This window comes from Nelumbo lutea, chromosome 4, assembly GCF_056320005.1.
Source record: "Nelumbo lutea isolate HS-2025 chromosome 4, American lotus-T2T, whole genome shotgun sequence".
Lineage (NCBI taxonomy): Eukaryota > Viridiplantae > Streptophyta > Magnoliopsida > Proteales > Nelumbonaceae > Nelumbo > Nelumbo lutea.
This window is the reverse complement of record NC_142687.1, coordinates 44,379,383-44,451,471: the sequence shown is the minus strand read 5'-3', so window position 1 is coordinate 44,451,471 and position 72,089 is coordinate 44,379,383. Positions and strand designations below refer to the sequence as shown.

The following is a 72,089-nucleotide window of genomic DNA, read 5'->3' as shown; positions in this document are numbered from 1 at the left end:
GGGAGGATTATCAAAATCTTCCAATAAGAATTTAATGAGAACAACACAGTCATCTTCAAAAATTGCCTTAAAAATTTCGATAAATACTGCAAATTGAAGCACTCTCAAATAGAGCACAAGCCTCAGACTCCAAGGTAGAGCACACACTAAAGGATACAGTCCGAACATAAATCATGGATCCATAATGGTCTCTAATGATGCGTCCGGCAACAGACCTCCGATCCGGAGCCGTGACCCTGTCAAAATTAATTTTTATCAAACCAATCGGCATTGAACAACAAAATTCCGGGCCTTAGCAACAATCAATTCAGGAGACCAAACTTCACTTCGAAATGTAGCAATATTTCGAACCAACTAAAGATGCGAAAGGATGAAAAAGAGCAAAAGGTAAGGAGGGTATGAGGTAGTGGAGGGGGCGATCTCTGATGAAATCCAAATTGAATGTCTTTACTTCATATCCGATATCTCTAAATATATGAATATTCAGATCTTTTCTTCTTTTTTTTTTTTTCTGGAGGATTTTATACCTAAGACTGATTGATGTAACAGATGGTCAGCACCAAGCATTCAATGGTCCGAAGAGATTGAAAGCACAGATTAAAATCAGAGTGGTTGTTTATTTTTTCGTTACCTATAGTGCAATTTTGAGCTGTAATAGTGAAGGGAACCCATAAAATAGGCACCATGGTTAGGTTAATATCTAGAGCAATGTAGTAAAAGCATGCATGCGGCATTAGTGCTCTGTGGATGAAGTTATCACCTAAATTCAAAGTGAGAAAGATGAGATAATTTTTGCCTAATTGAGTATTTGATTGATAGATTATACATTTGAGTGGATCTTTGAAATATATCATGGATTCTTCGTATTGGATTTTGATATTTGAAAGGGTTATTTATTTTTTGCATAGAAAAAGTAAAAAAGATGTTGATGTTGTGCAATTCGGGCACTCCTAACTGCCAGTCGATTGGTTCCTATTTAGTGGTGGACGGTACCTGAGAAGAAGATGGTAAAGGATTTTCGGGGGATTTGTCCGGTGGGAATACTCCGATGCTTAAGTTAGAACACCTGAGAAAGCGATAATGATTGCAGAGAGAGCTAAGAGTGCAGGTAGCGCTAAATCAATGAAAGTTCGTGATTAACTCAAGATACAAGATGCCAGATACCTTCGCCTCTTCGACCTTGGGGCCTTTAAATGCAGGTGTTCTTGTCAAAACGGGCGTAACCACCACTGGTTCTCTGTCGCAGTTGTTATTTGCCAGGGCTGCGTAGGTAATTGTTGCAGGGTGCTGCCCAATAAGATGAGAGACACATACCCGGAAGGGACAAACACGCTACCACTTGCCGAGCGACGTGGGTGCAGTCTATTGGGTTGGCAGGGACAACGCCGTCAGCCAGGAGACGTGATGTGGTCGGACGGGTACAGTCTTGTCAGATAAGAAGCTTCCTGAGAACTCTGCATTGCTTAACAGCGAGCTGCTTTATAGCGAGCTATCCCATAGCGAGTTGCCTTGTAGTGAGCTCCTGGATGGGTCCCGAGGTGATTCCACCTGAGGTTGCCTTTGGGGTAGTCTTCTTGCCTAAGTATTGGAGCGAGCTGGTTCTCTCATCTCGCGATCTGGGATAGACTTGTCTTGGAGTATTCCCTTTCTGTATACTGGGGTTCTCGAGCTTGCGTTGTAGCGAGCTCATTCTATGGCGAGCTGTAATGTAGCAAGCTGTCCTACGAGCTTGTTACTTAGTCGCAACCAGGCAGTTATGCTGAGTTGTTGCTCTTGCTGAGTCATGTCCACGTGTCACCTTCTCAGGAGGTCGGGTCAAAACATCATCCATCAATTGCCCTCCACTCCTCAAGCTAAGGATTCTACTATAGCGTGAGGAGTTCATGGAGTGTGACGGGTGGATTTGACATGAAATTCAAACTTGATTGACCAATCGCATTAAATACACACGTGGATGCCAGGACTTTTCGAATGCCAAAAAGCATGCCAAAATGGATCTCACCTCTGGAAGTCGTGCAGCCAGCAATACCTTAATCATGGAAGACATGTAGCCAGTCACATTTCGGTTTCACGAGACGTGCGGTTAGCTTGACTGCGAACCGTCAGATTTGCCTTAATATGGACCGTTGATTTTGTGGGCACAGTGGCTATAAATAGGAGGGCCCCAGGCCTCATTTCCTTCATGCCAACTTGCTTTGCCTTCAGATTCTGAGGTCGCGCCTTCACCTAGCTGCTCGAGCTCTTCTTTTGTTCACACCGTCTTTCTAGTTTAACTTTCCCTAGTGAGTTTTATCACTTTGTTAGTATGTCTGGGTACCGTACAATAACTTTCCCCGGGGCGGTGACCAAGATGATGCCTCCTCGAGCTCAAGGGGAGCTTGGGGGCAGGCCCCGGAGGCTCGTGAGGCCTTCGGCGAGACAACTTCCACCTCCCGGGGTAGGGAGCCGGACAGCTCCGGTCCTTCCTCCATGTCGATGGAGAGACTTAGGACCTTGGTTCTTCAGTTTAACCTTCCCAGAGACCTCGTCTACAGTCTCCCTTATGGTGACTATCCTTGGGAGCATGGTCCCAACGAGATAGTGATCTTTTAGGAATAGCTCATCGCTGGCCTCCGTCTTCCTCTACATCCTCCGATAGTGGAGGTTTTGAACCACTTCAATGTTACTATTAACTAGCTTCACCCCAACTCAATCCAAAATGTAGTTGGGACTATCTCTTTACTTTATGAATATTGTCTTCCCCTTAACCTCAACATTTTCTCCACCATCCTCTCCATCAAGAATGCTTCCCCCGGAGCATCTCCAGAAAGGCGTTCCTATTATTTTTCTACTCGTCCCGGCTTCAAGCTCCCGCACGAGCTTCCGAACAGGATTTCAGCCTGGAAGCGGGACTATTTTGTAGTTCGCAACCCCGAAGGGAGACCCTTCCCAACCCACTGGAGGGCTGCCATCCAGGATTCAGGTGTTGACTTGGATCCCAAAGTTTGGGAAACGTTGCAATCCTGGGCAGCAGTTGGCTTCCATTGGTCAGACTACTTGACCGAGGACAAGCTCACGTAGGCCGACCTGAGCTTTGGTAGGTTGCCTTTTAGGTCGCACAATGCCTTGTAGAAAAAGTTTTTTTTACTGGAATAATGCCTTGTGATTTTTTGGCAGCCATCATGTCTGGTGTAGACGCACATCGCCTTCTGTCCAGCAACCAGAAGCACAGGGCAAAGAGGTCGTGCCCTAACCGAGCTTCAACTTTCGGAAGCGCTGAGCTCGAGGCTACTGATCCAGCTTTCATTTCTCCACCACCTGAGGTCCCACCGGTCCCGTTCGATGGAGTAGCCACAGAAGGTGGCGCAGAAGAGCCCGAGCTCTCGGCGCAAGGGCAGTTCCCTCTGCCTGAGCAGTCCCACCCTTTCGCTTTCCCGCGGTTTCCCACTGGAGGGTGGGAAAGTGTCACTGTCTTCACCGTGGCTTTGCGAAGGAGCCGAAAGGCGGTCTCACACGAGGAGGTAGCCAGCTGGGAGGGATGGACCCCAAGCAGCTCACCAGGATAGCCTTCGCTCACTGCATGGTGGTAAGTGACTACTTTTTTCTTATTTTCCTTTCTTCTCCTTTTTTCCTTTTTTAACCTCAGCCTTTGGTTGGCAGGTGAACTCCGCCATCCACGCCATGGCCCTCCAGACCAACATTCACTCTGGCGATGCTCTCGCTCAGAGGTCAACTGTGTAGAAGCTCTAGGGTGAGCTCGACCGGGCCCGAGGTGAGGTCCTTCAGGCTCGAAAGGGGAGCGAGGCCCAGGAGCTGCTCCTCCGGGACCAGGAGGCACAGATCACCTGACTATCTGAGGAGAGCGCTCGCTACCGGGAGGAGTCGTCGAGGGTGGCAGCGGAGAAGGAGCTTCTTCGCCACCAAGTCCGTGACTTGGAGTCCACGCTTTAGGATCAGACTCGGAACTTCGACACCATGGTGGAGGCTGAGCAAGGTAAGGCGGTGTGGGACTTCAAGGACTCCCAGGAGTACTACGACCTCCAGGTGGAGTATGGCTTGAGCTCCTTCCGTTATGGATTTAAACTCTGCTGTTGGCTGGTCCGAAAGAAGTTCTCTGGGCTCAACCTCGATGGCATAACAATGAAGGGTTTGGATCCAGAGACGGCGGACCTAGCGGAGGAGGAGGAGCCTGACTCTCCAGAGGATGACGAGGATGTGGAGGCGGTGGATCCCTGAGGCCGGTTGCTGCTCTTTTGTTTTCTTTTTCTAGATGGATTATGGTGGTACCCGGGTGTTAGAACCCAGTTTTAAATCTCTTTTTTGATGTACTCTCTTGGGCGGTTGGGCCCCACTTTTTATTTGTTTTCTATTGAATCTTTTCCCGGGCTATTAAGCCCGATTTTTTGTTCATAGAAATTAGTAATGAAATGTCTTATCTTTTTCTGCTAAGTATTGTGTGCTTTTTACTTTCTGCCGAAGTGATTTTATCATTCGAGCTGTTAGAGCTACATGTACAAAGTAGGATCTTTCAGTAGTTGTTACCCAAAGCTGTTCCTTGTCGAGTTCAACTAGTATATCAAGGCGATCTACGCTTCATAGGGCTCATGCCCGAGCTGCCCATGCCTTTGGTATTAATACTTAGTCATTGCTGATGAAACGGTTAGGTCTTTCACAGTGCCAAAGTCTTAGTTAGCTCGGCGTCTTAGCCCTTAGGATGAGGGAGTGACTCATAGTCTACTCAGTAGTTCACCCATGCCATAGAGGCGATTGGGTCTTATCGCGCCGAGGTCTGCATTAGCTCGACATTTTGGCCCTTAGGCTCTGAGAGTGACTCATGGTCTACTCAGTAGTTATAGGTAATATTGCCTTAAGTTGACAATATTCCATGCCTGAGGTACTTGTTTCCCTTCTAGGGTTTTGAGCTCGTATGTTCCTTCCCTGAGCACTCGCTTTACTCGGTAAGGTCCTTCCCAATTTGGCCTAAGCTTACAAACACCAGGCTTAGGCACCATAACTTTACGAAGGACCAGGTCGCTGACGCGGAGGTTCCGCTTCTTGACCCTGGCGTTATAGTATCAAGCCACTCTCTACCGGTAGAACGCGGTCCTAATATATGCGAGGTCCTGTACTTCGTCAAGGAGGTCGAGGTTAGTGCATAGCTCATCTTCATTTGCCTTGTCATCATATGCATCTAGTCGTAGTGAGGGAACTTCGATCTCGGTTGGGATGACTGCTTCAGTGTTGTAGGTGAGGTTAAAGGAGGTTTCGCCTTTGGCGGTCTTCACTGTGGTCCGATAAGCCCATAGAACACTGGGTAGCTCGTCTGCCCATAGTCCCTTAGCTCGGTCTAGTCGTGCCTTCAGTCCACGGAGGATAGCTATGTTTGTGACTTCCGCTTGACCATTTACTTAGGGTGTGCGACTAAGGTAAAGTTCTATTGAATTCCCATGTCTTGGCATCAGTTCTAGAATTTAATGTCCTCGAACTGCTTACCATTATTAGAAATCAGTACCCTAGGTAACCTGAAGCAGCACACTATATTTTTCCAAAAGAAGTTCTGTACGTTTCGAGTTGTGATTGTTATGAGAGGTTCAACTTCTACCCACTTGGTGAAATAATCAACTACTACCACTAAGGACCTCCTCTGGCCCGTCGCTGGTGGAAATGGTCCGAGTATATCGATCCCCCCTTGTGCGAAAGGCCACGGGCTGGTGAGATACTTGAGGCCGACAATGGGCCGATGGTGGATATTGGCATGCTTTTGGCACTTGTCACACTTTCTGACGAGCTCGATCACATCTGCTTTCATTGTTGGCCAGTAGTACCCCTGTCGTAGTGCTTTCTGGAAGAGGCCCCTACACCCCAAGTGTCCGTCGCATAGGCCCTCATGAGTGTCGCGGAGCACGAGCTCGGCTTCGGAAGGTTGCAAACAGCATAGGTAGGGGAGCGTGTAGGATATTCGGTACCTCCGTTCGTCTATCCTGATGTATTTGGCCGCCTGATGCTCTACCCTTCTGGCGGAATTGCGGTCTGTAAGGAGGGTCCCGTGTAGCAGGAAGCTCGCGAGCGGATCAATCCAGCTCCGCTCTACTTGAACGACAGGAGCGACCTCCTCTGCCCCCCGAGAATGCTAGGCCGAGGCAGGTTCTCTATGTACACGGTTCTCATGGTATTATCATTGGTGCTAGCTAACCGGGACAAGGCGTCGGCCTTAGCATTCTCCGATCTTGAGATTTGCTTGATGAAGTGTGACTGGAAGTTGAGCAGAGTTTCTCTTACTTTGGCCAAGTAGGAAATCATAGTTGGTTCACGAGCTTCGTATTCGCCTGTGACTTGATTGACCACGAGCTGGGAATTGCTGCAGATGACGATATGCTTGGCTTTCACTTCTTTGGCTAGAGCTAGCCTGACTATTAATGCCTTGTACTCCGCCTCATTGTTGGATGCCACGAATTCGAAGTGTAGTGCGTACTCCAGTTTTGTGCTGCTTGGGCCGTATAGAACGATTCCAGCTCCGCTGCCCTGCTGGTTTGAGGAGCCATCTATGTGAAGGATCTAGGGCTCCTCATCCCAGCTCGCGCTTGGCCTAACTAGGAGAGATGCCTCACTGGTTACTACTTCGCGGTGCTCAAGCTCAACCGGCCTGGGAGCTTCGGGCTTGCTCGAGCTAGGGGCCTCGTGCTCGACCGGCCTAGGGACTTCGAAGCTGAAAGTGCATTCCGCAATGAAGTCTGCTAAGGCTTGAGCCTTGGTAGCAGTTCGCGACTTGTATTGGAGGTCGTACTCGCTGAGCTCAACGGCCCACTTCATCAGTCTACCAGAAACCTCGGGCTTGAGTAGAACTTGCCTTAGAAGTTTGTTGGTGAGGACGATGATAGTGTGAGCCTGAAAGTACAGACGGAGTTTCCAGGCTACAATAACTAGTGCATAGGCCAACTTTTCTATCTCTAGATTTCTCGTCTCTGCTCCCTGCAATACTTTACTAACATAGTAGATAGGTTGTTGGACCCAATCTACCTCTTTTATTAGTACCGAGCTGACCACCTCATCACTTGTCGAGAGGTACGACTCTAAAACATCGCCCTCCTCGGGCCAGGTTAAAATTGGTATACTAGCGAGTTACTTTTTGAGCTCATCAGACGTGAGCTGGCATTCTTCGGTCCACTCAAAACCTTTGCTCTTAATTTCCTTGAAGAAAGGTAGGCAGCGGTCTGCTGACTTGGACATGAAGCAGCTCAGAGTAGCTATTCGGCCATTCAACCTCTGAACCTCCTTCATTTTTTGGGGTGGTCTCATGTCTAGGATGGTCTTTATTTTGTCTGGGTTGGCTTAATGCTGCACCGGTTAACGATGTACCATAGGAATTTACCCGATGTAATATCGAAGACACACTTATTGGGATTCAATTTCATGTTAAATCTACGAAGAATTTAAAAATCTGAATGCAAGTCTTGTATTAAATCATGCGAAAATTGGGTCTTGGCGACCATGTCATCTACATAGCACTCTATTTTTCTGCCAATCAATGGCTCAAATAATTTAATCACAAGTCACTGAAAGGTTGCCCCAGCATTTTTCAACCCGAAGGGCATGACCTTGTAATAGTACAGGTCGAGCTCGGTTATAAAGGCAATTGTTTCTTCATCAGCTGGGTCCATCCAGATCTAGTTGTAACCCGAATAGATGGTCGATCCTGGGGAGTGGGAAGCAGTCCTTTGGGCAAGCTCGATTCAGGTTGGTGTAGTTGATTCACATACGTCATTTATCGTTAGCCTTTTTTACCAGAATGGGTTTGGCCACCCAGCTTGGGTAGTGAAATTCCCTAATAAAGTCAGCTGCGAGGAGCTTCCCGACCTCCTAGTTGACTGCCCTCCATCGCTCTGGGGCTAAGTTGCATTTCTTTTGTCTAACGGACCTAATTACAGGATCGGTATTAAGCTTGTGAGTTATGACGCTAGGGTCTATGCCGACCATCTCTACTGCGGACCATGGAAAAACATCTAAATTTTCAATTAAGAAGCATACCAATTGAGATCGCAGGGGCTCTTCTATGGAAGCACCGATCTAAAGTGTCCGAGCTGGATCCTCCGCCGATGCTAGGATGGAGACAATCTCTTCTGTGGGCGCAGCTCGCTCCTCGCACTGCTCCGTAGGTTGCTCTAGTTCGAGGTCGTCGACCACCTTGGCTTTCCCTTTAAGGGTGGTGACGTAGCACTTGCGAGACTCAAGCTGGTCAACTCGCGCTATCCCGACTCCAAAGTCCCTGGGGAATTTCATCACCAAATAGTAAGTGGAGACCACTGCACGTAGGGCATGGGTGATCGGCCAACCTACTATGGCATTGTACGGGGAGGGGGTTGCGACCACTAAGAAGTCGTGGTTGAGCCTCACAATGCTAAGCCAGGTGCCAACTTTCACAGGTACTGTAATCCTTCCCAGGGGCTTGACTTCCTCTCCACTGAAGCCTACTAAGGGAGTGTTCGCAGGCTTCAAGTCGATTTCTTGGAGTTGGAGCTGGTTGAATGCTGTTTTGAAGAGGATATCCGCCGAGCTGCCAGAGTCGACAAGGACACACCTGACTTTGAAGCCATTGATCTTTATCTTTATGACGAGCGCGTCATCATGGGGGTAGTGGACCCTATGCGCGTCGTCCTCCGTGAAGAAGATTGGATCTTCTGTCCTTGGCTGCTTCGGTGGGTTCTATTCTTCCCTGGCAGCCTCGCGAGCTGATGTTCGAGCTGCAGCTGTGGTATAGCCCGCGACAATCGAACCTCCAATGATTATGTGGATAGTTCCCCGAACTGGTCTCTCTTCCGGGGGCTGCCACTGCGGTTGCTCTGCCTGCCTGCTAGATTCGGGAGCATCTCTATTCAGCTCCCTCGACCGAATAGAGGAGTTCATCTGTCATGGAGGTTTTTACAATTTTTGGTACTATGACGGTGATCTTTATGGAAACTATAATACAAATTTTTATTCCTTACACTAGGATCGACCTTCAGCCGAGGTGGCCACTTCTCATATGGGGCATCCTTGATCGCCATAAGGATCTCAGCCTGCTTCATGTTCAGGGGCGTATAGTTGCCCCCTGAGCTGGGTCTTTTTTCTTTTTACCATCCCCTTGAATTGAGGACTCACCTTCCCTTTTTCTCTTTTCGGGCGCACTTGCGCGCTTTTGGTTGATTTCCTCCTCTGTCCCTATAAACTGATCCGCAAGCTTGAAGAACTCAGTCACAGTCTTGGGCTAGTTAACTACCACATGCCACTTGAATTCTTTATGAGTGATGCCTCGCTTGGCCGCGGTGAGATGAACTGCGAGGTCTAGATCAGGTATTTGCAAACAAGCGCCCGCCTGATATAACTCCGTATGGACTCCCCTTCCTTCTGGACTATGCCAAGGAGACTCTCTTGAGTTCTTGGGCACCTCTTGTTGGTGACAAAGTGGGAGGTGAAGACTTGCACGAACTGTGCCCAGCTTCTTATCGATCCGGGCGCAAGGTTTCACTACCATGTGTGGGCCACCCCTTTGAAGGTGGTGGAGAAAGCCGCGCACATACAGGATTTACTGGCCCTTGCCAGGTGCATATCGGATCGGAAGGTGTCCACATGGTCATTCAGATCGAAGGATCCGTCGTACTTATCCAGGGGAGGGAGCTTGAAATCCTTCGGCATAGGGACTGCAAGAAGTTCTGATGACAGAGGGGAAGGGACCGACAAGAGAGGAGTAGCTTTTACTTCATCTGAGCTTACCTCTTCCTTACCCTTGAGCTCGGGCAGGACGCGGGTGGTGGTTCGGCGAGCTCGTCGGCACCTCCGTTGCTGCTTCGTCGGCTCGGCGTTGGTGCTGCTGGATTTAGTATTACCAAGCTCGATGGGATCGGACTACTGATGATAGCTGTGAATCGAAGGGCCTTGCCTGTAATCTACGGCTAGAACCTCGAACTGGTTTTCTACGAGCGAGAGATTGAACTGAGAGTGTTGAGGTGATGTGGACCTAACCGGATGGGAGGCTCCCGACCTGTCTGCGGGCTCGAGGCAGGGTGACTGGTCTCTCCTTCCTACTGTGGGATGAGGCTTGGCTTTTGGAAGGATTATGGGTTTGAGAGGCCTCTCCTCGGCGAGGACATTCGCTCCGGCGGGAGGGTTTGACTTGCTTCGAAGTCGGATACCGAGGGAGAAGTAGCTGCTAGGCCTGAGGTAGTGAAGGGAACTGCTGTTGGTACTGGTACTGAGAAACTTGATGCAACACTTGCTGCTGGTAGAGTTGAAACTGCTAGAACTATTGCATTTGACCCTGCATGGCTCGCATGCACTGCACCAGGTCTTCAAGTTGGTTTTAGTTGCTTACTGGGGGAACAATGGAAGGTTCAGTAAAGGTTGCTCCAACCGCAGAAGGGAGTGGAGCGTTCACAGGGGCCACCGTGTGAGGCACATTCAGGCTGGGAATTCCGTCCGTGGAGAGGGGTACAGTGAACTGTCCGATGCAAACAGTGGGGAGCTAAGCTTGTTCCCCAGGAGCGTTCTAGTTGGCACTACGTCCGACATTACTAGAGGAAGCCATGAATGTTGAGTTTTTAGAGAGAGTTGTAGAGATTAGAGGAAGGCTTTTTGAAGTGTTTCCCACAGATGGCGCCAAATGATGCTGCGCAATCCGGGCACTCCTAGTTGGTGGCGGGTGGTACCTAAGAAGAAAATGGTGAAGGATTCTCGGGGGACTTGCCCGGTGGGAATACTCCGATGCTTAAGTTAGAACACCTGAGAAAGGGATAAGGATTGCAGAGAGAGCTAAGAGTGCAGGTAGTGCTAGATCAATGAAAGTTCGTGATTAACTCAAGATACAAGATGCCAGATACTTTCGCCCCTTCGACCCTGGGGCCTTTAAATGCAGGTGTTCTTGTCAAAACGGGCGTAACCGCCACTGGCTCTCTGTCACAGTCGTTATTTGCTAGGGCTGCGCAGGTAATTGTTGCAGGGTGCTACCCAATCGGATGAGAGACACGTACCCAGAAGGGACAAACACGCCACCACCTGCTGAGGGACGTGGGTCCAGTCTGTTGGGTTGGCAGGGACTGCACCGTTAGCCAGGAGACGTGATGCGGTCTGACGGGTACGGTCTTGTTAGATGAGAAGCTTCCTGAGAACTCCGCGTCGCTTAACAGCGAGCTGCTTTATAGCGAGCTGCCCTGTAGCGAGCTATCCCATGATTCCGCCTGAGGTTGCCTTTGGGGCAATCTTCTTGCCTAAGTATTGGAGTGAGCTGGTTCTCTCAACTCGCGAGCTGGGATAGACTTGTCTTGGAGTATTCCCTTTCAGCATACTAGAGTTCTCGAGCTCGCACTACAACGAGCTCTTGATCATTCTTTGTGATGTATATTTCATATATACATTTTATGAATAAATGTATATTTCATATATGCAATTAAAATAAAGAGGAGAAAAATTCATTATAACAACAATGGGGTACAGGTATAAACAGCATCTCTGAAAATCCTAGCGCCCTTTACACCCAAAACCCAATCTCTTGATCATTCTTTGTGATGTCAAACCGTAGAAGCAGGTATGGGACACATATAAAAACGGGTCAGGTTCATACCGCGAGAACTCAGCCTGTGCACAGAAACGAGTGTTGGGTCGGGTCATGGAGCGAACTACAATTAAGAATTCAAGACACAAAAACGCAACCCTTCGATACCTGCCCACCACTCCATACTTTCCTCTAACAGCTTCCTAACGGCTCCAATCCCCACCTCCATTTGCACCATGACTGGAAATTGTTTTCCTACCACCATCGTAATGACAGATGGAAAAGCTTTCAAACCACCAAAAGGTTTGATCTGTTGTGACTTTTGGGGACGTGCTACCCCACGTTTTGTATATGTTTGATCTGCGAGATCATCATTGTTAAGAGCTAGAAGGTCAAGGTTCGGATTAATTTGATCAAAACGACATTAAGGTTAAAAATTTCATTTTGCATTTTAAGTAAATAGAACTGGCAATTGCAAAGTATAGACTAATACACAAATTATAAGATAGGTTTTATTAAAAATGAAAAATCACAAGGGTTGTTTTAAATGACCCTTTAGAGACAGATAAACATAACAATGGCCCACGCAGGTCTCGAACCTGCAACCTTCGCGTTATTAGCACGACGCTCTAACCAACTGAGCTAATAGACCAGTTGATTCTACTGTTGCTTAAACCTAGTAAATTTGATACCATCCACAATATTAGTTTGCACTTTTCCAATGTTTTAAAAATTAGTTCAATATATATATCATAGATGGACCAATATATTAGTTCAATATATATATATGAAAAATCTATGATATGAGATGGACCAATCAACATTCGACTTGTCTGTTTTGGTGAATATGGGGTAACTGGTTTTAAAAATAACAATTTAAACCACATTTCAAAAAAAGGGAGACTGTTCACCTTGATCTCCTTTAAGCTCTCAACCGAGCAACCTAGCAGCAGCAACCCTCTACACCTCCGTCCAACTCCGTCCCCCTCTTTCTCTCATTTTTATCTCTTATCTCTCTCCCCAAAAACAGAATACCCAGTGGGTATTACCCACCGTTCGTCTTCACAATTGGAACTAGCAGAAGAGATATAGAGGACTGTTCACCTCCTTCGATCTCTTGACACAACAAAAACTAGCTGCGGCAACCTTCCCTCCGATTTCTCCTCCTCCTCTCTCTCTCTCTCTCTCTCTCTCATTTTTCTCTATTCTTTTTCCGCCATCTTCATCTTCTTCTCTTCGTTGCAACCACTTCCCTTGTTATTATCTCCACCATCGCAATTGGTACACTGTTCACCATCATCTTCAAACTCTCAGCCAAAAAGAGCAGCAAAGACAACCTTCCCCCAACTTCTTCTCCCCTTCTCTCTCTTTCTCATTTTCTCATTCTTTTCTATTTTTCTCCACCATCATCTTCTTCCTCTTATTCTCTTCGTTGCAACCACTTCCCCTGTTCTCCCTTTCACCGCTGCGATAGACCCCCCTGTTCACTACCTTCACTGTCACCTCTATTGTTGTCGAACCCAAAGTTTTCCTTTCCCTCTCTCCCGTCCTCTCTCTCTATCTTCTTCTTTCCCTCTCTTTCTCCCATTGTGCCCTGTCACTGTAATTACAGCCAAACCACTACTGCAACTTCAAGCGACAAGCGGTGTTCTCCCAGAATCCCAGCTTTCTCTTCATCCCTCTCCCTTCTCTCAAACCCTCTCTCTTCCACTCTTTTCGTTCTTCTTTCCCCTTGTTCGCCGCTACAATAAGGAAGAATCGATGCCATTAGTTGCTAAAACAACCACAACATCAGCTTCACCAACATAGCCTTTGCAAAGTGATCCTGTGGAGCAACCCAATGTCCTGCACCTAGTTCGCATTCAGGCAGACTTGAGCACCAAAGGGAACAGTCGACCCATACACTCTAATTTCCTTTTTTTTCATTGCTGACCTTGTCTTCCGTATTTGGATGTGAGCTCCGTTTTACGTTTTCCTTTATTTCTACCATCACTTTTAGTTTTTCTGGATATTTTAAATTTTAATTATACTATAAAATCATTAGTTACCGATTTGTAAAATAAATCCGGTAATTAAGGCATTTAGGGGTTTTCGATATGATATGTGGCTGCCTGACCAACTTTTCGTCTTTTCCTTTGTCTCTCGTCTGTCTCTGCCAATTCTGTCCAATCGGCTTTGGTTGTCTCTCAAATCCACCACTACTCACCATCCCACGACGAGTCGTAGAGACAGGCTTTCATTGTCTCTCACCATCCCACCACGGCGAGTCACAAGGAGCAACTTTCTTTGTCTCTCACCATCCCACGACGAGTCACAGGCAAGTGAATGCTGTTGTTTTTGGCATCGCTGTCTCTCTCCCTCTCCCTCTCTCTCTCTTATTTCTGTTCCCCTCTTCCTCTCTCACCCTTTCACTTTGTCTCTTGTTTCTGTTCCCTTCGAACGCTATTGCGTTTCTCCCTCCAACCAACTCTATCTCTCTTCCTCTCTCCCTTTGTCTCTGCCGGCTCTAACTGACCGATGATGATGCAAGTGAACGCTGTTGTTTTCTTGTAATTTTGCATGATGGACACGTGTATTGCAAGCCACCTCCAGGCGATGAGAAGATTGATAGGTACTGTCAGTGGCAATGAGAAGATTGATAGCTTCGACTGGGATAATAACCTACAGCTACTTGCGAGCAGTAAGAATTATTTTACTTTATTTATTATAAAAAATAATTATTTTTTTTCTAATGATCGATGGGCATTAATCCTCTAGCTAATTAGGTGTTTGTGTCTTCGAATTTTTTATACCACTAAATCTTTTGTCTGATTGTTGGACTTACTGTGGATAGGCATAAACATTTAAGTGACTCTTTGACTTACTAGTTGAATAGGCATAATCATTGTCCTTGGTAGATGGCATGTTTCGGTTGAACATTTTCTATATACTGAACCTTACGCATGTGCGTTGCACTGTCACACTTTCTTTCCACTACAGTAATAACAAAGGCAAAACTTGCATTTGCTAAGTCAAGGCACTTGTGACTAGTCCTATTCCATATTTATTTTGGATAGTTAGAATGGTTACAACTTACAAAATATTATGATTCATACATTCCATGAATCTTAAAGTATTTGTTTTGGAAATTCTAACCTTTTTTACCATCTATGCTATTTATTTCATATGAGTAAAATGTCTATGTTCTAATTTTATTGTATGCTAATTTATGTATTAAGCTAGATTTTGATAATAGCCCAAAAGAAACAAAAGCTTGATATGATGCTGGCTGTTTGGTGCAAGAATTACTAGGTGTACTTGGATGCTTGATATTACAAGCATTTTAATAGTCCCACCAATTCAGCATTTGTGGCCTATGAGAGGGTTAGATATGAAGGTAATGAAGGGAAATGTTTCAAATCTGGGGTGGGCTTAGAGTATTGTCTTATCAACACTCTAATCTAAATTCCTACTAACCCAAGCATCTTTGCTATGAGTCAGGATCTGCCGTGTATACACAATCAGCTCTGGACATCTTTGTAAGGCATGCATGAAGAAAATTGAAAGAACAGTCTTTGCACTTGAGTCTGGGACATATCCAGACTCTTCCCCTGCAATATAGTAATAATATATTCAGAAACTTCATTGACACCATGGAGGCTAATCCAAAATGCCAGATATTTGTCAAAATAGTTGTTTTTATTTAGAGTGTCAACCACTAGTTGGATCAGACGGAAAACTCCATGACTTGAAGACAACTCAGTCTTTTAAAATATTTGATTTACCTGATCCAAGAAATAGAAAAAAAAAAAAAATACAACATAATGTCATGTTCACAGTGTACCATTCATTTCATAGAACAAATTAATAATAATTATTTGAAAACTTATCTTTTGTGAAGTTAATTAATTAATTAATTACTTTCATTTAATTATATTAAGTAATATTAATTAATTTTAATATAAATAATCTTCCTCGATACATGATTTTATAATACTAGAAAAATCTCTAGAGTGATATCCACTTTTCCTAAAACACAGCTTTCTATCTCCATAAATGAAAAATAATAATATCTTAAATGGTTGTTCTCTCACTAACTGGTGTTTCCAGGATCTTGTCCTTAGAGGAGGCCTAAGAGATTATGGAAGGCTAGAAGTTGTCAACTTTCTTTAACTCCTCAAAGATGCCTTATTTCAAAATTTTCATCTTAATTATAGAATATGGTCCTTTGAATCCCTTGTCCTCTTTCTATAAAGTATTAGACTCTTTTCCTACTCCTCTTCCTTTTCCTACTCAGGGCCATTTGGGATGGCCCTACGTACCCGACTAGGATTTTTTTTTTCCTGAAGCAACCTTGAAGATAATCAACACTGGTGACATGTTCTAATGTCAGTAAAACGCTTGGTAGGAATGTTATTCATTCTTGTTTTACCCTCTCTTTGAGCATATGGAACCACCTTCCCATTCTTTGGCATTACTTGCTCTCCACCAGCTGATATATTGGGATTGTTCAAGCCTCATTTTACATGACTAAGGAAAGGGGAATTTATATAGAATAGAGGTGTTCAAGAGTATCTAGACTGAAAGAAAGCCTTGTATTTAACATAGATTATTTGGACGTAAAAAACAAGCTCTTATCCCAATAAGAGCCCATAAGGCTTCATAAGTATCAATAGGGCTGCCGATGGATTGGTTCTACCTGACTGCCCAAACTGAACCAAACCGATTATGTTGGTTCATGTCTCATGATTTTGTTCTGATTAATAGTTGGGTCAGTTACAATGAATTAATGAACTCTCAAGATTTATATTCCTTACAATGCATTTTAGACAATGTTGATGTAAATATACTCTTTTTTTTTTCATCTAATTAGTTTACTTTTCCATTTGCTTCCCCACAAGCATTAATTACAGGGACATCACTTATACAAGTATTATACATTGTAGTAAAATTTACTTGTAAAATCCACAAGTACATACATAAAGACAAAACAAGCATAAAATCATAAGTTAAAGGCCTATAACTGCTATGCCCTTATCAAGAAAGTTGGGGGAAAGACAACAATAAATTAAGGATGTCTAACAAATTTGATTTGCAATAGGCCAAAACCATTGGAGGGTTTAAATGTAATTCGCAATTATAAAAATCACAGTTTATATTTGCATTCATGTTAATTAAAACAGGCCGGTCAAATATGTTTTTGGGAAAATTTCACTTTAGTATCTTGAACTTTGGGGATAGTGTCAAGTTAATACCCGATCTTTTAAACACAGTTGGTCCAAAACTGTTAACTAGCGTTAAGTATCATGTACAAGGACAAAAATGCACTTTACTTATCATCTAACTTTCTTATAATTCGTATCCGATCTCTAACCAATTGAAGTTCAAAGTTGCCTATTGTCATAGGCAATGGCGTAGAGATGTTACACAACTGTTGTACATACCCATTGTGAAATGCCTACACTTCTCCGACCGTTGATTTTTGAGAAAAACGAGAGGAAACAGGTGAGAATGCCCATCTGAATCGATCTCCAAGTTCCCCCAATCAAATCCGGCCGGAAATGGTGGCAGGAGGAAGAGAATTGACCCCGCTCAAAGTTGCAACTAGTGATGATATGGGGAACGAGCGGTCCGATGCCACCGATAGACACCACCAGCAAACCAAGAAAAAATATTGCATGTGCCCCATTAATAGAACCTAGGTCAACGAGGTAAAGGGCTGTGGAACAACTTACTCCTTTGTTTTCTTTTCCCTTCTCTATTGATTTTCTTGAAGCTGCACCATTTTGTTTCTCCTGGTTTTAATCCATGCTTATTCGGCTCAAATCGGTGGCTTTCCCCGCTTTCCCTCTCTTTCTCGCCATTGGTGTAACTTCCTAGCTATGGGGTTCCTTGATTTTTTGTTTCTCAGGTCTGTGCAGGAAATCGATCTTCAAAGAGAAGAGAAGAAAAATGGAAGATGGAGCTTTGAGATTAACACTACCAGGTAAAAATAACTTCACCTGTTTCCTCTAATGTTCTCAGAAAATCTCCATTCTCTCTTCTCTTGACCCAATGCACCACCCTACTGCAGTTTAACTTCACAGAAATCGCCAATTTGGGAGTGAGTGCATTCTCTACTTCGGGCTGAAACCACCTCACTGCAGTTTAACTTCTTCCAGTACTGGGGTGCACCGCATCCATCTGTTGATCCCAAATCGGTATTGGGTTGCCGCCGTTTCACCCTCCCTCCTTCCTCATCCATCTGTTGATCCCAAATCGGTATTGGGTTGCCGCCGTTTCACTCTCCCTCCTTCCTGTTCTGGTTAGAGGTGTCATTGTTTCCCCTTCTCTCCCTGTTCTGGTTAGAGGTGGGCCTACCATCTAAAGCTAGGAGACAATGAACGGTATCTCATTAGTCCAAAATCTGAAACACTTCAACTGATTCAATCTCAAGATAGAAGAATTTGGATACTATAGTGATGCATTTGAAAATTCGGGTATTAACTTGACACTACCCCAAAAGTCCAGGTACTAAAGTAAAATTTTTCCTAAATTTTTACCATTAAAACTTAAAACGCCTATGTGGCACCTAGGTATACTCAAAATAGCAATACCGCGTCACACTTCCAAACATCACCTTAGTCTCTCTATCAGCTGTAGATCAATCAACAATCAAATTTGTTTCACTCGAAACTTGCCATACAGTGATACAACCTCACTTGAGTCTTCACTCGATCCTTCTTCAACATCTTCCCCGATAACTCCTAAATCGATTCTCTAACGGCTGCTCAAAATCAACACCTTCCACCAGAACTCCACTTCAAAAGCTCTCCACTCTTAAACCTCGTAAGAAGCGATTGAATTCCAAACACCTTTGGATTTCTAGAGGAATGAATGGAATATTGCCATAACTGTAAAATGTCAGAGATTAATTTCATTAGGATAAGATTATTTTTATCTTATGCTATGTTTGGTTTGAAGGAAAAAGTAGGGAAAGGAAGGGAAAGATATGAAAACCTATACAACGTTTGTAAAGGTTTTCCTAACTTTTTCAAACCAAACACAGCCTTAATGTTATATTTTTATGCTATAATCACCAATTAAATTGTAATGCAATCAACTGATTAGGCAGATACGTTTTTTAGTACAGTTCAAAATTGTTACGGGAAATAAGAAATAATAAAAGACCAATTCTACATGACTATAAAAACACTTAGTACAAGAAATATTATCAGGGGAGGATAAAATTTTTGAGACATTTGGAACCAAAAAGAAATGGGTTCATTCCTTATGTTGGAGGAATTATGCGACTCCTTAAGCATCCTTTCATGTAGTTCCCCCCCAGTATATTCCTCTAAAGAATGTGTTAGGAAGACTTACATGTTCTAAAAGGCAAAGTCATTTGGCTATTGTAAAGTAACTTAAGGATAAAATTTTTGAGATATTTGGAACCAAAAAGGAAATGGGTTAGAATCCTTAAGTTACTTTACAATAGCCAAATGACTTTTCCTTTTAGAGCATGTAAGTGTCTTCCTAACACATTCTTTAGAGGAATATATTGAGGGGAACTACATAGAAAGGATGCTTAAGGAGTCGCATAACTCCTCTAACATAAGGAATGAACCCAAGTACTTCAATTCCACCCTAAAATCCACAAAATATACATTCCCAGAATTTAAATATATAAAAAAACCTAAATCAAAAGAAGAGAGCTAAAGATTTAAATTGAAAAGGAAATAAACAGGAAACATCCAATGTTTCTCCTAACAATAGCCACAGGTGCAATGAGCAACCTTTGTGAAAAGCAAGTGTACAAGGAGCATTTGTATCCAACATAATTAATTTTTTCTCATTCTTCATAGGGCTGCATGGCAAAACAATGACGCATTGACACTCCTAAAGCTTGTAGACAATTAAGACAAATAACTATCAAATAGAAATGCACATAGTTACCCCATGGGTTTAATTCCCAATATAGTTTTCATGTGTTGTTGCTTCACTTTTTGGGTGTGTTCTTCTTTTGGATTTTGAGAGGGGGGAAAGTTCCACTTAGGAGGAAAGTTGCCAACACTTGACTGGGACAAAAATGCCCATTTTAATATTGAATTTTTATGGATAAAATGGTCGGGAAATGGATAGTCCAAAGATTGCAGTATCTCTCTCTCTGAGCCTGAAGCAACTTTTTACGGCTTGCTAGAGAACCCTTGTCCATAATCTTCATTGCAAAATAGCACTTTGTCCCACTCAACTCTGTCACGTAGAGACTCCCAATGTCCCCACACTGAACCTCTTCAGCAGTCTGAAATGGCTAAAACCCAAGACCCCATCTTTTGTTCGGACAGCTTGGATAACTTCCCATCTCAAATCATTTGCTTTGTGAGGCTTGCTGATACTGCTACTAATGCTGCTACATGTACTCTCGTCACTCACATCACTGCTTCTAGTTCCTCTACACATGCTGCTCTTGCCACTCTCAACAAAATCATGGTCACTAATCGGCTGGTCTTGGTGAGTACTAATTCCATCACTAGCTTTGGTAGAAGCTGATCTGTCCTTTACATTTTGCTCAGATATTTTCTTTTCCAGATCATCACCAACTTCCAGTGAACCCCTAGTTATATTCACTGCAGGTGCAGGGCCTACCTTTCTTAAAGGTTCTGTTACCGTATGATCTCCCAAAGAGCTATTTGGATCAGTTTTATTGGGCAATAAGTCATCCGGCCCCTTTTGACAAGGATTTGATGATTTTTGATCCCCTGAAGCTTCTGAACAGATCTGCTTCGATGGTATAGGTTGTATGCTTCTTGGTAGATATTTTTTGGGGTAAGAAGCTCTGATTTTCTTGTTTTTGAAACCTGCGAAGGCAAGGGTCTATGAGGGTTCACTTCTGTTTGATTACCAGCTGCTTTCTGCTGCTGCTCTGAAGAATCTTTTGACAAGGATTTGATGATTTTTGATCCCCTGAAGCTTCTGAACAGATCTGCTTAGATGGTATAGGTTGTACGCTTCTTGGTAGATTTTTTTTGGGGTAAGAAGCTCTGATTTTCTTGTTTTTGAAACCTGCAAAGGCAAAGGTCTATGAGGGGTCACTTCTGTTTGATTACCAGCTGCTTTCTGCTGCTGCTCTGAAGAATCTTTGGCACTGGTTTTTGAGGCCGTCCTAAGAATGAAGACTCTTTAAGTAGAGCAAATTAATGAAACCTATCACTTATCCCTAAGTTTCAACCTCGTAGTGGCCCCCATCAACAGACCCAAATACTTCCTCGCTAACTTCACAATGAACAGCTCGAGGAGAAAATTATATCTGGTTTCAAAGATCAGAACTTTAGAGTTTTTCTTTAGCAGAGAAAAGAGTAGTACTGCTGTAGTGAGAGAAAGAACTGTTTTTGTTCTGTCCAAGCAAAATTTGAACCCATGCACTTAACCTAGAATAAAGGAAATGTAAAGGTCAGTTAAACGTTTCTTACATAATAATAATGATATTCAAAGTAAATAAAAATCACTACAACAAGACACTAATTACAAAACAGAAGAAGAGAACCTCCCTGGTCCTGCAAGAATAAAAAACCAATAGACCAGACGGCCAGGGAGATACACAAGTTACGTACAATATACTAATCCCAATACTTCCAAACTAAACATGCTAAATCACTATCCTAACCTGATCACTTCATCTTCCTAAATCGGGATTTTCCAGTTGCAGTCCTATGGTCATGTGTGAGCAACCACAAAATTATTGTAGTAGGTTAATGTTAGTGAGTTTACTTCTGTTAACTTTAGGGCTACAAACATGACAGAAATATTGAGTAACCATTTGATATGTAAGTATATCTAGAGATCCCTTTCAAGTCTCACACCAAATAAGATCACAGGGTTGTGATGGTACTAGCTTTCAAATAGTTTTAACAATCTTCAACTATAAGAACTAAAAATTTATTGACCATAGTTAAGATAGTCCATATTAAAAGTATATACTGCTAAAATAATCCTAACATTGTACACCAATAATCTAAAGGTTTGTCTTTATTACTTGGTAAGTTCCACACGAAAATGGCATTCATAGTCCATACCCTGTGTTAGCTGTTTTTCCTTTTTTTTTCTTTTATTGATAGCTCTATGTTTACATAGAAGTGTCCTTCAAGAATCAATGGAGTGTCAGGGTCCAACACATGTTTGACACAAACGTTTCATTCATTTAGGAGAGTTAGCCCATGGAACATTACAAAGAAACAAGAGTTTGCTCCTAGGAACATTAGAAAAGTTCCAATGAAATATTACCAAATCTCTCTTTAATGTTCAGTAGCATTGAGCATTTCTTTGCTATGCTCCCATCCAAATATGAAGGGTAAGAGTAAGCTAAAAGCTTAAATATAAAAACCTAGAAAGGCAACAACATGAGAAATGATTCAAATTTCATCTGTCAGATAAATATAGGATTCATCATTCATATTAAAAGGACTTCATATTAATACGTAAGATATGTAATGTTCATCTAGTATCGCTTTGGATTTTCAAGTAGAATCAATATACATAGTGTGCTTTGGAAATACTGCATAACATTTGACAGAAAATATAATTATCAAAAAAAAAAAGAAAAACATTTGGCAGCAAACAATCCATGGAGATCTCATTCTTCAACTTCAAGTTGGTATTATTTTATGACAAAACAGTGTAAAAGACAGAGCATGTTTCCATGAATGAAAACCACTTGTGTTAGTGCTTTTGAATGGTGCAAACGCTAAAGTTTGGAGAAACGAACTAGAGATCTGAGGGAGACTTGCTTTTGAATGGTGCCTACTTCACCTCATTCGGAGCTAGAGCCTCTGCTAGTTACTCTAGGGATTCAAGCCTGGGTGCAAGTCCTCTTCCATGGTGGCTTCCATTACTTCTAGTGTTAGTGCTGTCCTACTACAATGGTTCTTGGCAAGGTTCAAAATATCGATATGCCCAATACGTCGGTATGGGCGTATCAGACGAATCAATACCCTTTTTTTATACATTTTTTTATTTTTTATTTTTGCAACCGGTTTAGGGGGCCAGTTTAGGTCTCCTCCATCCCCTAGACTAGTCAGACCCCGATAATCCCACTGTAGGGGTGTATCGGAGGGGTGCCAAAGATCGATATGAGTCGATACTTTGAACCTTGGTTCTTGGTGCTAGTATCAATCAATTGACACAAGGACAATGGCCCACCGAGAAGTCCCACGAACTCAATCAATATCCCGGCATCATTGACCCAAAATCGATAGCCCTCTTCAACTTCTTTAAATTAAGGCATGTGTACCCACCCTCTTTGTCACCTGGCCATGTAAATTCGATCAACATCAAACTAGGAATCAACTAGATGCCACTAAATCCAGAGATGGACATATAGAGGAAAATAGAAGCTGAGGCAAATATCAGTAATTTTTGTCCCCACCTTCGTCATCTCTTTTGGATTTGACCCAACTGAGAATGTGTCGACCATATTCTCTCTGCTTCAGAAGTTTGGATCAGATCCCCCCATCTCTCCTCTACCTCTCCAATGGCACAAGCTGTTGAGGAAGATGGGGTCACTGTAACTTAGGAGGAGAAGCTCTATGGCCCGTCTGAAGACACTGTCTTTAGAACGTTATTTGCCCCCACTCAGTTTTACTGAGTTTGCTGTTGGGTTACAGGAAAATTCGTTCCCAGGATACAACAGAGCATTGGGCGAGAATCTGCAACTAGCAAAGTTGAAGAGTCTCCAAAGAAACATTCTGTGAGACTGTAGCAAACCGGACTGAGAGAGAGAGATAGTGAATTTCGAAATTGTGTGTTTTGGAGTCTGATTCATGCTCCTTAAATAATTTGTGAAGAGGTATGAGGAAAATGTAGGTGCTGGTTTAGAGAAGGCACCTTGAACAGTCACAATTTCAACCATTGTGACTGTTTAAAAAGTTGTTAACAGTTGGTGACTGTTAACTTTGAATTGTGCTTCTTGATCACACCCGATCGAATCATGACCGTTGATTTCATCAACGGTGATCAAAGGTCATCAACGCACCAAAACCAGAGCCGCCCATCGCGAGCCACGCGAAGTGCGAGCAAAGTGCGCCTCTAAAGCGCCTCATTGCGCCATACACACGTGTGCGCGTGCGTTGCACGGTATCGAATCCCCATACTCTCCTCTACTAATTCTAAAGAGTGTAAATCAGTTTCTATTGAAATACTAAAAACGAACATTGTAATTATCCAATGTAGGACAAGTTCAAAATTGGGTTTTTTTTTGTAAGAGAAAAACTGATTTTTCAGCCAAGTGTGCATGTGCAATTTCTCATGTAATTGACCAATCAAACACATTGGATTTAATCTCTTATGAGATTAAAATCCATCAATCCCTCACATTGATTGATCAATTACATAGTTCTCTCTCAATCCAAACTACTATGACACAGTTATGCATACAAAAGGTGTTTATCAACTTAAACCTCTTGTTAGTATAGTTATCTCAAAGTTATTGGTGGTAAGACCTTAAACCAACTACTCTCAAAACAGACCGGAGACACCTATACACATAAAAATGTTTAGTCTCTGCAAGAGTTTCAAATTTTACTCAGCACTGTTATGGCCATGTGCTTCTTTCTTGGTTTCATGAACAATCCCGAGAGCAAACCCAAACCCTCATGAGAAGTGGCACCACTTCTATGTTCATATAGGTGAAGTTCCATTATGTGCTCCGTTATTTGACACATTTCAGAACTTCATTAAGAGTTTATCTCAACCTCTCATCATAATGGACATCATTGTTTCTGTTGTGATGGGAAATTTCTCAATGTCAATGCTAACAGTCACATTGCTGTAACTTGTTGTTACCCATTAAGCCCAATACTGATGGATTTTCAGTTCAGGTTGGGTTACCATTATAGGTGACTAAGTAAAGTGTTTTAATCCCATCTCTTTGGTTGTCATTCTTATTAATTCTCTGGCTAAACCCTTGGTAAGAGGATCAACCAAGTTTTTACTTGACCTCACATAGGTTATAGTGATGACTCCATCTTGAATCAATTGCCTAACAAATTCATGTCTCAGACTTGTATGTCTGGACTTACCATTGTAGGTACCACTGTAGGCCCTTGATAGAATTGCCTTACTATCACAGTAAATGGAAATTGGAGGCATAGGACTAGGCCAAAGTTTTATATCCAATAATAAATTCCTAATCTATTCAGCCTTTTTTCCAGCAGCCGCTAAGGCTATGAATTCGGATTCCATGGTCGAGTGAGATATACAAGTTTGTCTCTTGGATGCCCAAGAGATCGCACCCCCACCAAGGACAAAAATCCATCTAGATGTGGACTTGTTATCTTTATTACCAGTAATCCAACTTGCATCAGTGTACCCTTCTAGTACAGTTGGATAATCACAATAAAACAAACCAAGTTCCAAGGTTCTCTTGAGATACCCAAGAACTCTCCCAATTGCCTTCCAGTGCTCTGCACTGGGATTACTTGTAAATCGACTAAGTTTACTTACTGCAAATGTAATATCAGGTCTGGTACAAAGCATAGCATACATCAAGCTCCCTACTGCACTAGCATACTCAAGTTGTGCAATTGCTCTACCAGTATTTTCTACTAGCTTTATACTAGAATCATATGGCGTGCTATATTCTTTAAACCCTAAATGCTTAAATTTCTCAAGTACTTTCTCAATATAATGTGGTTGGCTTAGTGCATAGCCCCTACTATGCTTTTTAACTTTTATTCCCAAGACTGTATCTACTTCTCCTAAATCTTTCATCTTGAAAACAGATGATAAGTATTTTTAGTTTCATTTATGCCAACCATATTTGTACCCACAATAAGCATATCATTCACATAAAGACACACAATTACTCCATAATTTTCAGTGAATTTTGAGTAGATGCATCTATCAGTACTATTATGCTTAAAACCAAAAGCTAGAATGCAAGAATCAAATTTCTCATGCCACTGTTTAGGTGCTTGTTTTAATCCATATAGTGATTTAACCAGTTTACAGACTTTCTTCTCATTTCCAAGAAGAACAAATCCTTCTGGTTGTTCCATGTAAACCTCTTTATTTAAATCACCATTTAAGAAAGCAGTTTTAACATTCATTTGATGAATAGATAAGTGATAAATGGATGCTAATGCTATAAGTGTTCTAATAGAAGTTGTTCTAGCCACTGGTGCATAGGTGTCAAAGTAATCAATCCCTTCCTTTTGACTAAATACTTTGGCTACCAATCTAGCCTTAAAAGTTTGCACAGTTTCATCCGTGTTGTATTTTCTTCTAAACACCCATTTACATTTTATTGGTTTTAATCCTGAAAGCAGATCTACTACCCCTCATGTGTTATTTGACATTATTGAATCAATTTCATCATTTATAGCTTCTTTTCAAAAAGCAGCATCTCTAAAGGTCATGGCCTCACTATAGGTTTTTGGATCATTTTCAATGTTTAGGACAATGGGTATTTTATTTAAAATCTTCTCTCTATCAGCCTCAACCAAAAATACAATTGACTGAGTAGAGATAAAATCTGAACCTAAGTGTTTCTCTGTTCTTTGTTTTTGACTTTTTCTAAGTCCTATTGTAGGTGTTATAGTTGTGTCATTTCTTCTTTCAGTCTCATTATTATCAACATTTTATTTTCAAAGAATTCAACATCTCTAGTTTCAATTATTATATTGGACTCTAAGTCTAGAAGCCTATAGGCCTTGTTATGTTCTGCATATCCAACAAACATACTTTTCTTAGCTCTGAGTCCTAATTTGGTTCTTTTATGATCTGAAACTCTATAATATGCTAAGCACCCCCACACTTTTAGATATGCTAAATTAGGTTTTCTTTCTGTCCATAATTCATATGGGCATTTGTTATTAACTCTAGAAACAATTCTGTTATATAAATGACAGGCTGTTAGGAATGCTTCCCCCCATAGGTTTAAGGGTGCATTAGCTTTTAACAACATGTAGTTTATCATTTCTGTAAGTGTTCTATTTTTCCTTTTAGCCAGGGTCTTATCCTTATTGTCTTTAAACCGAGACTCTTCTTCAATACGAAGGTGTTGCTGAATTTGCTCTAAGGTAAGTTCTTCAGCCTTGTGCAGAAGCTTCTTCCTGTAAACCTTCCAAGAGGGTGGAAGTTTGGCAATGATTGCTCCCACTTGGAAAGATTCAAGAAGGATGATGTTAAGGGATCGAATTTTATTGACTATCATCTGTAGTTCATGAACTTGCTCTAGTATGGGTTTATGGTCGTTCATGGTGAAGTCAAAGTATTCTGCAATAAGATACTTATTCGTACCTGCTTCTTGCACTTTGTATTTGAATTTCAGGGCCTTCCAAATTTCTTTTGGAGATGTAAGTTCCTTGTAGAAGTTGTAGAGCCGGTCTGATAAAGCATTCAATATGTGTCCTCGGCACAGAAGTGAATCTTCTTCTCGTTTGCTCTTTCCTTATTTTCTCTGAGTCTTTGTCAGTAGGTTTAGGAAGTGATTGCAGATTCGAGTCTAGCAGATAGTATAGCTTCAGTGTGGTCAGAAAGAAGATCATCTTGTCCTGCCATCGGCTGAAATTTGCTCCATCGAACTGGTATAGTTGAACAAGATCTCGGTTCATCATCTTGATTGAAGTCATGCTTGCTTCCGCCTCCATTGCAGAATAACGTTCTAAAATTGGTGGGAAAGATGGGGTCACTGTAACTTAGGAGGAGAAGCTCTGAGGCGCGTCTGAAGACATTGTCTTTAGAACATTATTTGCCCCTACTCAGTTTTACTGAGTTTGCTGTTGGGTTACAAGCAAATTTGTTCCCAGGATACAACAGAACCTTGGGTGAGAATCTGCAACCAGCAAAGTTGAAGAGTCTCCAAAGAAACCTTCTGTGAGACTATAGCAGACCAAGAGAGAGAGAGATAGTGAATTTCGAAATTGTGTGTTTTGGAGTCTGATTCATGCTCCTTAAATAATTTGTGAAGAGGTATAAGGAAAATGTAGGTGCTAGTTTAGAGAAGGCACCTTGAACAGTCACAATTTCAACCATTGTGACTGTTTAAAAAGTTGTTAACAGTTGGTGACTGTTAACTTTGAATTGTACTTCTTGATCACACCCGATCGAATCGTGACCATTGATCTCATCAACGGTGATCAACAGTGATCAACGCACCAAAACCGGAGCCGCCCATCACAAGCCATGCGAAGTGCGAGCAAAGTGCGCCTCTAAAGCGCCTCATTGTGCCACACACACGCGTGCGCGCGCGTTGCACGGTATCGAATCCCCATACTCTCCTCTACTAATTCTAAGGAGTGTAAATCAGTTTCTATTGAAATACTGAAAACAAACCTTGTAATTATCCAATGTGGGACAAGTTCAAAACTGGGTTTTTTTTTTTTGTAAGAGAAAAACTGATTTTTCAGCCAAGTGTGCATGTGCAGTTTCTCATGTAATTGACCAATCAAACACATTGGATTTAATCTCTTATGAGATTAAAATCCAACAACTACACCAGCTCCCACTCTCCTGTTGAAGGACGAGTTCAATATCGTGATACGCACCTTTTGGAACCTCAATTTTCTCAAGATGTGGAGTCTCTTTTTCCAACCTTATCATCTCATCATCGTCCAAGATGGTGATCCCTCCAAGATGATCAAGGTTCGACATAGTTTTTGTTAGGAGGTATTGGAAATGAGGAAAATTTGTTCTTTCTTATTCTGATATGGCAATATTTATAATTACAACAGATTTGGTCGGTTATGGTGTAACAACCAGCTAAACTACAAGTGAGCCACGTGGTTAAACTACACGTGGGCCCAAGACTCTAATCCTAACACCTCCTTCAAGTTGGAGCGTAAGGACATCAAGAAGCCCAACTTGGAACAGAGGTGACAAAATTTTTCTATGGGAAGAGTCTTTGTGAAGAGATCAGCTAACTAAGAATAGCTCGATAAGTGATGAGTCTGTAAAGAACCATTTTGCACTTGTTCATGAATGAAATGATAGTTAATTTCAATGTGTTTTATTCTTTCATGAAAAACTGGATTGGCTGCTATGCGAAGTGCTGCCTTGCTATTACATTGCAGTTGCATAGGTGACGAAAGTTGAATGGTGAGTTCAGCTAAGAGATGTTGAATCCAAACTAATTCAGTTGTGACAGAGGCCATTGCTCGGTATTCTACTTCTACCGAGGAGTGAGAGGTAGTGGGCTACTTCTTGATTTTCCAAGATAGAGGAAACAAGCCGAATAAGGTGATGTAGCCAGTGGTTGATTGTTGGGTGACAGGACTAGCCCATTCAGAATCAAGAGTATCTGTTGAGAACAAGACTGCTATTGCTCGGAAGAGATATGCCATGCAATATAGTGCCGTTGACATATTGAACAACGCATAAGGCAGCATTAGTGCCAGTCCTCATCGCAAATTCCTTTCCTTCATTGCATGCTCACAAGGTGCGATTAACCTTTCTCATCACTCGTCCTTTTTCCGCTCTGATACCATGTAAGGAGGTATCAGGAATGAGGAAAATCTATTCTTTCTTATTCTGATATGGCAGCATTTATAATTGCAATAGAGTTGGTCAGTTGTTGTGTTACAACCCAACAACCGGCTAAACTACAAGTGGGCCATGTGCATAAACTGCACATGGGCCCAAGACTCTAATTCTAACAGTTTCGATCACGAGCTCTACAATCGCAACGATAGTACCAAATGACAATTTAAAAAGAGAGGGTGATTGAAAGAACGAGTGAATGGCAATAGTAATAGTTGCACCCCTAGGAGTTTCTCCGTTCTGGTGATACTTTCCCATATTCCTTGTAATACCACTGCTTCTAATGAACAATATCTCTCTAGCGTTGCATCTTGACAACCATTGGCATTCCTTAGTTGCTCTGCTTGGACCACCAGTCGAACGGTAGTGCCATTTTTCTCTAATTTTGGAGAAAGTCATTTTTTCCAAAATATAACCGTCATCTATGTGGTATGTGAGTGGATTGTAAGAAAACCCTAATGGTAGGGGAGCAATTAGTCAATTGTTAGAAAATTTAAGGGTATTTTAAGACAATATGTAAACTGGAAGGGAAGAGTTAGTTAATTAGTTAAACCATAAGGGTAATTTAAGAAATTTGTCCTTAAATATATTAAGTCTCTCAAAATGACTTATATGTTGTAGACCTAACCGATTGGACTTAGAGTCCATTTGTTTATGGATAGGATTGAAATTGGAATTAGAATCACCTATTCTTGACGTCTATTTGGTTCAATCAAGAATCAAAATGGAACTCTAATTGGTGTTAATGTTATGGGCCCGAGCGTAGGATCTCGTTACGGGTCGGTCAACGGGGAGAAAGCCCTGCTTTCCCTTGCGCCTTCCCTTGCATGCAGACCCTATTGTGGGAAACCGAATGGGTGATTTGTTTGAGAGACCACCCAAACTCTCCTTACTCTTCTCTTGACTAGAAAATTGAATACTTTATTTCAACTCGTAGCTCCTTAAATAAGAGGTTACAGGAGGAAATTCCTAATTAAACTTAAACTCCAACTTGAACTCAAACTCCTAATTACCTACTCTTACTGGTAATACAACTCTTACTTAAGATAAGATAAGATAAGATAAAGATAAGGATAAGGGATGAGGAATGGTGTAACTAGCGGTGAGTTGGCGGGCAGAGATGATGTGGTAAGATAAGTGTGGGCCCACCCTGATGAGCTGTCATGTAAGCCATGCCCTGTTGCTGCTGCCGGCGGTGCGCGCGTCTCGCAGTGCTGCTATCGTGAGGTGCATGATTGTGTCGTGTGGTGCGTGCTGCGTGCTGCCGGGCGGTACGTGCTGCACGCTGCTAGGCGGTGCGTGCGGTGCGCTGTCGGGATGCTGTGCGGCACTGCCGGGTAGTGCGCGCTGTGCGTGCTGCTGCCTATGACTGCGCCACAGTGCATTGTCGGGCGGTGTGTCCATAACATCACACCCCTCTTGGACTACGAGCTTGTCCTCAAGCTCGAATTGGGTGTTGAAAGCACCCTCAAGGGAATCCTGGATGGCTTTGCCCTCCTGGATCGGGTTCCCATGGAGGGGGTTTATCCTCATCTTCCTCTTGTTTCACCAGGAGGCAGAAAAGTCTCTTGCACTTGTGCCCTATTGAGTACAGTTCGTTGCAATTAAAACACTGCCCCCTCGCCCTGCGTTCTGCCATCTCAGCCCTAGACAAGTGCTTAATGGGGGGTGTAATGACGCTGATCCCTGCACTGGATGCCGATCTGGGATTGGTGCTTGTCTGTGGCTTCCTTTCTTGGCTGGCTGCTGAGTATGGAGCCACTCCGACTAGTTCCGGAGATGCCCATGCTGATAGAGGCCGCCCCATACTGACGGTCCCGTGGCTGAGCTGTAGTTTGCATTCGAAGGCGTGTGCTAGGTTCATGGTTGTGACCAGGTTGGGAGGGTGTTGCATCTCCATGTCCTCCCTTAGGGGTTCTGTTAGCCCTACGATGAACATGTCGACTTGCTAATCAGTGCGAACCAAGGTTGCTCTGGCGAGAAGGGTTTGGAACTGGCGTTGGTATTCTGCCACGGTTCCAGTTTGCTTGAGGTTGATTAACTCGCCTAGCGGGTTGCTTGTCAATGGTGGTCTGAACCTGAGGAGACAATATGATTTAAACTGCCCCCAACTGAGACCGGGTTCTTCTTGCTCCAGTCTGTAGAACCAGAGCTGCGTCTCTTCTGATAGGTGGAAGCCGACCAGACTAACTTTATCCTTGTCATCAGTACGCTGGTTACGGAAGAACTGTTCGCAGCGATACAGCCATCCTAACGGGTCTCTGGTGCCGCTGTAAGATGGAAATTCCAGCTGGCTATACTTGGGAATAGCAGCGGTTGTTGGGGCAGTGGTCTGTTGTTCGCTGGATGTCTCCGCCCTGTCTGAATGGTAGTTGTTGGTGGTGGCGGTTCCCTCAAAGCTTCTTTCTTTGTTGGAGAGGAACGCTTCCAGCAGGCGTTGCAGCTCCCGGACATCATCCTTGACCTCACGAACCTCCAGGCTGGTTTCGGCGAGCCTATGCTCTAGCTCGTGGACCCTGGAAGATAGCGGCTCTTGTTCCCCCATGACGGTAGGCTCTGATACCAGAATGTTATGGTCTCGAGCGTAGGATCTCGTCATAGGTCGGTCCATGGGGAGAAAGCCCTGCTTTCCCTTGCGCCTTCCCTTGCGTGCAGACCCTATTGTGGGAAACCGAATGGGTGATTTGTCCAAGAGACCACCTGAACTCTCCTAATGGGTGATTTGTCCAAGAGACCACCCGAACTCTCCTTACTCTTCTCTTAACTGGAAAACTAAATACTTTATTTCAACTCGTAGCTCCTTAAATAGGAGATTGCAGAAGGAAATTCCTAATTAAACTCAAACTCCAACTTGAACTCAAACTCCTAATTACCTATTCCTAATGGTAACACAACTCTTACTTAAGATAAGATAAGATAAAGATAAGGATAAGGGATGAGGAATGGTGTAGCTGGTGGCGAGTTGGCGGGTAGAGCTGATGTGGTAAGATAAGTGTGGGCCCACCCTGATGAGCTGTCATGTGGGCCCCGCCCTACTGTTGTTGCTGGCAGTGCGCGTGTCTCGCAATGCTACTGCCGTGAGGTGCGTGTTGCTGTCGTGTAGTGCATGCTGCTGCCGTGCGGTGTGTGCTGCGTGCTGCCGGGCGGTGCGTGCTGCTGCCTATGACTGCGCCGCAGTGTGACGGTCTGACACAGGCTTAGCTTTGCCTACGCTTGGCAGGCTTACGTTAGGGACATGCCCGTCATTTTCGCCTGTAAGATTTTTTGGAGAACTAATGTCATCTTCAGGCAGACCACCAAAAGCTTAACGTACTCTTTGAGGAGGGGTGGTCGACCTCCTTGGGTGCCTAACCTTGGCACTCCTAGACCATCATCCCCTTGCGGGGCGGCCCTGGTTAATGGCTAGCATGGCTACCAGGGTTTCTCATGGGCGCACACTTGCTCATGGGGACAGTGTTGGACCGGCACTGCGCTGCCGATACTCAAGGGAGGCTTGGCATGCGGGCTTGGCTCAAGTACGTCCCTTCACAACGCCAGTCCCTTGCCCAAGTTGAGTGAGCTACCCCGTTGCCCTTGGCGCACGGGTGTGTTCCATCCCAAGCGGTTGCCTACCATCATGGCACACAGGTGCCTGTCATCTTCGGCTTATAGGAGACCCATCACATCGGTGCCAAGTCACCTCATCGGTGCATGGTCGCCTTCCATTATGGTTGTCCCCCTTTAGCACGTAAGCGGCGCCTCCCATGGACCGGTCTGAGCCAGGAGAGTGCCCCAGCCATTGGACTTGAGGTCATGATCCAGTGCTACTGACTTTGGTGGAGCCATCCCATCGGGCAACTCCTAGCCTCTATGCGTTACAAAGGCTTGTTCTGGCCTGCCTTGGCCAAGACGCCGCACGGGTCCTTCCGCTGTAGAACTACCCCCGTGACAACAGTGCGCTACTGGGCGGTGTGTCCATAACAGTTATATGATTCATTAGCAATTGCAATCGGAATCAATTGAAAATTTTCAATTTTGTGTTAGTTTATTTTTTATTTTATTAATACTTTATTATGATTTTATTAATAAATCATTACATTATTATTACTTTATAATAATATTGTTATATTTTGTTAATAATTTATTATTTTAAAATTAATTTATTATTTTTGAATAAATAATATCTTTTCCTTTTATTATTACTTTTTTTATTATCTTATTTTTACTTTCATAATATTTTATAATTACTTTAATTGTATTGTATTAATATTTTATTTATACTTTATTATTATTACTATATTTTATAATTAATATCTTTGTTCGATATTATTAAGTTATTAATATTTTATTATTAATATATTATAATTTGTTATTTTTATTTGCTTATTATTAATTTAATAATAATTTTATTATTTTATTAATATTAGGGTTTGGGGGGCTTTATTTCATGAGTTCTTTACTTCTTGACATACTTTGGAATGGGAATCCCATTCCCTTGGGTGGTGGGCTAGAATGGCAATTGGAATAGGATTCCTACCAAATAAACAGTAAGAATCGGAATGGGTCATTTCTATTTTGATTCTAGGCACCTATTCCTAAAAATTAAATGGACCCATAAAACATACCCTCCATCAATGAAACACTATGGCCTATTTCACATCTAGTAAATGACTTACCTGGATAAATGCATTTATTTGGGTAAGTATTTCCTTCCATTATTTGAATGAGAGCAATTGTCAATGTTGTTTTATTCCCCAAGTAAGTATGCATAATAATCAATTTATTCAAAAAGTGACATTATTAGGGATTTTTGGTGCGCATGGGTTAATAATTTACCTAAGTTTTAGCAGAGTATTACTTCCCTAAGTAAATGAGTTGCTTGGGAAACATTCTTTTCCATCAAACCCACTAATACTAAAAAATGAGCACACATTTATTTCTTTTTCATGGGACCTTCCAACATATCCACCCCCACTTCCCGAAAAGCAAACGAGGCCTATATGTAAATTCATTTAAATCTTATTTTTCCCTTTAATAGATGAACCTTGTTATTGTTTAACTATTCTATTATTTGAATAATAAGGATGGCCTTCACTCTTTTATTTGAAAATTTGATGGTCAACAATTAGCCTAGAAAATAAGTGTTACAAATGGTGCACACATATGCTTAACCGTTAACCAATGAATATCCCTTGCATTGTATGGCATCAATTGGAGGAACTAGTCAGAAAGTCTCTTTGCATAAACAATTACATATTTCGAACCTAGCAAAGTCCTCCCCATAATCTATAGGGGAGGTTTTTGTTAAATCAAAACATAAGGGAGTTTCATGGGATTGTTAGAAAACCCAAGGGGTTTATATAATTTTCCTTATTTTTAAATGAAATTTAAGTTGATTTTAAAAACAATTAAACTATGTTAAAACTAATATTTTTTATTAATTTTTGAAATTAGTAAAAATTTGATTTATTTAAGTATATTAAGTTTTTTTAATTTAAATTCCTTATGAAATTTAATTAACTATAGATTTTTTTTAGTGGAACTTAAGTTGGTTTTAAATTAATAAAATTAATATTTGTTAGATAATTTTGTATTAGTTTTATATTAATTTTAAACCGCTATTCATTTTTAATTTATTTTATTCCTTTTATTGATTAAATTATTTTTATTAATAATAATATTTTTGTCAATAATAAAAATTAATAATTATTTTTATTTTATTTAGGTAACTTACTAAAATATTTTTATGATGGTTAATTAATTTTACTTATTTTCAAATGGAATATAAATGGATTATAAATTTAAGTGGAAGTAGATTATGTGGCGCAATAATATATCCATGAATATATCAATTTCAATAGAATTAATTTTTACGGATAATTATAGTTTGATGCAAATATATCTATTATATCTATATCTATATCTATATCTATCTATCTATCTATATATATTTATATAGTTAAATTGCAATTGATATATAGGTAAAGCTAATGAATTTTATGCAATTTAATGGAGTAAGGGAGATAAGAGAGAATTAGTGGCATGAGTTATTGAAGGAGAGGAGATTATTAAGTTAATGGGAAAAGGGGAGAGAGAGAGAGAGAGAGAGAGAGAGGTATTTTAATGAGGAGTGTTAAAACTCTTAAAAACGATTGGTCATTTGAGTTATTTTGTGCAATTTTAAAATTAGAAAATTAAAAAAAAACAGAAAAAAAAGATAGGTGCCTTTGAGAAGAAACCAAAATAGAGATAAGTGGCTTTGAGAATAAACCATAGAGCAGGAAAGTGCCAACTTGGCACATTGATTTTAATATATAGATATAGATACCCTTGTCCTTAAAACTTTCATTTTTCTTTTCCTTGCCCATTTTCTCTTAAACCCTTACCCAAAAATGCCTTCATAGTTGCACCTCCATTAGTTCTCGTCAGAAAATACTTCCACTGTCTCACCAATAAATATCTCTCTGTTATGCCATCATCGGAGAAGAAAAAAATTCCGACAAGAAAATTCTTCTTTGCATTTATTACACCATCTTAGAGAAGTAATATGTAGTTTATCACTATTTTATTTGGAGCTAATTGTAACTCATGAATAAGTTTGCCATCTAGGATCTATTAAAGTAATCAAGAGGACTTCAATATTGTATTTAGAAAATTGATCAAATCACAAATCGTTCAAATATAGGGATGGCAATGAGGTGAGTTCAGGGAGGGTTTTATAAATTTTAGACCCCACCCGCCCCTAAATCTCCTAACTTGTACCCTTCTCAAAACCTGTAATGAGTTGGAATTTGAGAATCTAAACCCTCCCTGCACATGAAAATGCAAAACCCTGCCCCAAGCCAATCCTCTTCGCATTCAAGGGTGGGGTGGGTTGGGTTTAGAACCTATATCTAATTTCATATTATTTCTTGTTATATATAAGCAATAAATAAGTAAAATAACACAACCAAACAACAAAATTTTCAATTATTTGATTAAAACATTTAAAAAACACATAAACTATCAATTACCCTTCACATAAAATTCAAAATATTATTAAATTTGAGTTATTCAACACCTAATACATAAAACTTATATACTTTCCAATAATATGCGGGTTAGGGAGGGTCGGGTTTAGCCTAATACTTAACCCTACCTGTACTCATACAGGCTGTAGGGTACAAAAATTCGTTCCCACCCAAAATCTGTCCTTCAAGCAAAAAACCCTACCCCATGGCACAGCCGAGTAGGTACCCACTAGGTAGGGTAGAAATTGCCATCCCTATTGAAATAAAGAAGAAAATGGTAGTTTGAGACTTCAGAAAATTTTAAACAACCAAATGAGAATATTTTTCAAAGTTAATTTAGGAACCTTAATAGAGGGGATATTTGTTGCAAAGTGAAAGTTCAAGGGGATCTTTATTGCAAATGAAAGTGAAGGGGGTAGTTGTCATTGACCCCATACTAGAAGGTCTTTGTAATTTATCCTAATCTAAAATCGAATCTCCATAAGAAAATAAAGAGGCTATGGAAAGAAATTGAACCAGTCATCATCGAAGAAACTTTGATGCAACAAAAATGCAACAAAAAGATCAAGATTATTTCAATCATTGGTACAACATTGTCCCCCTGGATCTATAAACCATCTGGTTTACTTGCTCCAGTCGAATTTGAACTCTTGATTCTAGTGCTCTTAACATACCTGCACGGCTGCACCTATGGGTTACGCAATTGTCAGGGTCTTCTTTGTGAAACTCGATACACATCTGAGACGTAGAGACTGCTAATATGTAATGCCAAATTTAGATATTTAATACTAATAGGGGGCTTTACTCCTACTTAACAACCTTCACCAAGCTTTTTCCAGTGATCTTCTGAAGCCTCATGGCATTCATCCTTCCTCTGATCTTTGCAACATCTTCCCACTGACCTGCTTTTGCATAGATGTTTGCCAGCTGTACATGAAGATCAGGATTTTCAGGTTCTAACTCAACAAGGCGTTTTGCAGCCATCTCTGCTACCTTTCTGTCCCCTTGAATTGTTGCAGGTCCAAGTAATGCTTCCCATATTTGAGCATTTGCTTGAAAAGGCATCTCACTAATGAACTTCAAAGCTTCTTGAAAAAAACCTGCTCTTCCCAGCATATCTACCATGCAGAGGTAGTGCTTCATTGTGGGTTCTATACCAAAGTCAACAGACATGTCTCTGAAATATCCAAACCCTTCTTCTACTAAGCAGGAATGGCTGCAAGCTGAGAGGACAGCTATTAATGTTACAGAGTTGGGGCTGACCGCTCTTGTCTTCTTCATTTTTTCAAAGAGAGAAATGGCTTTGGCTCCTTGACCATTCAACCCATAGCAGATAATGAGTGCAGTCCATGAGCTTACATCCTTTTCCTGCATCTGATAAAAGACCCTCTCTGCAAGCTCTAGAGCTCCACATTTACCATACATATCAACAAGTCCATTACCAACAATAAGAATCCTCTCTAAACCACTTCTATATACATAGCCATGTATCTCCATCCCTTGTCCCAATGAGACCAAGCTGGCGCAGCATTTAAGTGCAGTTACAACTGAGAATGAATCAGGTTCAAGCCCTCCAGATATCCGCATCTCTAGAAATAGCTGCATTGATTTTTTTGCATCTCCATTCTGAGCATGGCCCCGCATCATTGAATTCCATGAAATGAGGTTTCTTTCGGGTATCTCGTCAAAGACGCGACGGGCTGAGAACATAAACCCACATTTTGCATAGACGTCAATCATGGCAGTCGAAACAAAGATATCAGACTCAAAACCAGACTTGATCAAGAAGCTGTGAATTTGAGATGATCCTTGACGGCAAGAAAAACTTGGAAGGAGAGTAGCCATGGTAAAGGAATTGGGTCGACATCCAGAATCAAGCATGTCATTGAAAAATTCAACAGCGAGGTCCGGTTGATGGTTTTGATTAAATGCCGATATAACAGCAGTCCAAGTGACAACATTTCTCTGGGGTATATTTTCAAACAGGTAATGCATGTGTTCTAGCCAACCAAATCGGCCATAGAAAAGTAGTAAACTATTACCCACAAAGAGATTAGAATCATAACCCAATTTAATGGCATGGTTGTGGATAATGAATCCAGAGGTTGGGTCTCCGAGTTGGGTGGAAGCTTTGAGGATGTAGGGGAAGGTCTGGTTATCAGGCCGGAAACCATGATTAAAATGGTGGGCATAGAGTTCCAGGGCTTTAAGAAAATGACCAGCTTGGACTAGCTCTTGTATTACAGAAGAGATGGTGGGATTTGAGTCGCAGGGTTGGGTGTGAAGTAAAAGAGCAAAATGATTTGGATATGGGTTTGGGATTGTATACCTTCTTCTACATATGGGCCTGAAGCGCATCGTTAAGATACACTCGGATTGAAAGTCTGTTTGTTGTTAAAACATTTAATAAGATTGGGGATCGAATAATGCTTGATGAACAACTCTTAACACAGAGCATGTTGCTTCTCTTGAATTACACACGAACTCGAACTTAAGTCGGGTTCCGACCTCACCTCTGTGGTGGACTTTGGTTGGACTGGCCTTGAGCTAACGGTACCCAATTGTTCGAATTTAGTCTCATTTAAGGGTGATCCAAATTCGTTAGGAAGCTTCAACTTTATCCTTATTTTAAGGAATAACATGAAAAGAGTAAATCCCTAATTCTTTTGTCAATGTAAAATTTTTTTTGATACTATAATTATCTTTTAAAAGGATATAAAAATCATTTAATTATAGTTTTAATATTAATTTTAATAGTTATTAAAATGTTTATAGTTGAGTTCGCGTTTTGTACACCGGTGGATTCATTGGACGCATGAACCCATTAATCTTAATCGACCACGTCGTCCAGGCCTAAAACTCTTAAAAGTTAACACGTCTTTCACCGTTAGCATTGCGTTAGCCGGTTGAACCGATTACAAAAAGACAAAATATAATTCAAAAACACCTAGCCCGCCATTCTCCTTGCCATTCTGTCTGGTTTTCGTTGCTTTCCGAACGGTTGATGAAATCGTTTTATTAGGTGTATTTGTTGATTGACTTTTAGTTCTCTTGTCAAATATCCAGCATGAGATAGTTCTCTGAGCTTTCTTTTTACACACAATTTTTTTTAATTTATGTATTTTATCATTTTTGCGTTTTTATATTTTATTAATTTTTATTCATTGAAAGCTTTAATGTCATAAATAAATAATAAAAGTTAATAAAATATAAAAACACGAAAATGATAAAATACATAAATTAAAAAAAGCACTTAGGCACATGCATAATATTGTATATTTATCATATTCAACAAAAATAACTGTGATATATCTGAATTATTTTTACACACAAAAATACAAAAAATTGTATAAAAAATTGAACACATCTATACAATTCTATATTTATGCTACTATTAAAAATATTAATAAAATTGTGAAACTTTCTTTTGACTAACATACTCAATTTTATATTTAGTCCCTATTTAATTGTAAGGTTTAAATTGTAAATTGAAGTATTGAACAAGTACTTTTCACCTCATTCAATTTCCTCTATTTAAATGTTTTTTTTTTTATAAATGAATTAAAAAAAAAGATACACCAAAAAGATAAAAGACTAGAAAAAGAAGAGTCTACCTAAGTAGGCGGGCTTGTCAACGATACTTGAAACGTCACAAATTAATCCAATTATCACATATTTGAATGATGTGTTTATGTAATCAAATTTGGATTTTGCAATCCGCATCAGACTAATAATATAAAAATATAAAAATATAAAATTTATAAAAAAATATATGAAATTTATAAAAAATTTGGATATAATATTACTATCATTATTATCATCTAGAATTGCCATGTGCAAAGCATGTGCACATTTACTAGTAAGCTAAAAAGGTTGCAGTGCAGTAAAATGATGCAAATATTTTTTAAGGTATTTTAGTAAATTTACATATGAGTGAAGTTGGTTAAAGGTAAATTTTGCATTTAAAAAAATTAAGCATTACATCAACATTTTCTATTCCAAATGCTAACGAATGGAAATGTATTTGCACATTTGCTATTCCAAAAACAATTGGTATCCATGAGCTGAGTTTTCTTTTTTTTTTTTTTTTGTGCAAAAATTGGAGAGAGAATCGTCCCTTCATTGCAGAAGCAAGAGCAACAATTGAGGTTTTCTTTTTAATAATTTGAATAGAAATCCATCTAAGCCAACATTAAGTCTGTATGGGCATATTTGTCCTTGTAAGTATTCCATTAGACACAACAACTAAAATGTCTACCATGAGAGGCATTAATTCATTTTAAAAGGATAGAAAAAGTCTTTAATATTATGTAGGATAAACCTTAAGGGAGGTTTAAATCTTTTCATACCCTAGTTAAAATTGTATTTAATTGGATGAAGGACTAAATTCAAGAATAAGTGTATTTTAATCAAATAAATAAAAGTAAATATAGATATAGATAATATATTATTTTTTTTACCACATTTAATAGCGCCACATTGTTATGCTACAACAAATCTGGAATAAGGACAAATATAGCAACAAACAGACAATTAAAGCTTTGAAAAATACATAATACAATCATTAATAGAGTTAATCTATAATCTATAATTCTATAACTAGTAAAAGATAACGTGTATTGCACGTGGCAATATCAAATGAGGATAATGATAATAGCTAGTCAGTAACCAAATGATCTTACTGGTTGAAGCATTAACTATTTAATCAAGAAAATGGACTATGATTAAGACATTAATTCATTTTTTTCTTTGTATTTTAGCCATTTCTATCTTTACTAACAATAATTCTTATTTTCAAACATATTTTTGTTTAATATGAATAATATATAATATTAATGTATGTTCAAATTTTTCTATAAAATTTATAAAAAATTCTATATTTATATTTTTATATTTAATTTATGAGATAATAAAAATTATTTATTTACCAAGAGGAAATGCAATTCCAATATATTGTTTGAACATTGGTTTTTAATATTATGGTCAAATCAATTATTTATATATATAGTATATATATTATTTATATTATTATTTATTTGTAAATATGTTATTTATATTGAATTTTTATAAACTTTTTATATGATGGATGTAGTTGAAAAATACTTATATTTTTTGTTTTTTTATTTCAATTGTTATATTTTTTTCTTTTAAAAATTTATTACTTTTTCAAAAAATTAATTTAGATTGTATCAAATTCAAATATCTAACATCTTGATCGGGTTTAGATTCAAATCAATATTTATGAGATTCGCTCAAATCTTTGGATCAGATTAGATTTGAATGTAGCTTAATTTAAATATGATCTGATCTGTTTGCATCCCTACGAATCCACTTGCCTATGATGAGCTAGTTAATTAAATTATTGAACCATTAGATATGGTTAGTCGGGCCATGTGTAAGACATTAATGCTCTTTATTTTTTATCCTAATGTTTATCCCATTTCTATCATTAATGAAAATGATTCTCATTAATCACACTTATCATGTGATGAATCATTGAATATATAATATTATAGAATGTTCCCAAAATAATCGACAAATTTTTATATTTTCTAGAATTTTATGTATTTTATTATTTAATACTAACATTCATTTGACATGGATAGTTTAACCACTAACCCACCACTTGGATGGAAAATCATGTATTCCATTTTCATCATCGATAAAAGTAATTCTTATTTTCATGTTTATATTTGTTTAATATGGTGAATATATAACAATAGAATTGTATCAAAATGCTTTATACAAAGCTTATATTTTTCTTTGAGTATATATGTATGTATTTCATATTTGTTACTTAGTTATGACATCATAGATTTATCCATTTGACCCGGAATGTTAGATCATTGACCTACAACTGGTTTTAAAATTTGCATTTCATTTACATCATTAATAAAATAATTATTATTTATTATATTTTTTTGTTTATATTATTAGTATATAATATTATAGATGTGCCCAAAATTGTTTCATGTTTTTTTGTATTATTCTATTTAAAAAAAATTATTTTAATTATACATCATGAGTTAACCTATTTTCCATCGGGCCATGCCGCCTATGGCCCGGCATGATGATTCGCGGGCTGTGCCAGGCCCGATACTAGAGTGTAGTACTGCACCACTACTATTCTAGGTACTATTATATGAAAACCGGTCTATCTAGTCAAATTGGTTGATTTGGGTTGCATTCAAGCAACGCAAAACTTTAAAAACCCAAGTCCCATCTTGGCTAGAGTTGTGCCCATCATCTTAGAAGTTAAACCCAGATTTTCTTGCATCATCCTGCAGCTTGAAAGGCCCAATTGGGTCCGTTGGATCCATATTTTACGAAATAAATAAAGTGTGAAATACTGAAAGAAGCGCATGAATAAAGTTAAGGGGTTTTTACTGTTCAGTCCACTCAAAAAATCCTAGTTCTACGTACAGTTTGGGGTTAGGTGTCAGCTTGGAATTGATGCCAATTCATGAGTGGATATGGATGTTATAGGTGGAACTGTTTATAATTTTGAATTGTTGTAGGCCTGCAGTTCAAATCAGAATTCTGAGGTAGAGTGCAATCTAAAAATCCCTAAAGTGTTTAATAACATCATTATTTAATTTGATCAAATGACATCTACACAGTAGACATGGATTATTTATTCTTTGTCCAAACCTATAGGCGTGGTCCCAAGTAGGCAAATAGTTACTTAGAATTGTCACATTGACAGATTTAGGTCATGCAGCCCATTAAAGGCACTCCGTTCACGCCATCATATGGTATAATTTTAGGGGAGAATGACTGTTCAGCCCACCTCATAATTCTTATCCCCACCGTACAAGTGAGATGAATCCTGACTGTGGATTGATGGTAAAAACCACCGGCATGATGTTGTTTATAGGGGGCTACTAGTAGACTATGTGGGGCTGTAATTTTAGAATTCTACAGTGGGTTGCAATGTAGTTCTCTGTAGTTTTAGTATATTTAGGTACAATTTCCAAGCAAATATCAGATTGGGTTGGGTTGGATTTCATTTTTTCTATATCTGATTATGGGGTTTTCCACCTTATGGTTCTTTTTTTTGGGTGCTTGGGACTGAGGTGTTTCATGAGAGATTCAATCCTACTGATGTGGATTCAGTGCCACATCAGGGAAAAAATGGAATCAATAAAAGAACTGCATTTTGATAGTCGGTTTCATAAAAAAACATTTATGCAATGATTAATCTGGGGATTGAAGAAAAGAGGGATTTCTTAAAACGTCAAATTGAAAAAAGTCATTTCTGGATGTCAACCTCTCTATCTCTAGCCTCTTCTGAACACATAAACAACCAAAAACTACAAAATGTGTTTGTTAATTAATGGACATTTTCAAAAAAATTACATGGAAAACGTAAAGTTAAGATGTCGTAAAAACACAAATGTGGATGGCAGGTTGGTGTGGTTCTTGCAAAATTCTAAGTCAGCTCAACGAGTTGAATCCTTAGCAATAAAGGAGCATCTACATTTTGCGATTAATAACAATAATGTCTGATTCAACTCATGTTGTTTGTGGATGCAAATCCACCAAATCCCAATGCAAGCCACCAATGAGAAGAATGCTAGGTGTATCGCAGAACATGACGGAGAAGTTGTAAGGGTGGACATGGACAACTTAGAGTAGAACTTCGTCAATGGTTACATAAGAATCCTAGTTACCATTGATTTGGGAAAGCCCTTGAAGACAGGAAAATGGATCAACATCAAAGATAATCAATCTAGATAATGGGTGAAGTTCAGATATGAATGAGTCCCGGATTATTGCTACCAGTGTGGGAGATTGGGGCACCTGTTGAGTTTACGTGGGGAAGTGGCGGATGATGACTCAGATGAGGAGATCCCATCTAGGAGATATGGACCTTGTCTTTGAGCAACACACAAAGAGGGTCACTAGTGAGGGGTGATCGGAGGAGCCCTAGGAGCAACAACAATCAGGAGGGAGAGGAGCCAAGCACCCAACCAACAATCAAAAGAGGTGATTTGAATATTTTGGGCCAGTCGTTGCGGACTACAAGGAAAAAGAATTTGAAAATGACCCATATAGGGGATTACGAAAAAGGTGGGGCATAAGGAAATATTCTCTACGATAGATCAAAAGATATCATCATCAAGGAATTCTCTATTAAGAAAAGCATGACAAACCAAAAAGTGGGAGAAGACATGCTAGGAAACAAACAAAAGAGGTTGTGTCTATTGAGACTATACTAGTGATATCTGGCAAACCAAAAGTTGGTGGAATGGAAATTCAGGGTGGGAATGAAGAGAAAATAGGAAAACTTGAAGGAACCAGAACTTCATTAAAAAGAGGAAGGGAGATGGAGGAGGCTCTATAAAAGCTCAACATTGAAGAATCCAAACCATCAAAACAGCAGAGGTTTATAGTAAATGTTGACACAAACCCCTGACAGTCCAATACCTTTCTTAAATTGCTCAGACCTATCACCCTAGTCTTATCTTTCTAATGGAAACCAAAACCAACCCGGAGGCCATGGGAAGGATTAGTAGGTGACTGGGTTACCTCTCCAGTTTCTCAGTGCCTCCTCGGGGTCTTTCGGGGGGGGGGTTTAATAGTCGTGTGCACGGATCGTCCAATAACCCAATTACAATGAAGGTAGAACTGCCTTCTAAAGACAAGTTCACAACATCCTTTATCTATGGGGTGCCATAACAGAGTAACAAGAGCTTTACTCTGCAAGAATTAGCAAACTCAGGGGCCCGCATCAGTGGGACCTAGCTAGTTATTGGAGATTTCAATGACATCTTAAGCTGGAGGGAGAAGAGAGGTGGAAGCAACCTAGTTAGGCTCAAATGGCAAGTTTTAGGTTGGCTCTAGAGACGTGTGGCCTAACAGATTTGGGATATTGGGAACCGGGCTTCACTTGGAGTAATAATAGACAAGGAGACCAAAATGAGGTGGGAAGACTTGACAGGGCAGTTCATAACCTGATACGGAACTCTCTCTTCCCAAAAGCAAAAGTATTTCATGAAGCAGCAATGGAATTAAACCATTGTACAATCATTCTCACGTTGTAGAAATGAAGATTTAGAAGGAAGGTGCCCTTCAGGTTTGAAATTATGTGGTTAAATCATCTAGAGTGCAATCATATTTTTAACCAAGCTTGGATCAAGAGAGGCAGACCGATCATGATATTAGAATTCAAACAAAAACCAGAGGACATAGCTTAGGAGATGAAGGTTTAAATTAGAGAATTTTTTGGAATGTTTTTGAGAAGAAACAACTGAAATCACAAATCAATTCACTCCAAGAATTAAGATAGAGTCGGGACAATAATGAATCACTCCAAAAGAAAAAAGAGCTGCAAAAGGTCCTTAGAAATGAAGAAACATTATGGTTTCAAAAATCTAGATTTAACCACTTGCAGTTAGGAGGTCGAAATACAAAATACTTCCACCAAGCAACCGTGCAAAGGAGACAAGTGATCAACATTGTTAAGCTGATGACTGCAAAATGAAGGTGGATTGAAGAAAAAGAAGATCTCACTTCCAACTAGCCGAGGACCTTGTTTCGGTTCCCCTAGATGAGGCCGAGCCCGAGAAGACAGTTCGTGTCGGGTTCAACCTTCCCCTCAAAACTAATGCTGATGTCTTTGTTTGGTCCACCGCTGACATGCCCAGAATTGATCCCTTGGTCATCACTCACAGGCTGAGCGTGGACCCGAGCTCCAGGCCAGTTCGACAAAAGAAGAGGAACTTTGCACCAGATCGTTGGAAGGCCATAGGAGAGGAAGTTGGTAAGCTACTCGCCGACTTCATTGGAGAGGTATACTACTCTAAATGGTTGTCAAATGTGGTTTTGGTAAAGAAAGCTAATGGGAAATGACGGATCTGTATTGACTTCATAGACATTAATTGAGCCTGCCCTAAGGATAGCTTTCCTTTGCCGAGTATAAACCACCTCATCGACACCAGTACAGGGTATGAGCTACTCAGCTTCATGGATGCCTTCTCCGAATACAACCAAATAACAATGCACCCAGAGGACGAGGAGAAGACCTCGTTCATCACCAAACATGCCACTTATTGTTACAAAGTGATGCCCTTCACCCTCAAGAATGCGGGAGCCACCTACCAATGCCTCATCAACAAGGTGTTAAAAAATCAAATGGGAAGGAACGTCGAAGCCTACGTGGATGATATGGTGGTAAAGAGCCTAGAAGTTGAGATGCACACCTCGAACCTAGCTGAGACCTTTGACACTTTGTGAAAGTTCAACATGAAGCTTAATCCCAACAAGTGTGCTTTCGGTGTCACCTCAGGCAAGTTCTTAAGCTTTGTTGTTACTCAAAGAGGCATTGAGGCCAACCTTGACAAGATACTATCCATACTGGACATGGCACCCCCTCGGTCGGTGAAGGAGACATAGAGACTCATTGGCTGGATAGTTGCTCTCAACTGTTTCAGGTCGAAGTCGGTTGGCTACCTTCCCTTCTTCCGCGCCATCAAAAAGTTAAAGGATTTTTAGTGGACGGAGGAATGCCAGTACGCCTTTGATGAGTTAAAGGTCTACGTTGCCTCACCTCCCCTCCTCGCTCAGCCAGCCCCAGGAGAGACCCTATATCTATACCTATCGGCTGGGGATGAGGCAGTCAACTCAGTGCTGATAAAAGAAGACGGAATGCAGAAGCCAATATACTATATTAGCAAGGTCCTTTGCAATGCCAAAACCAAATATCCCGAGGTGGAGAAATTGGCCTTTGCCCTCGTGGTCTTGGCTAGAAAGCTCAGGCCTTACTTTCAAGCTCACATTATAACGGTCCTAACAAACCAGCCCCTTAGGGCTGTCCTCACCAAACCCAAGACCTCAAGGCGCTTGACCAAATGGGCCATGGAGCTGACTAAATTTGACATACAGTACTAGTTGAGGCCTGCTATCAAACTATAAGCCCTAGCAGACTTCGTAGTAGAATGCAATTTCATCCAACGCCAAGCCCTCTGCCGAGCCCTCGAAGATGCTGAAGGGGATCGCCCGACCAATGGGACTCACCCCAAGTGGACACTCTTTGTTGACGGTTCATCCAACGCTAAAGGAAGCAGAGTAAGCCTCATCCTCCTCACCCCAAACAACACAGTCATAGAGTATGTGCTAAGGTTCGACTTCTCTACATCCAATAAGGAAGCCAAGTACGAGGCCCTTCTCGCTGGTTTGCAACTTGCCAAGGACCTTGGCTCCTTACATGTCGAAGCCTTCAACGATTCGCAACTGGTGGTGAATCAAGTCAATAGAGAGTACAAGGCCAGAGAGCAAAGCAAGTCCAAGTATCTTGCCAAAATTCAAGAACTTGCCCACCACTTCCATCGCTTCTCCCTATAGCAAGTTCTGCGAGCTGAGTACGCAAGAGCCAACACCCTTTCTAAGTTGGCAAGCACCTCGACCACACTGTCCATGTGGAGAAACTACCGTCGCCCTTGATAGAAGAAGCCCAAGTACTTCCAATAAAGGCCGAACCATCATGGATGGACCCCATCATCAACTTCTTGCTAACAGAATGACAGCCTGACAGCAGGAACGAAGCTAGGCAACTTCGACGTCAGGTAGCCCACTACACCTTGCTGGAGGTAAAATTGTACAAAAGATCCTTCACCTTGCCTTACCTTTGATGCCTCCGTTAGGGGGGTGAGTATGTGCTTTGAGAAATTCACGAAGGCATTTGTGGTAACCACTTCGGCGGTTGAGCCCTAGCCCAAAAAACACTAAGACAGGGGTACTTTTGGCCGACTCTTCACAAAGACACAGTCGAGCTGGTGCAAAAGTGTGGCCAATGCCAGAGACATGCCAATTTATGCCATCAGCCAGCCACAACCCTCTCGACTCTCAACAACCCCTAGCCTTTCGCCAAATGGGTAGAAGCCGAACCCTTGGCTACCATTACAGCTAGAGTAGTTCAGAGCTTCTTCTGGAAGAATGCTATTTGCCACTTCAGCCTCCCCCACATACTAGTCATTGACAACGGGAAGCAATTTGACGATGCCAAGTTCTGAGAGTGGCGTGCCTCCATCAGCATCAAGCAATAGTACACCTCGGTGGGCTACCCCCAAACAAATGGCCTAGCTGAGGTCACCAATAGAACTATATTGGACGGATTGAAGACCAGACTAAACCGAACCAAAGGCCTATGGGCTGATGAGCTAAGCAGTGCCCCCTGGGCATTCTGAACCACACCTCGGACAGCCATTGGAGAGACCCCTTTCGGCCTGACCTACGGTACAAAAGCAGTTATCCCAGCAGAGATCAGCTAGTCGATGCTCCTAACTAAAGCGTATAGCGAAGCTGAGAACATTGAAGCACTTAGAGCAAACTTAGATCTATTGAAAGAAGCTCGGGAGCAGGCACAAATCAGAGTGACTGCCTACCAGCAATGAGTGGCCCACTACTACAACTCAAAAGTGAAAGAAAAATGCTACCGAGAGGGAGACCTCATCCTCAGGAAGGTCATGGTCTCCGAACCTAGTGTAGGAAAGCTGGGCCCTAACTGGGAAGGCCCCTACGGAATCAAGCAAGTTGTCGGCCCCGACACCTTTCATTTGGAACATTTAGATGGAAGACCCGTTCCTTGGACATGGAACTCGGAGAACCTCCGAATGTATTACCAGTAAACGCAAACTTTGATGAATGAAATGCAAAGTTCCTCTTCGGCTCAATGTTTAGCACGTGTTCTCACTAAGTTCCCAGGACCCCTCAGCTTCGCGACTGGTCGAAGCATGCAGCCTCTTCCGAGGACCATGCGCTCGAGCCAGATTGTCGCTAGGGCACATGGCTAGTGGCGAACACCCTAATTTAACGCTTCACCAAACTAAAACTCATCATTACAGCTGAGGCATCGCATGCCTCGCCACCCACCTCGACGGTGGATGGCCTCCTGGTTGTATACACTTAGTGCGATTAAGTAAATGTTAACCCCAACCAACTTGGCGGTTTGCCTCGACCCGAGACCCCGACCTCCTTACAGCGCCACCTCGGCCTCACCAAAGTAACCACTTGGGAAAGAGACCAGCCAGGCCGCTAGGCGAGCTGCACCTCGGCCTCGGCTTCCCTCCCATACTTTGGAAGACAACCTTGGCCTAGCCTAAGTGAACACTTGGGTGAAAAATGAGCCAGGCAAGTTGCACCTTGGTTGCATACCTTTGCCTTGGCATTGGCCCCTTAACAATCTAAAGCGAGCGTATACCTAAAGCGAGTCATTACGAGACACCTTTTGAATTGTGATCTCTTCGTTGGGAGGGGTAGAGGCCTCTCGGTAAAAAAAAAAAAGAGAAAGCAAAAGAGAGAAAAAGGGGAGAACACATCATACAAAAAATGCTTATGTTTTTCATTTCATTTCAGTATAAAGCGTTTACAAAAAAAAATTTACGACCTTGGAGGCCGAGTCCATTTACATCTCAAAAAAAACTAAAGAGAAAGAAAAAACATAGGGAGAACCACGTCAAGCCTCGCCACAAACCGGGGGACGGGCAGAGCCATCAGCAGCTTGAGTCTCGTCAGGGGAGTCGGGAATCACCTGTAGCCTCTCGTTATGGAAGTTGGGCATCACTTGTAGGAGGGCCTTTTCGGTGTCCTCAATTCCATCCAAGTAGGATGTGGATGCATACTCCGCAAGGGCCTGCTAGTACTCGGTGGACTTCTTGAAAGCCTCCATTGCCTCAGCCTCCACCTTTGCTGCCCATTCCTCCATCCCTGCTACAGCCTCCGCAACCCTCTTCTCCGCCTCAGCTGCCCTTTTCTCAACTTCGGTAGCCCGCCCTTCGGCTTGGGTTGCCCACTGCTTCTCATTCGTGATGATGCTCTAGAGGTGAACCCTTTCCTCTTGCTCTTTGACAAAGTGGGCCCATGTTTCCTTCAGGTCAGCCTCCATCTTCGTTCAAAGCATTTGCTCATCCTTGTGAGCCTTCTTAAAGGTTTCCTTCTTATCCTCGGCAGCGGCGATAGCAGCCTGGAGCTTTTCCTTCTCCTTCTCATACTTCTCCAAGTGTGATAAAATAAGGCTCATTCAATCTCCCAGACCGACGAAGTGAAGACAGGCCTGCAACAAGAGTTATCAGTAAAGACTACAACAAAGAAATAACCACATGACAAAGTATGAAAACAAAAATTACCTCAACCAAGTGGTACAACCCCTTGTCGTAGATGGCTCTCGGCTCGCTCTACATCATGCGGAAGTGATCCCTCAAGAGGATCACCCCACTCATCCGGGCTTGGTTGACCCCTTCCTCAGTTATTGAATACCCCTCGCGAATCGACCACCAGGGGCAGAAGACCTTGGCAGACCCCTCGACTCCTTCGACGAACTCCTATGCTGACGAGGGGGCGGATGAGGGCCCCGTTGGGTGCCCCTTAGGGGGAGGCTTCTTCGCAGCGTCCCTAGTTGAACATTCAATGTGGGCCACCTTCTTCGGTGGTTTCTCTCTCAAGGCCCCTTCGGTAGGCCTCTTCTTACCTGCCTCAGCCCCCTCTCTGGGCTTCTTTGACGTCTCGGTCGACTTCTGGGCCCCCTTGGCCGGCCTCTTCCCCTTGGCAGGGACTTGTTGAGTTGCCCCCTTGGAGGGGACTTGTTGGTGGGTAATCTCCTTGGGGGAACTGATGCCCGCTCGCCCCTTGTAGGCTCATTCTCAGCAGGCCTCCTCGGCGTCTACCCTCTTGCCTTCTTCTCCGTTTGGGCCCCTGCTTGGCACGGGCACTTTCGAGCAGGAGCTTCTTGGCGTCAATTGGTACCTCTGCAAAAGAAAGAATATGAATTAGTATACCAGACGAGGATGAGGGGAACATATAGAAAAGCTAAGGAACCTCTCCTATCAAGGGGGGGCAGGGCTAAGCCTCACAAATACCAAGGGGAGCTCATCCTCCACCACAGGCTTGGCCCCCAGCACCATACGGTATGCCACGGGAATGACCTCCTCATCTCGAAGTGGAGGGGGACACTTCTCCACCGTCGTACAGGCCTCTCCCACTTCGACTTGAAAGACCAATCTTCAGGGTAGGAGATGAAGAAAAATTTGCCCTTCCAGTTGTGGATAGACGCGGGGTTATCAACCATTTTCCCCCTCCGTGGATGTAAGTAATACATGCTAGGCGCGGAAAGAGTGCTTCCTCAGCACAAACATGACACAAAGCATCTTCGGGGTCAACTCTACATCCCGAAGCCAAGCCCATACCAGCATAGCTACAAGGTTCCTAATGGACTTGGGAACGAGCTGACTAATAGTTATGCCATACCACTCCAGTAGCTCAAAAATCAAAGGGTGGAGAGGGAATCTAAGGCTGAACTCTAAAAAATGTTGGTATATACAAATTTCCCCCTCTTCAGGGGTCCATGGCCGATCACCAAGGTCAGGAACCCTAAGCTGGTAAGACCGAGGCATGTGAAACCTCCTAGTTAGGGCCTTTACTTGGTCCACGTCCAGAGTACTATCGAACTCTGAACGCAGAAGATTAGACATCGCCACCCTTCAGGCAGTGCATTCGGAATTTCATAGCACTCAGGGCAGAATCTGAGAAAGACATGACTGGAATAGAAACAAAAATAGTTACCTAAAAAGGTGAAGGAAAGAAGAGTGAAGACGAGGTGTGTCGAAAAGTTGAAGGTTTGGGAGCGGTGTTCACTCGATAGCAAGGGCTCCTCGAGACAAATGATGAAGAAAAATCGCCACTAAGGCCCCTATTTATAGAAAAATGAATGGCTCAGATTCCGTTAGATCCAACGGTCATGAAGCCTTCACCTTTGTTGACCATCTGCAGTATGACACTCCACGCCCAGCCTCGGGGAAACGAAATGACGCCTAGTAAACCAGCACGTGCCTAGCCTTGGGAAAATGAAACGACGCCTAGTGAATTGGTGCTCAGTCTCGGGAAGATGAAATGACGCTAGGCGAATCGATGGGCCCATTTGTTGTAACCCACCGGTTCGGATACACAGACACGATTGGCGCATAGACCGGTTCGCCCGAGTACCCGTCCCTTTACGCACGGCTCCCAGACCGTCACCACATGAGTACAAGGCACAGGCTCGGCTTAGCTGGGCCCCCTTCCACCTCAGGCTCCCCAGTTGAAGCCGAGGCATCCACAACTTCACTCCTCTTCCGCGAATTGAAATCAGGCCGAAGCAAAAGCGAGACAAAGGCGACGCAACTGTAGGGTACACTCCGCTGAACAAGCCCGATGGCACTTACTAATATTGACACTCCCTTTGGCCGAAGCCGAGGTCCCTTTCAAACCCCCACCTCGGCCTCGGGAGTGTGGGGCAAGTAATGTAGATGCATTTGGCTGGCCTGTACAAGGCTGACACGTGTCAAATGGAGGCCCCACATAGGCTTACCATGAGGATGCTTAGGGTTACCTAATGCGGACCAGGCGGACCCTGTCGTAGGGCGCCGCATGGCACTGGTAGAACTTCTCATCAGGCCCTCATATGGCTCGCATCTAGACCATCCGGGCCCAACTACCCCCTGGCAGCTCCGGCTATAAATGCAAGGCACCCCCCTCAAGGTAAAGGATTTGAAACTTTTGGATCTCTAGTGCTCTCTCCTCTAAGGACCTAGCGCTATTTGAGACCTCGTCTGGACCCCTCGGTTCCAAACTCATCACTTACCTGCTGTGCATACTGACTTGATCGTCGGAGTCCTCGCCTCGGGTAGTGACCCGAGGCCTCTGACACCTTCTCCCTCGTAGACATACTACAGTGGGAACAACATCTCGTCCTCCCTTGTACACTCTTCTCAGTACCAGCCCTCGGCTTCTACATCATCTGAAGGAATGATTTGCCTTGGCCTCCAGTCCTCGGCCTTGGCTCATCTCCTCCGGACCCTCCAAGCCTTCAACCCTCCTTCGAAGATTGGGAGTGAAATTACCTTGTTACCCTCGGCCAAACCGAGCATCAACAATAACAATAATGGAGCTAGGGAAGGAGTATGCCAAATTAAAAATAAATGATGTTCTAAAAATCAATTGGAATGGCATTTCCTTCTAGATCTAATAAGTCAACTTATTATGGTGTTATTAAATAACAAAATACAAATAGAAAAACTTATAAAATTTACAGAAAATTCCAAGGATGCCTTTAACAATACATATTCATCTTATCTAACAAACGCATATTTGAAAATGAGAATTATTATTACTAATGATGGAAATGGCTAAAAATACAAAAGAAAAAGAAAAAGAGAATTAATATCTTGCCCATGCCCCGATTGACCTCATTAAAGCAATAAGGTCATATCTAAGTCAATGGGTTGGGTTAAATCATTATCTTAAATCATTATTTATAAAATTGTACAGTGATAGGTCGACCAGTTTGATTGTCCAATAAACCACAAGTTGAAAACACTAATATAAATTACAACTAAAAAGATAAGAAGTCATGTAATAGCTCATATAACTAAGATAACAAATCCACTAATACATCATGATTTAATTATTATTATTATTATTATTATTATTATTTGAAATTACCACGTGCAACGCACGTATACATTTACTAGTTCACCTAAAAGTAGCATGCATGCCATTTAATTTGATGGAGGAACAAAAATGGCGATCTTGCTCATGTTTGAAGTAATAACTTTCTCAAGCTCTGGACTCCCGTTCAGAGTGGCTTGTTTCACTTCTGAAGATAATGCCTTCCACACTGATCTCTTCCCAGTTAAATAACTAAATGCAGGCCTGAGCAAAAGCAGTGGAACACAAACAAGGTAAGTAACTTATAAGGTTGACAACAAATTATATAATTGCTTATAACGTCTGATAGAACTAGCTAGGTTCATTATCAGAAAATTGATATCAGAAGATCAGTATATTCTTCTCTCTGAAACTACCATGAATCTTTTTCTACATTCTAGCTATTATGTTCCACTACAGTATCTCAGGTTAGGTCATCCCCATCAAATAAAAGAAAGTCACTAGCTAATTGAATTCTCTGAAACTTTTTGAGAATTATTGTTGAAAATTGATAATATTAGAAATATTATCACAAATTTTAATTTCATTGATCCAGTAGAGTTAAATTAAATCCGCTTTTCTAACATTCAATAAATTCTCTCATGACAATGCAGACTACTGGGCCAATGATCTATTGATGTGAATATTCATAGGGGTGCTCACGGTTCGGTTCAGTTAACCGAACCGTGGGGTATTTTTTCAAACGTAATTGACCTGATCGGTTTTTTAAATATTCAAACTGAAACCAAATCGATGCAACCGGTTATCACTGGTTAATTGTGGTTTGTTTTTTTGGTTTTTTATGCACTTAAAATAAAAAAAAATACCTAAAACTATCGGTGGTTGCTGTCGGTGGTGATTTGCCGGTGCCAAACTGGTTTATGCCGGCGGTTGCTATCGGTTGTCGCATGAAGTGAGAACTTGAGAGGTGGCGCCTGTCAGAGCCATAGAGAGGAGAGATGAGAGAGAGAGAGAAGAGAGATACAAAGACGGCATTGGTGCTTGCTTGTTGGCAAGGCGGCGACCGGCGTTGCCGCTTGGTGCTGGTGGTTGGCATGGGCCGCGTGGTGGAGATGACAGGCGAGAAGAGAGAGATACTCATTCAGACACTCACAGAGAATAGAATAGAGAGACAGAGACAAAGACACTAGGAGAGAGCCGGAGAGGCCGTCGGTCGAAGGATGACCGACACCAGAGGAAAGCAAGGGGAAATGCGGCGCTGACTGCCGAATTGGCCACTTGGGATTGGGGTCTGGCCGTCTGGGGAACACGAAGAGTAAGATAAACTGAGAGAGTGAGAAACAAAGAACTAAAAGAAGGTTTTAGGTTTAGGTTTCGAAGAGACAAACAGAGAAAGGCTGAAAGGTTTTGATTTTCGAAGAGATTGAGAGATTGCCGAACTTTTTTATTCGATTTTCAAAAATAAAAATAAAAAATATAATATATAATATTATATAAATATATATTACTGTATATATATCGATCCGTTCAGTTAACTGCCAGATTTTTAAATGGTTAATCGGTCAGTTCGGTTTCGATCGATTCAGTTTTTCAGTTTTTTTCTCACCACTAAATGTGATAATAAACTTATAGAAACAGTGTATTAATTAGATTTAAAGTTCATTATTGTTGAAAGCTCATCACTCAAGAGTAAATTATATATCTACTAACGTAATTAAGAGATCATGGTATTGCATATATACCGTGTTGTTGTGATCATAGAAAACCACTCCATTCCTTCACTGCCTGCAATTTTAGAGACTGCAAAAAACTTGGGCACAACAAATAACTGACCAGTGCTCACATGGGTATCCAGGATACATTGACCATTAATACCTACGATCTGAACATGCCCACCACCCTTCACGATGTAGATCACTTCAAATGCCGAGTCTAAGGAGTATCCTGGAGAGTGGAGAGCATTGGAGTCAAGCTTTATATAAGTAGAGCTCAATCCAACTTGTTGTAACAAGGGCAATTTCTCAACTGTTACAACCACAGCACGTCCACCCTTGAAAATATCAACGTCTGGCGTTGCAGCATCAGTGTTGAAGATCATCTCTTTGGTGCTCGCCATGCAAGGCTCTGGCATTCTCTTCCCCTCCTTAAGCTTGACAATTAGAACACCAGTTTGGCTATTCACGAGCTCATTTGCTTCCTTTTCATTTAAACCCAGTGCTCTTCTAATGAATTCCATTGAGAAGCCTTTGAAGATACCATTAGCTCCAGCTAAGAGGAAATAGGTGAAGTCTCCAGAGTGGTAAGCCTTAGAAGTTTCACCTAAGAACACCACAACAAGTGCAGATTCACCATCGTTGAACCACCATGAAACTGCTCCGAGTGGTACAGGTATCACGTCGCCTTTCTTGAGCCTCAACACCTTTTCATCTGAAGAGTTTGATAACACCATCCCAACCCTTCCACTACCTGCGAATTGAAGTACTTGTAAACCAGATCATGACGGGTTGGGGTAATTTTTATAATAATTTCTAGAACTGGAGTGATAAAAGTTGAACTGGTGTGGAAGTTTTTGTAATACCACCCCAACCCCTATTGCAATGATCCATCAATTCAAACAACCAGAAATAGAAATAGGAAAGGTTGAATTGGGCCAGCTTGTCGGCTAATGGGTTGACAATGTGCTTAACAATGTCATCCATTTTAAATGATGCCTTTTGGGGATAGAAATTTGAAAACATGCTTAGGCCAAGCTTGTGGTCCTTGTTACCAGTTCTTTACGCACCGTTTGGGGCTTAAATATTTAGACCTATGATAATTGAATTATTCTCATGCATATGGACCTTGGCTATGTTTGGGAGTGCTTAAATAAGTGTTTATTCAAAATAAGTACTTATTTGGGCTGGGACTATATTATTAAGCACTTATTGGTGTTTGGGAAATAAGTGCTTATTTAAAAAATAAAGGCTTATTTTTTAAGCCCAAATTCATCTTTTTTGAAGTGCTTATACAATAAGTACTTATTCAATTTTTTTATTTCAAAATTATCCCTAGTTGAATTTTATAAAAGTACTTTTATAAAAGTGCTATCATAAAAGTACTTTCATAAAAGTGCTTCTGTAAAAGTATTTTTATCAAAGTGTTTTCATAAAAGTATCTTTATTAAAGTGTTTTCTAAAAGTACTTTCGTAAAAATGTTTTCATAAAAATACTTTCATAAAAATGCTTTCATAAAAGTGTTTTTATAAAAGTAATTTAATAAAAGTACATTCATAAGGTATATTTTGAAAATTTGAAAGAAAATGAAGGAAAAATAGTCACAAATGCTTATTTAAGTGCTTATTGGAGAAAAGTCTATTAAACACATCCAATATGAAATAAGTGCTTATTTTTTAAAATGAGCACTTGAAAAAGTTAGTTGCCAAATGCAAATAAGTGCTTATTCTAATAAACACTTTTTTTAAGAACTTATTCAATAAGCACTCCCAAACATGGCCATTGGTTCAATGCCATAAAGCCCATGTTTACTTTTTTTTTAAAAGAAAACTTGCAGGCAATTCATTACCTCAAATCGTCGACCAATACAAGTATAAGGAGTTCAGGAGAGAGAAACCAATAAGTGGTCTGACTTACATTGCAACCCAACTTTGCTAGTGTGAGCAACTCTATTACTTGTAATAGAGTGTTCCCTGTAATCGGTGATAACCGGGTGAAACTTCGCTAGAGTGTTTGTAAGTAGACCCCATCTGGTAGAAGCATGAAAATGTCCAAAATACCTATGCAATTACTTTTGAAAAAAATATTTATTTTTCAAATTCTTTTTCATATGAATCATTGCCTCAAATCCTTCTAATTTCTTTTCTAAAATTGATTTAATTTTCAAATTTCCCTTCATATCAATAAATCAAAAGTAAAGCTGAAATTTTAAATTCTCCTTTTTACTTTTCATAATGTTTATATTATTTTTTTTCAAATAATCATCCCTAATAATAACAATGGGGCTGTTTGGCATTGTTGTCGTTTCCTGGAGCAATGGTGCCACATCAATGCCACATTGGAAAAATAATCATAATGCTTGTATTACTTTTTTTCAAATAATCATCCCTAATATTAACAATGGGGCTGTTTGGCATTGTTGCCGTTTCCTGGAGCAATGGTGCCACATCAGTGCCACATCGGAAAAAATGGCTGCAACTTGTTGCTGCCAACAGGGCAGTGATGTGGCACTGATGTCAAACTGGATAATGGGTACCAGTGCTGCCAAACAGAAAAAAGTTGCTGTTGTCTCCAGGAAATGTGCTACCTGACAACAACGATTCTAAACAAAAATAAAGACATTATTTTCTGAGAAAATGATATATGAATATTTTGGACATTTTTATGACTCTTATTAGAGAATTCTAATAAAGAGGAGGAAAGCAAAATTAATTTACCTTGAATAACATAGCCAACCTTGGATGAATCAGCATAGTGAGGTAAAGCTAAGCCTAAAGGCTCAAGGACAAGCTTCCCACCACTGACCGTGGCTTCTTGAAGAATGGGATACTGAGAAGCTGACCAGCTATAGTAACTTCCACCCTCCCCTTGAAAGATTTTCTGAGCCACCTTGGGGGATAAATCAAAATCCATGATTCCTTCGCTTCCTTCCAAAATATAGAAATTAAAGACGATTACCAGTAGAAGAGTATTTCCTTCAGAAAATAGGATTGGCGGACGAGAGTGTCGTGTGGAAAAGTATTTCCCTTAGCCATCCATTTAACAAAACACATCTGTACGAGCGTACGAGAGTGTCGTGTGTTGCAAAAGTGAACGCGTTTATCATTAGACATGTGGTCATGTGGAAGAAAGCTAACCACATAGTATATGTTTAGCATCGATGAACCTACCGACTGAGGAATTATCTCAATGATATAGGGCCATGGGTACAAGTTGATCGGATTAGACCGTGTTCGGTAAGGTTGAGGTTAATCCGGACCTAATTCAAGTTGTTAGGTTGAGATCGAGTTGGATTTGGGTTTGTCGCATTTCACTATTTCCTTTTGTTAAATATTCTTATTTCCTAGATTATTCAATTTTAACATTATCATGTGTAAAAACTTATTTATCAAGTTATAGAAAATTTTTTTCTTAAACTCTAATTTTTTGACATAGAGATGCATACATACATAAATACAAATATTTATATACATAGATACATATTTAATAATGCTTATACCATGAAGTTAAGACAATTTCAGATTGGGTCAGATTGGTTAATGTCTCAATTATAACGTAATCCAAAAGTTAATTAGGGTTCATAAATTTCAGCTCTAACCCTAATCTGAACTTCAATCCAACCCAACATGGAAATCAATGATGGCATGACTGACACAAGAGACCATATTGAGAACTTCAAGGCAATGATGCTATTACATGGGTTCTCTGACGCTATAATGTGCTAAGCCTTGTAGGTCACACTAAGGCTCCATTTGTTTTTAGGTAAATTATTTACTCCGATAAATGCAAATACCTAGGTAAGTTTTTTCTAGGAAACACTTACCAGGGTAAGTGAAGGGATGGGAGATCCATCATATGAATGGCCGAACCATGCATGGTGGATGGGCAAAATTTCAAAAATTTATTTTTCCCTTTCGGGAACCTTATTCCCTAATTTAAAAAAAAAAAACTGCATTTTTCAAGGTTTGTTCTTGAAACAAACTGGACCAGATCTGAAATCAAAAGAAGGAGAGGGATATACCCGATACGAAATCAATGTAAATAACTCTCAACATAGGTATTCACGCCCAAAGATGTCACCAAAACCTACATCCATTGAATATGACATGGGTTATGGTGAGGCAGGATCAACAAGGAGGTTTTTCAGCAAGAACCCTAATTCTTCAGCAAGAATCAAACAATGGGTTGTGAGCACGAATTCAGATTGTTTCTTCTAGCAAGAAACAATATGAATATTTAATCTTGATCATTTCCAATAATAAAGATCAAACTGGGTAGGGGTGGCAAGAGTTGAGGTAGAAAACTACAGAAGAAGAATTCACCTACTGAGGAATTCACCCCCTTATTTATAACCTTCTTTAAATCAGCTTCCTAATCCAATTAGGAAGGAATTTCTTGATCCAAATTTAATATTTGGATCTGGACTCTTAATTAGATAAGATTTATCTTTTCATACTGCTGATCCTAATTAGATTACAAACTAGATTCGCCCCATTTAATTAAATCATTTAACCCTAGTTTGAAATGGGCTTTAGGTCCATCAAGTCATATAACTCACTTTCCCTTTAAATACTAGCTAGTTTGGCTCTCTTTGTATGGCATGGGACCGTAGCATTGATATCCACAAAAGCCATATGGGTTCAATCCAGCATCTATTACAAGGCTTGGCCGAATTCACTACTGAAGGCAGTGAACCCTTGAGCCCCATCAGTATGGGCTCTTAGCAAGTCCAACATTTACACTAAATGGTCATTGGGTCCAGCCACCTTATAAAGGCCCAAGGACTATGGACTTATGTGAGATTAGACAATCAGGTAAAATCCCAAAATGGTCTTACACTTAACTTCTCAGCCCATAATGATCAAACACTGCTAGACAAGAGAGGACCTCTCCCTCGACTGCAAGGTATAGTGCTGCACTCTCTACTCACATGGATCCTGGGAATTAAAACATTTATGCAAATATTTTGTAAAACCATAATATATATGTATATCCCTATATAAATATATTTTGCAAAAAAAAATCTCAACAAATTTGAAATCAACTACTAGCAGTTTAGGTTTCCATTAGAAAGAGTGCATTCACTGATTATTCACTTTGTCTGACAAAGGGGCTGATTTTGTTACTATGATCACCCACTCAGGTGAATTCTCAGATTGCCCCAATATACTCAGGTTTTGACCCCTGCTAAGGATCTCACTGGTTGGCATATCAAAGACAACCCAATCCAACACCTAGTGCAGTACCATAATCGAGTTTAAGGGTTAGGTATAATTTTCCAGTTTTGCCCATCTGTCTCCAAGGTCTAGGGTATAATTGGAAAATTGTCCGGTTTAGAGTTTCTATCAAACTCACACTACATGTGCCTCAGATCCCACCCTGGTAGCTGAGACAAGCCACTCCAACCTCTTGGCAGCACATTAGTGTCAGCCTTGGCAGAATAAGCCTCCCCAGGTCTAACGGTTGTGAAGATTCTAAACTAACACGAGTCTCATAAGTGTCAAGTTTAAGAGTATTACATAGAAACACACCATAATAACAAGAATCAATTATGCACTTTATTCATTTATAATAAATGTCAATAAGTACATCAATTTGATTGGAGCTAAGGGCATAACTGTCTAACAACTTCCACTTGCACTTAGGTCCAATCTGTTACTAGCCGGAGTCCCATACTTCCCATGTGTTTCTTAAATACTTTTTGTGTGAGTGGCTTAGTCAATGGATCTGCCACATTCTCCACTGATGTTACCTTTTGAATTTGGACGTCCCCTCTACTAACAATCTTCTATAGTACGTGTTACTTCTCGATGTGCTTCAACTTTGAGTGAGGTCGTGGCTCCTTAGCCTGAGCAATGGCTTCACTGTTGTCACACAACAGTGGGATGAGTGATGTGTTGGATGGAACTACTCCTAATTCTTGAATGAACTTTTTCATCCAAACAGCTTCCTTGGCAGCTTCATTTACGATAATGTACTTGGTCTCGGTTGTGGAATTTGTAGTGGACCCCTGTTTGTTGCTTTTTCAGCTAACCACATAAGACCCCATCATGAAGATGTAACTAGATGTAGGCTTTCTATCATCTGGGTCTGACTAGAAGTTGGCATCGGTATACCCTAGGATCTGTAGTGAACTACCATCAAATACCAGACAAAATTTTTTTGTCCTTCGAATGTATTTCAGTATGTTCTTCATAGTTGTCCGGTGTTCTTGTCCTGGGTTAGATAGATATTTACTTACCACACTCACTACCTGAGCAATGTTAGGCCAAGTGCACAGTATGACATACATGACGCTCCCTACGACTGAGGCATAAGGAACCTCTCCCATGCCCTCAATCTCCTCGGGAGTCTTGGAAGACATACCCATAGAGAGAGTTACCCTGTGCCTGAAACAAATATTTGCTTTCTTGGAGTTCTCCATACTGTATCTTTTGACAACCTTGTTAATGTAAGTAAACTAGGATAATCCTATTATCCTCTTTGATCTATCTCTATAAAGTCGAAGACCCAAAATGTAGGATGCTTCTCCAAGATCTTTCATGGAGAATTGTTGTGAAAGCCACACTTTCACCGTAGTTAACATCTCTACATCATTCCCAATGAGTAGGATGTCATCTACATACAAAACCAAGAATATAACCTTATCTCTCATTGTCTTCCTATAAACAAAGGGTTCATCCAGAATCTGCTTAAAGTCAAATTGTTTGACGGTAGATTCAAACCGGATGTTCCAGCTCCTAGAAACTTGCTTAAGTCCATATATAGATCGGTTAAGTTTAAACACCATGTGTTCCTGACCTACAACAATGAACCCTTGCGGTTGCTACATGTAGATAACTTCAGTAAAATCTCCATTCAGGAATGCGGTTTTGATATCCATTTGCAAAATCTCATAGTCATAGTGTGTTGCTACTACTAGCAAGATAATAATGGACTTGAGCATGGCCACTAGCGAAAAGGTTTTCTCATAGTCGATTCTCTCTTTCTGAGTGTACCCTTTCGCCACAAGACAAGCTTTATAGGTCACAATCTTACCATCAGGGCCCTTCTTCCTCTTATAAATCCATTTGCAACCAATTGCTTTCACCCCAAGGGGTGGGTCTACAAAAGTCCAGATCTTGTTGGTCTCCATTGAGTCCATCTCGACTTTCATGGCATCTACTCACTTCAAGGAATTTATGTCCAATATAACTTCCGTATAAGTCATGGGATCATCCTCATTGATTGTTGCTTCCATTTAGTAGCTTTCTTGATCATAGTCGTAACGAACTAGAGGCCTAGATACCCGGGTAGGCCTTCTAGGTTGGTTACTATCTGGAGAATGTGGGATATCTTCCACCACCCCTGGGCTCTCCTCATCAATAACTATTTCCTAACGATGATTGTCTAGGATGTAGTCTTCTTCCAAGAAATAGGCATTTCGACTGCAAAACACCTTTTGCTCCTTTGGGTCATAGAATAAATAACCTATAGAGCTTTTGGGGTAACCTTAAATAGGCAAGACTGGTCTTGGATTCCAATTTGTCAGCACTTATTCTTTTAACATGTGTTGGAAAACTCCAAATCTTCAAGTGTCTTACACTTGGTTTCTTACCGGTTCATAGCTCATATGGAGTTTTAGGAATAGATTTGGTTGAAACCCGATTCAACATGTAAATCGCAGTCTCTAATACATAACCCCAAAAGGATATAGGTAATTCTGAGTGGATGAAAAGTGAATGGACCATATCTAATAGAGTATGATTTCTCCTTTCCGATATATCGTTTAGTTATGGTGTAACAGGAGGGGCTAGTTGTGATACAATCCTGTTTTTCTTTAAGTAGTCATTGAATTCGTCGGAGAAATATTCGCCTTCTCGATTTGATCGAAGGGCTTTGATTTGTCTTCCCAACTACTTCTCGACCTCTTATTTGAACTCTTTGAACTTTTCAAAGGATTTAGACTTGTGTCTCATTCGGTACACATAATCATACCGTGAGAAGTCATCGGTAAATGTTATAAAATAAACATGTTGGTTATGTGTCTTAACATTCATGGGACCACATACATTAGTATGTATCAGGTCTAGTGTTCCTACATATCTTTCAGGCCTACCTGTAAATGATCGTTTCATCATCTTACCTTGAAGGCAAGGTTCACAAGTTGGAAGATCTTCTAGAGTTAGAAAATCCAAAGGACCATCCTTTACCAATCTAGTGATGCGATCTATGTTAATGTGGCCAAGTCGGTAATGCCAAAGGCATGTGGCATTAATTGTATCACGAGTTTTTTCTTGGAGATTATTTTCGACGTAGTTTCGGTTTTATTTCCTTTCTATAAGCGAGGAATCTGTTATTCAATTTAATAGTAAACACATTACTAAATAGAATAGAATAACCATCATTGCACAATTTTGAAACTGAAATCAAATTTCTTCTTAATGTTGATATATAAAGACAATCTTTAAGTACAATTATTCATTCTCTGAAAACCAACTCTACAGTTCCTATAGTTGTAGTTGCAACTGTTGCAGAAGTCCCCAAGTAAAGTGTAAGTTCTCTGTCACACAGCCTTCTATTTGTCTTGAACCCCTACAATGTTTTACATGCATGAATAGAAGCCCTGGAGTCAATACACCAGGATGCAAAAGTAACCAACATGTTGGTTTCTATGACAAATGGGCAATGGGCATGGGTGGAATCAAGGTGCAGGCTAGTCAAATGTAGGTGCAATAATCCGGTTCTCATTTTCTCTTGACCAAACGCGAAGAGTGTTAAATGGAACCAACATCCGATTCCCATTTTACACTCTCATGAACCCATCGGTGTAATAATCCTCGGTGTAAATTTAGATTTACACTGCAAATAAACGTAGCGTAATGGAAAAATGTAAGGCTTAGTTTGGAAGGAGTACAAATTACAAATATGTATAGTGCAAATACATACAAAAGACAAGGTTTTGCACTATATATTTGCATTTTTACTCCTTCCAAACTAAGCCTAAATATTAAATTTACCCTTCACTAATTCTTAACATTTCAAAATAAAACCTTAGGGCTATATTTGGTTTGAAGGAAAAAGTAAGGAAAAGAAGGGAAAGGTAAGAAAACTCGTACAAGATTTATAAAGGTTTCCTATGTTCCCTACTTTTTCCTTTTAACCAAACACAGCTTAAAGGAAACATAATTTGCCCTGCACCCGTCAAAAAACTACTAGATGTTGTATTCAACGGTTGGTTTATTTATTTCCAGTGGCTTCATGAAGCTCAAAATCCTTGAAAACGTATTTCTGCCCATGTGCAGGGTAGATGAAGTTGTTCTCAGACAAGTTGTGTCAAACAAATCCGTTTTTATAGCTCTCAAGTGACAGATCCATTTTTATATTTCCCAAGTGACACATTGAAGTAAAAGTAGATACTCAAAGTTTTGTAATTTGCTACCTCAAGAAGCACAACCAGCTTGGTATTCATCATAAATCCTAGTAGCGTGTACAAAATTTGCTAGGTAGGAACTTTCAGAACTTTATTGTTCACCTCTCTCTTGAGGTCTCTAACAGTTTGATCCAAAAGGCCTTCTTCATGGTTGCTGCAATCTAACTACACAAATCCCTTGAAATGTATATCACTAGAAAACTTTTTTGTGTGCTGCAATAGTCTTAGAGCATCTTGCAAAGAAGTGGCTTCCATTACTTTTAGTGCCAGTGCTCTGTCCTGCCACAATGGTTCTTGGTAAGGTTCAAAATATTGATATGCCCAATATGTCGATATGGGCGAATTGATACCTTTTTTTATACATTTTTTTTGCAACCGGTTTAGGGGGCCGGTTTAGGTCTCCTCCATCCCCTAAACCAGTAAGACCACGATACACCCACTATAGGGGCGTATTGAAAGGGTGCCGGAATGATACATATTAGCCAATACAAACCGATACGTATCGATACTTTGAACCTTGGTTCTTGGTACTAGTATCAATCAATGGACATAGAGAGGGTGGCCCACCGAGAAATCACACGAGCTCAATCAATATCCCAGCATCACTGACCCAAAATCGATATCCCTCTTCAACTCCCTTAAACTCTAGCATCTGTACCCACCCTCTTTGTCACCTGGCCATGTAAATTCGATCAGCATCAAACTGGGAATCAACTAGATGCCACTATAAATCTAGAGATGGACATATAAAGCAAAATAGAAGCCAAGGCAAATATCAATAATTCTTGTCCCCACCTTCGTCGTCTCTTTTGGATTTGACCCAATTGAGAATGTGCCAACCATATTCTCTCTATTCCTTCTAACGTTTCTATTCTCTGCTTTTTGCCGCTTCAAAAGTTTGGATCTGATCCCCCACATCTCTCGGCTACCTCTCTAATGGCACAAGCTACACTAGCTCCCACTCCCCTGTTGAATGATGAGTTCGATATCGTAATACGCACCTTCTGGAACCTCAATTTTCTCAAGATGTGGAGGCCCTTTTTCCAACCTAACCATCTCATCATCGTCCAAGATGGTGATCCCTCCAAGATGATCAAGGTTCCACATAGTTTCTTTTAAGGAGGTATCAGAAGTGAGGAAAATTTTTTCTTTCTTATTTAGATATGGCAGTATTTATAATTACGACAGAGTTGGTTGGTTGTGGTGTAATAACTTACTAAACTACAAGTGGGCCACGTGGCTAAACTGCACATGGGCCCAAGACTCTAATCCTACCACCTCCTTCAAGTTGGAGCATAAAAACATCAAGACGAACAACTTGGAACACAGATGATGAAAATTTTCTATGGGAAGAGCCTTTATGAGGAGATCAGCTGGCTAAGAATAGCTCAATAAATGATGAGACTGTAAGGAGTCATTTTGCACTTGTTCACGAATGAAATGACTGTTAATTTCAATGTAATTCATTCTTTTGTGAAAAACCAGATTGGCTGCTATGTGAAGTGCTGCCTTGCTGTCACAATGCAGTTGCATAGGTGATGAAAGTTGAATGGTGAGATCAGCTAAGAGACGTTGAAGCCAAACTAATTTGGCTGTAATAGAGGCCACTGCTCGGTATTCTGCTTCTGCCGAAGAGCGAGAGACAGTTGGCTACTTCTTGGTTTTCCAAGATAGAGGAGACAAGCCGAGTAAGGTGATGTAGCCAATGGTTGATCGTTGGGTGACAAGGCAACTAGCCCATTCAGAATCAGAGTATCCATTGAAAACAAGGCTGCTATTGCTCGGAAGAGATATGCCATGCAATAGAATGGCATATCACAAATCCCTTTCCTTCATCGCATGCTCACAAGGTGCGATTAACCTTTCTCATCAGCGATCCTTTTTCCGCTCTGATACCATGTAAGGAGGTATTAAGAATGAAAAAAATCTATTATTTTTTATTCTGATATGGCAGTATTTATAATTACAACAGAGTTGGCCAGTTGTGGTGTAACAACCCAACAACCAGCTAAAGTACAAGTGGGCCATGTGCCTAAACTGCACATGGGCCCAAGACTCTTAATCCTAATGGTTTTGATTACGAGCTCTACAATCACAACGACAGTAACAAAAGATAATTTAAAAAGAGAGGGTGATTGAATGAAAGAGTGAATGGCAATAGTAATAGTTGCACCCCTAAGAGTTTCTCCGTCTGGTTGTCTGGCTCTCGTTCTCCACCCCATCCACCATGATTCACCTCCCATTCTGGTGATACATTTCCTTATTCCTTGTAATACCGCTGCTTCTAATGAACGATATCTCTCTAGCGTTGCATCTTGACAGCCATCAGTGTTCCTTGGTTGCTCTGCTTGGACCACCAGTCGAACGGTGGTGCCATTTTTCTCTAATTTTGGAGAAAGCTGTTTTTCCAAAATATAACAATCATCTATGTGGCATGTGAGCGGATTGTAAGAAAATCCTAATGGTAGGGAGTAATTATTCAATTGTTAGAAAACTTAAGGGTATTTTAAGACAATATGCAAGTAGTAAGAGGGAAGAGTTAGTTAATTAGTTAATTAAGTCTCTCAAAATGACTTATATGTTGTAGACCTAACGGATTGGACTTAGGGTCCATTTGGTTTGTGGATCGGATTAGAATCACCTATTCTTGATGTCTATTTGGTTCAATCAAGAATCAAAATTGAATTCCGCTTGGTGTGATATGGTTCATTAGGAATTGTAATTGGAATCAACTGAAAATTTTCAATTTTGTATTAGTTTCTTTATTATTTTATTAATACTTTATTAATATTTTATTATTAACTTATGAATATTTTAGTAATATATCATTACATTATTATTACTTTAATAATATTATTATTATATTTTATTAATAATTTATTATTTTAAAAATGATTTATTATTTTTGAATAAATAATATCTTTTCCTTTTGTTGTTACTATTATTATTATCTAATTTTTACATTCATAATATTTTATTATTACTTTAATTATATTGTATTAATATTTTTTTATACTTTATTATTATATTTAATAATTAATATCTTTGCTCCATATTATTAATTTATTAATATTTTACTATTAATACATTATTATTTGTTATTGTTATTTGCTTATTATTAATTTAATAATATTTTTATTATTTTATTAATATTAGGGTTTAGGGGGCTTTCATGAGTTCTGATGGAGGGTGATTTGACCCGACCCCTCGGGATAGTGACACGTGAACATAACTCAGCGTAAGTAACAACTCAGCCTCATAGCCTGACCGTGACTAACTAACGGGCCCGCAAGATAGCTCGCTACATCATAGCTCGCTATAGGGGGAGCCCGCTACAGCTTGAGCTCGAGGACCCCCGATGTATTGAAAGGGAATACTCTAAGACAAGTCTATTCCAGCTCGCGAGCTAGGGAACTCCAACACTTTGGTAGAAAAACTACCTAAGGAGCCACTTCAAGGGGAATGACCTCATAGTACCCTCAGGAGCTCACTATAAGGTAGTTTGCGACAGGGTAGCTCGTGATAGGGTAGCTCGCTACAGGGCAGTTCGCTACTAAATGACGCGATGTTTTCTGGAAGCTTCTATCTGACAGGACCGTACCCATCAGACTGTGTCACGTCTCCTGACCGACGGCGTAGTCCCTGCTAGTCTGACAAGTCTACGCCCATATCTCTTGATAGGTGGTGGCGTGTCTATCATTCCGGGGCGTGTCACTCATCCGATTGGGTAGTACACTACAATGGTTACTTGCGCAGCCCTGACAGATAATGGCTGCGACAGAGGTCCAGTGGTGGTTACACCCGATTTGACAAGAACGCTCATATATAAAATCCCCCTAGTTGAAGGAGAGGGCTTTCTCTCTCTCTCTCTCTCTCTCTCTCTCTCTCTCTATATCTGATATCTCATCTTGAACTTACTCGAACTTTCTCTCGAGCTAACTCAGTGATCTAGCGCGACCTACACTCTTAGCTTTCCTTGCACTCTTTACTGTTGTCTCTAGCGTTCTAACTTAAGCATCGAAGTATTTCCACTGGGCAAGTCCCCCTGGGATCCTTCACCGTCTTCTTCCCAGGTACCGTCCATTGCCAACGAGGAGTCAATCAACTACCAGATAGGAGTGCCTGGATTGCGCAACATCAAGTTCTTTACTTCTTGACTTACTTTGGAATTGGAATCCCAATCCCTAGGGTGGTGGACTAGAATGGCCATTCCCCCATATGGGGGAAGACATTCCCGTAAGAAGGGCAATTGGAATCCCATTCCTACCAAACAAAGGTAGGAATCAGAATGAGTCATTTCTATTTCGATTCTAGTTACCTATTGCTAAAAATTAAATAGACCCTTAAAGCATACCGTCCATCAATGAAATGCTATGGCCTAGTTCGCGTCTAGTAAAAGACCTCACCTAGATAAATTACCTACACAAGAGTATTTCCTGAAAAGGGGATTGGCGGGCGCGGGCGAGAGTGTCGTGTGGAAGAGTATTTCCCTTCGCCATCCATTTAACAAACCACATCTGTACGAGCGTACGAGAGTGTCGTGTGATTGCAAAAGTGAACGCGTTTATCATTAGACATGTGGTCTCGTGGAAGAGTGCTAACCACTGAAGAATTATCTCAATGATATAGGGCCATGGGTACAAGTTGATCGGGTTAGGCCGTGTTAGGTAAGGTTGAGGTTAATCCGGACCTAATTCAAGTTGTTAGGTTGAGATCGAGTTAGATCTGGGTTTGTCGCATTTCTGTATTTCCTTTTGTATGAGAGCAAGTTTATCATTAGACATGTGGTCATGTGAAAGAATGCTAACGTCATAGTATATGTTTGGCATCGATAAACCTACCCACTGAAGAATTATCTCCATGATTTAGGCCATGGCTACAAGTTGCTCGGGTTAGGCCGTGTTAGGTAAGGTTTAGGTTAATCCGGACCTAATTCAACTTGTTAGGTTGAGATCGGGTTGGATTTGGGTTTTTCGCATTTTACCATTTCCTTTTGTTAAATATTCTTATTTTTTAGATTATTCAATTTTAACATTATCATGTGTAAAAACTTATTTATCAAGTTATAGAAAATTTTTTTCTTAAACTCAAAAATTTTGACATAGAGATGCATAAATACATAAATACAAATATTTATATACATAGATACATGTTTAATAATGCTTATACTATGAAATTAAGACAATTTCGGATTGGGTCAGATCGGTTAATGCCTCAATTGTAACCAAATCCAAAAGTTAATTAGGGTTCATAAATTTCAGCTCTAACCCTAACCTGAACTTCAATCCAACCCAACATGGAAATCAGTGATGGCATGACTGACTCAAAAGACCATATTGATAACTTCAAGGCAATGATGCTATTACATGGGTTCTCTGACGCTATAATGTGCTAAGCCTTGTAGGTCACACTAAGGCCCTATTTGTTTTTAGGTAAGTTATTTACTCGGATAAATGCAATTACCTGGGTAAGTTTTTCCTAGGAAACACTTACCCGGGTAAGTGAAGGGTTGGGAGATCCATCATATGGATGGCTGAACCATGCGGGGTGGCTGGGGAAATTTCAAAAGTTTCTTTATCCCTTCTGGGAACCCTAGTCCTTTGATCTAAAAAAACTACATTTTTCAAGGTTTGTTCTTGAAACAAACTGGACCATATCTGAAACCAAAAGAGGAAGAGGGATATACCTGATACGGAATCAATGTAAATAACTCCCAATGTAGATATTCATGCCCAAAGAGGTCACCAAAACCCACATCCACTGAAAATGACACGACTTATGGTGAGTCAAGATCAGTAAGGAGGTTTTTTAGTAAGAACCCTAATTCTTCAACAAGAATCAAGCAAGGGGTTATGAGCACGACTTCAGATTGTTTCTTCTAGCAAAAAACAATATCAAGATCTAATCTTGATCATTTCCAAGAATGGAGATCAAATTGGGTAGGGGTGGCAAGAGTTGAGGGAGAAAACTGCAGAAGAAGAATTGACCTACTGAAGAATTCACCCCCTTATTTATAACCTTCTTTGGATCGGCTTCCTAATCCAATTAGGAAGGAGTTTTGTGATCCAAATTTAATATTTGGATATGGATTCTTAATTAGATAAGACTTATCTTATCCTATTGTTGATCCTAATCAGATTACAAACCAGATTCACCCCATTTAATTAAATCATTTAAGCCTAGTTAGAAAAGGGCTTTAGGCCCATTAAGTCATATAACTCACTTTCCCTTTAAATACTAGTTAATTTGGCTCTCTTTGTAAGGCATGGGACCGTAGTAATGATCTCCACAAAAGCCATATGGGTTCAGTCTAGCATCTGTTACAAAGCTTGGCCGAATTCACTACTGAAGACAATAAATCTTTGAGCCCATTAGTATGGCCTCTTAGCATGCTCAACATTTACACTAAATGGTCATTGGGTCCAACCACCTTATGAAGGCCCAAGGACTATGGATTTATGTGAGATTAGCCTATCAGGCAAAAACCCTAACTGGTCTTACACTTAACTTTCTCAGCCTATAATGATCAAACATTGCTCGACAAGAGAGGACATCTTCCTCGCCTGCAAGGTATAGTGTTGCACTATCTACTCACATGGATCATGAGAATTATAACCTTTTCATGTATTTCTCAAACACTTTTTTGTGTGAGAGTCTTAGTTAATGGGTCTGCCATATTCTCCATTGATGTTATCTTTTGAATTTGGACATTCACTCTACTAACAATCTCTCATAGTATGTGGTACTTCTCGATGTGCTTCGACTTTGATTGGGTTCTGGGCTCCTTAGCTTGAGCAATGGCTACAGTGTTGTCACACAACTGTTGAATGGGTGATGTGTTGGATGGAACTAGTCCTAATTCTTGAATGAACTTTTTCATCCAAATGGCTTTTTTGGCAGCTTCATTTACGGCAATGTAATCGGCTTTGGTTGTGGAATCTGTAGTGGACCCCTATTTGATGCTTTTCTAGCTAACCGAATAGGACCCCATCGTCAAGATGTAACCAGATATAGACTTTTTATCATTTGGGTCTGACTAGAAGTCGGCATTAGTGTACCCTAGGATCTGTAGTGAACTACCATCGAATACCAAACAAAACTCTTTTATACTTCAAAGGTATTTCAATATGTTTTTTCCCAGCTGTCTAGTGTTCTTATCCTGGGTTAGATTGATATCAACTTATCACACTCCCTACGACTGTCTAGTGTTCTTATGCTGTGCAATATTAGGTCAAGTGCACAGCATGGCATACATGACACTCCCTACGACTGAGTTATAGAGAACCTCTCTCATTCCCTCAATCTCCTCGGGAGTCCTAAAGACATACCCTTGGAGAGAGTTACTCCGTGCTTGAAACAAACATTTTCTTTCTTCGAATTCTCCATGCTATATCTTTTGACAACATTGTTAATGTAAGTAGACTGGTATAATCCTATTATCCTCTTTGATTTATCTCTATAAAGTTGAAGACTCAAGATGTTGAAGGTTTCTCCAAGATCTTTCATGGAGAATTGTTGTAAAAGCCACGCTTTCATCATAGTTAATATCTCCACATCATTTCCA

The 72,089-nt window shown here is 40.7% G+C and overlaps 3 protein-coding genes and 1 non-coding gene across 6 annotated transcripts; 1 reads left to right on the top strand and 3 right to left on the bottom strand.

The window, feature by feature from the left end:
- Positions 1-12,078: 12,078 nt before the first annotated feature.
- Positions 12,079-12,152, bottom strand: TRNAI-AAU (transfer RNA isoleucine (anticodon AAU)). Its single transcript has one exon. It is a non-coding gene; the product is annotated as a tRNA-Ile (tRNA).
- A 4,706-nt stretch (positions 12,153-16,858) lies between these two features.
- Positions 16,859-20,438, top strand: LOC148855510 (uncharacterized). Of its 2 annotated transcripts, XM_088986733.1 has the most exons (4): positions 16,859-17,190; positions 17,391-17,465; positions 19,906-19,969; positions 20,092-20,438. In XM_088986733.1, the coding sequence occupies exons 1-4, from the start codon at positions 17,090-17,092 to the stop codon at positions 20,251-20,253; spliced, it is 402 nt and encodes a 133-aa protein (XP_088842859.1). In that variant the 5' UTR covers positions 16,859-17,089; the 3' UTR covers positions 20,254-20,438. The 2 variants fall into 2 exon arrangements, 1 of the variants encoding a protein (XP_088842859.1); XR_016113421.1 differs by lacking the exons at positions 19,906-19,969; positions 20,092-20,438 and adding an exon at positions 17,553-17,690.
- Positions 20,439-36,786: 16,348 nt separating this feature from the next.
- On the bottom strand, positions 36,787-38,337 carry LOC148855509 (pentatricopeptide repeat-containing protein At4g33990-like). The gene has a single exon (XM_088984916.1). The coding sequence runs from the start codon at positions 38,335-38,337 to the stop codon at positions 36,787-36,789; it is 1,551 nt and encodes a 516-aa protein (XP_088841042.1).
- Positions 38,338-53,351: 15,014 nt separating this feature from the next.
- Positions 53,352-58,134, bottom strand: LOC148855508 (11S globulin seed storage protein 2-like). Of its 2 annotated transcripts, XM_088986732.1 has the most exons (4): positions 57,831-58,029; positions 56,963-57,086; positions 55,143-55,866; positions 53,352-53,664 (listed from the first exon to the last, which is right to left on the bottom strand). In XM_088986732.1, exons 3-4 carry the CDS (start codon positions 55,847-55,849, stop codon positions 53,511-53,513), a joined length of 861 nt encoding a protein of 286 aa, XP_088842858.1. In that variant the 5' UTR covers positions 55,850-55,866; positions 56,963-57,086; positions 57,831-58,029; the 3' UTR covers positions 53,352-53,510. The 2 variants fall into 2 exon arrangements, with proteins under 2 accessions (XP_088842858.1, XP_088842856.1); XM_088986730.1 differs by lacking the exon at positions 56,963-57,086 and having other exon boundaries at positions 57,831-58,134.
- Positions 58,135-72,089: the final 13,955 nt, after the last annotated feature.

Bases quoted from the DNA above. Each gene is read 5' to 3' on its own strand.
- LOC148855510 (XM_088986733.1), top strand. From the start codon at position 17,090: ATGATATGGGGAACGAGCGGTCCGATGCCACCGATAGACACCACCAGC. The intron at 17,466-19,905 runs GTAAAAATAACT...CACTGCTTCTAG, and splicing joins TTTGAGATTAACACTACCAG to TTCCTCTACACATGCTGCTC. The intron at 19,970-20,091 runs GTGAGTACTAAT...TATTCACTGCAG, and splicing joins TCACTAATCGGCTGGTCTTG to GTGCAGGGCCTACCTTTCTT.
- LOC148855509 (XM_088984916.1), bottom strand. From the start codon at position 38,337: ATGCGCTTCAGGCCCATATGTAGAAGAAGGTATACAATCCCAAACCCA.
- LOC148855508 (XM_088986730.1), bottom strand. From the start codon at position 58,026: ATGGATTTTGATTTATCCCCCAAGGTGGCTCAGAAAATCTTTCAAGGG. The intron at 55,867-57,830 runs GTAAATTAATTT...TTCAATTCGCAG, and splicing joins GGTTGGCTATGTTATTCAAG to GTAGTGGAAGGGTTGGGATG. The intron at 53,665-55,142 runs GTATATATGCAA...GCTTTTGCTCAG, and splicing joins TCTATGATCACAACAACACG to GCCTGCATTTAGTTATTTAA.